The sequence below is a fragment of the Photinus pyralis genome, unplaced genomic scaffold (genome assembly GCF_008802855.1).
Source record: "Photinus pyralis isolate 1611_PpyrPB1 unplaced genomic scaffold, Ppyr1.3 Ppyr1.4_LG9, whole genome shotgun sequence".
Taxonomy (NCBI): Eukaryota; Metazoa; Arthropoda; class Insecta; order Coleoptera; family Lampyridae; genus Photinus; species Photinus pyralis.
In genome coordinates this window covers 23148383-23220471 of record NW_022170878.1, presented here as the reverse complement: position 1 = coordinate 23220471, position 72089 = coordinate 23148383, and the positions used below count along the sequence as shown (strand labels likewise).

Here is a 72089-nt window from a genome sequence, read left to right as displayed (position 1 = left end):
ACCTCATAACTCAAAACCTACCACGAGTTGGAACGGCCACCCAATTTTTTTTTGAAGTCGTAATGGTCATCTTCAAGAAAAAAAAAGGGTAATGCTCTATACACCACAGGGTCTCCTGGTCAGCTCTTACTCTGACAAAACCCCAGAGAGAGAGAGAGCAGTCGGCAGCGGGATTCGAACCCACAACCTCCCGAATAGCAGTCGACAACGCAACCACTGCGCCATCTGCTTCGGCAGACCTGCACAGCCTTTTATACGCCTCCAGGGGCGCGTTCAAAAACTACGCCGGGCGATAACCAAGACGTCCATGACCGTTCCGAAACAGCAATCGATAATATGTGATACCGTTCAAAAAGTAGGAGTGTTTATCGTCAGATTTCCAACTTTTTACCCGAGTAAAAATTGAAACCAATTTTAACCCGCATGCGTACTGCGGTTTTTCTCATTATGGCTAATATATCGATATAAGGTGGCTTGGCGCGCATTTATTCGTCTTCATCAGAATCTGATGATTGATGGTCAAACAGTTCTTGAATTATAAAATTCATAATTATGAAAAATTTCAGATTGAGGTTAAATAAAATTAGGTTATGTTTTAGGGAGGGAAATTCCCAGTAGGAATTGTTTATGAATCGTTCAGAAACATCAAACGCCAGACGTGGTACCAACCGGTTAAAGTTCGTCCCATAGGATGCAGTTCCTGAACGTACCCCAGAGCAAGAGGCTCCTTATGCTGGTATGCGCAGACCGCTCGAAGAGCCGCTATGGAGTCCGAGACGATCGCGATCGACTCCTGGCCGTTTCTTTTGTTCCTCCGTCACTTTCGTGCTGCCTCTACTCTCTCCAGTTCAGGCATGTGCTTGCTTGGTCGAGCAGCTTTTTTAGTACACTTTGACATAGCCTCAAGACCTTCCGGTTCTTGTCTTGGCGGTTGGACGGTAAGATACCCTTTTGCGAAGGCTGATTTCTCCACCTCGACAGAGGTTGTCGTGCATCTTTTGTGTGCTGACGAATCCGTGCCTTTGTGTTCTTCGTTATCGGCCGGCGAAGCCGAGTTTTTAGCTGCTACTGCTTGTTTTTTGAGAGGCGAGTGTTGTTCTTGTTTCTGCCATTTTAACTTGACTGCCGTGTCTGTAGTAAAGGTTTGTACGGAATCGATGCTAAACGTAGTTTAAGGGGTGCGAGAAGCCCTCCTCGGTTCAGCAACCGAAGAGGGTGTCCTAGTTCCCTTATTAACCTAGCGTGAGGATAAAAAAATTCTGCATCGGCCGAGAATCGACCCGGACCGCCCATTTTCTAAAATTCTATTGACATTTGGTATCGTTGTTGACCATAAGAGTCTGTACGGTAAATAGTCCAGTATGCGGAGCAGTCAGAAGGGCCGATTCCCGCAAAAGGTGGTGTAAACGATGTTATCATTTTAAATGGTCCATTTGGGTCCAAATAACATGTATTTGAAGAGTGCACACAAATTTTTTCCCAGCACAACTTTTGGCAGCCGAAAAACCCTCAAAATGTTCAGACTTTTTTCAGTTTTTCGCTTAAAACTCGAAAACACTTCTTTATTAAATTAAAGAAACCAAATTTTGCGTCGATAAAAAAACGCCCATTTTTTCCAACTTTTCTAAAAAAACGAGATAACCTTTTTTTAATGAGTTGTTGATCCTAAAGAACGATAAAATCCACTACCCCCCTTCCCCTCCCTAAAGATTGTAGAACATCAATCAGAGAGTTCGAAAAGTACCAACAATTTAAAATGGGACCAATTTTTGAAATTCGTTGGAAAAAATGGGCATTTTTGATCGCTAGTCAAAATTTTTCTATTGGACCGATTTTGTTTGTTTAAAATCTTTTACACCACCTTTTGCAGGTCAAAATTATCTGCATACTGGACTAAAGGTCAAAGTGAGGCGGCTGATCGGTGATGATGAACAAACTTCCGTTAGACATGAATTATATACTACCTGAAATTCCACTCTAAAAAGTTGTACCTATAACCCATATCAAAATGACAACAAGGCAAACAAATAATAATTACAAAATCAGGGTAGAATACGACTTTTCGTTTCACAACAGGAGGAGGTGATGATCTTTTTTAAAAAATTGAATAAGTCAAAAATGACAAGAGCGCAAAATTTGTATCCTACGGCATAAATTCTTATCAAATGCTACCCAATTTGCACAGAATTGAGGTGGTCGTGAATTATCGATTTTACAACATATGTTGACCCATTATGAAAAGCAATTTAAATTAATGTTGTTGTTAATTAAAACTGGACTATTTAGACCTGTAAAATTCATTTAACAATCGTCAAATAATCATGCAAAGATTAGGTAAAAAAAATGCCCAAATTTGTATCGAGCTTGCCTAAAACTCTAAGGACTGCAGCCAGGGATAGTGCTGTGAACTACAGATCTAATGGTAAGATCACAGAAAACTATAATAAAGTTATTAAAGATATTAACAGGCCAGTCACGTTTTATTCTTATTTAAATTAGTACAAGATAACTTAACAGAGCAGTACTAAAAGTGACGCAAAACAAAATTGAAGAAAACCCCAATATTAACACATGCGGTCACGCTAGTTAAATTTAATTTCATGTGAAAGCCAATTTGTATATTTAAATCCTTTGTTGAAAGACTGACATTTTAATTGGGTATACATTTTTCAAGGTTTGAAGATTACTAGTAAGATGACCTACGATACCATCAAAGTGACCAGATCATGTGCTAAAATGCAAATTAATTCGTAATTGCTGCATTGGACACTGCGAAGATTAACCATGCGATTTGAAAACTTTTTTTTGGTCATCTTCCGGCAAATTTAAATAATTTTGGGCGGACGTAATTAATCTAATGAATTGAGGCGCGAGAAGGTGCGGTTCGTCCATTTAGGTAAAACGGAATGAAGCGTTCTAAAATTTAAATGGAAGCAAAAACAGACCCGTGAGTTCACCTACCTTCATCTTCCAAGAAGAAAAACAAGAGGAATCAAGAATTTAACAGGGTCGTCTTTATAGTTCTAGAAAATCTGTCGATGGGGAATACCTATTAAGATGACCATAAAATTGGATCCTTGGTGTCAATTTCACCTACGACAAATGAAGAATAGCTTCCGGTTTCTTTACGCCCATGGGAAAGTAAATAAAGAATATACAAATACGTTTTGTGACATTGAGGCGAAATTATGGAAATAAATCCATTTATAAGTAAATTATTGAAATCAAGTTTAAACTCTGACCCATAATAGAAAGTGGCCCACCTACTTGTCTCCTACGTCTTCATCTAACTTTCAACCAAGCTCGCCGATGTCTTATTGGCAAATCCTTTTCGGTTCAGATTTAAAAAGCAAGCGTCTAATTACAAACTGTTATAAAGTACAGTTATTCGACCACCCTCGAATTACGATTAAAAATGGTGTAAATATGAAACGGGTATTTAAATGTCCGATTCAAACGGGCCTCGACGTTTTTATGCGCTCAAATGATATGCGGACAATTAATGAAAGGCCTTCGGTAACATATAAACGAATTCACCTGCCTTAAAATGTCTCAGGTGATCACTGAAAAAAACCGTGCAGAAAGTAGTCATGGCCATTTTTGGCGTTGAACGTAGCACGTTTGGTTGCGATTTATATGCCTCTGGGTGCTAAATAATACATATTAGTATAAATAAATATATACACACTGAATTATGAGTTACTCCTAAGAAACCACCCTTACAATGGAACCCGTTTTCTACGTTTACTTTCTCAAGTCATAATTTAGTACGTCATTTTGTTGCAGTTGGAAAACCATACTAAGAATTAAGAGGTTCGTGAAGTTTGTACTCGCACTGTTTTTTGATATATACAAGGTGTCCCGACAAAAATTTGCAGAACTACAACAAAGAATTATCTCCAAGTGCCGGAGGATAACTCCTGAGGTCTTGGGGAATGTAATTTCTGGGTTTGGTTGGTATAGAAATTTGTGGAGGTCACTTCGAGCAATGCATTCGTTAATGGTTAATCGATAGTTTCAAATTTCTTGAAAGTTTTCAAACGCTTCCGAAAGTTCCCGAATCTTCTCGACTGTTCTAGAAAAAACACGTCCTATTTTCGCTTTCGATTGTTATCGCCGATGACGAATCCTTTATGGCGATTGGCGCCTCGATGTGTATCAGGAATATTCGGTACTCATAGCGGGGCTACAAGACCCATATTGTAAAATTGAATCTCTCAAGGTTTTCAAGTTACCTGCAAAGTCCTTTTAATTTAAGCTTGTATATTCCCAACACATTCTCTTAGTTTCCTTTCAAGTTCATTTCAAGTTCTTTTCCTTTAAGTTCTCTCTTCTATTTCTTTAAATTTATTGTTTCTCTAATGTTCATTTGCAGTTAGATTTAAAATTTCATTAAGTTGTTCTAAAACTTTTTTCTACGGAAATTACAGTACTTGATTATCTGTGCACAAAAAAATCCCCTAAAATCTTTCTACATTCATAAACGTTTAAAAAATCAATAGTTTTTCTTTAAATGATAACACAATACATGCAGGACCTTCAACGTTTTGCAAGCGTTAATTGTCAATGGGCTCCAAAATGGCGGATAAGCTTTCAGGCTGAGTTTACATAGGAGTTAGCTGTGGTATATATAGTAGCTATAACTGAAATAGTTCCGTCATCACCCATGGCACTGTGACTTTCCCGGAACCTATTTCCGAGCTTTGAAATAACTATTGATTTTGTTTCACGTTTCACGCAACAAATTGTGTAGGATTAGGAAAAGTGAGCCTTAAAAAGTTATAAAGTAATCAGAAACGATTTACAAAATTTCTCCGTTAACAGTCCTTTTTGCAAAAAAAATATTTACCCCGGAGAAATTAGTTTTTAGTTTCGCGAAAATTCGCCCACAAGTATCAAAGTTGGCTATACGCTCGCACAATCCATGCTTTTTTATAGTAGCACCTTCTGTTAAAATTTCAGAAAAATTCGATAACACAAAAATTTGACTTTGAATTTCAAAAAAGTGATCCGCAAGTAAGAAAATTACATCTTCGCATAAGCAATTCATTTTTTAACAAGTGTGTTCATTTTCCATTTATAAAAACACGTTTAAAGTTTCGGAATTTTTTGACACGTTATTTCAACTTGACTTTGTAGGAGTCGAAACTTCGGAAGAATTGGTTTACAGATAAAAAATGTAGATTGGCGCATCCCTGTTTTACTGCATTTTTGCAAAAAAAAATACGCTATCATATTCGTTATGGTTGGCTGGCTGGCTCGCTGTCTGACTGACTGGCTGTCCGGCTGAGATATTAATCATTACAATAGCTAGAGACTTCATATTTTTACTAAAATCTTTCTCCTATAGTGTAGGTGTGCAGGCTCTAGTCCATTTTTTATATACCTTTTAAGTTGTAACGGCTTAGTAACATTCAAGGATGGCATAAAATAAGATTGAACCTCTACGGCTCTGGCAAAATATTTTAATATGACAATTAATTTTTATTTGGCCCATGGCTAGCTCGGTAATAAAAAAAATGTTATACCGCTTACCTTGCAGGTTTGATTGAACTGTAATAAATACGCATATTGATTTTGATTTAACATTAATAAAAACTAAGGCGATCAAGTTTCTTTCCAAGGTCCAAAATTCATTTTTAGCACGTAATAAATTACTGGTACATTTTCCTGTTCAAAATATACGCGTTTAGATTCGATTCTTATCAATAAATACTGTTTCATACAAATAATTTTCGCAGGTCGATTCCTTTAGGAATATGAAAATTACATATGCAAATTCCTAAAAATGACCGACTCACGATGAATCAGTTTATTTAATCCGTTTTTTTATTTGAAAAGCGGTTTCCGACACGAAAATGTTCCTTCGCGTATATTTTACCACTCGTAAATACACAGCCTTGTCTCGTAATTGACTGTAATTCATCTATTCGCACGCATAGAATCGCAGATAACCCGCAATTTTCTCACAAATCCGAATTTGCTTAAATTCTTTGCTTAAACGTTTTTCCACGACGTACTCGAAATTTAGGAGCTTTCGTTACTTAATCTGTTTTTGCCCGCTAATCATTTACTACTATTCGGACAGATTTCACTCACTAATTGCACGTGTTCCGGTTGCCGAATTTCAACCGCAGCTCTTTGCACATATTCGCAACCCAGCTAAAAATGTCGACCGCGAATTTTTTGCACAGCTCGCTCTTGAAGTTAAACGAAAACCGTTAATTTTTACTTCAAACAAACCAAGAATTGGCGTACCCAAGCGGGCCTTTTTTCTGAACGCAACTATCTCGACTGGTGTACACTAACAATTAATAGGAAACCCGCATTTCGACTTTTTCACCCGGCTCAAATGGAATGAAAGCAACTTTTAGCTCCGAGGCGATCGTGGCAACCGCGCTCCCTTTCTCTGATACGTTTCAGGGTATCGCTTGTTATCGCCACACTTACTTTAGTTCATGTTTACTATGAAGCGGTACATGTAGAAATTTAACAAAATGCATATTCAAACTGTTGAAATGGCGAATCGACCACTGTTACCAAAGCTCCTTCTTTTTTCTAAGTTTGAAAAAATCCGTCCACAAATAGATAATATTTGAGTCTGTGTATTCGCAATCTATTTTTAACATCTGCACATAATTAGCAATGGTCAAAGTAACGACCAAGATTACCAACAGCGCTCATTTTCTTTCTAAATTGAATCAGTTTGTCTTTGTTTATATTAAGATTTTACGTCTCTCTGTAGCAAAATTAATTATAGCTAAAACTGAGCAACCTTCATGTTTGAGTTTTGGTTAATCAAAAAACAAAGTTTACGAGTGCAATAAACAGTAGGATAGGAGTGCAAAATAGAACCTTTTTAGTAGGTGGTCTGTAGCAATTAAGATAAAGATTTGATAGTGACAAAGCCGTAGAGATAGACGGACGGACAGACAATAGCGCATTTTTTATTTTCGTGGAAATGCGTTAAAAATAATGTTACTGATTTATGGGCATAGACAAAAGTTTGAGAGTTGGAAACCTAGAAAATGTAACGCAGTATACTGGGTGTAGTATAAGAGACCTCTTGAATCAGAATTATTTTACCATAAAAGATACAGAAAAATAGTATTAATCAGCAGTGGGGTAACAAACTTACGTTTTTTTTAATGGAATCCATGCCCTATTTTATTGTAGGTTTAGAAAGTAGTCTGAAAAGTACTTATTTTTTTATGTAACATATTATATTATACCCGTAATTTTAACTATTTCGCTGTTATACCTTTCTTTCTCAAAATTTTACCATACTAAGACCTCTTTTACTTTCATCACACAATTTTTGTGCGTTGTTTATCGAAAGACTAATTATAGCTGTGGATAGTCACCGATACAAACAAAAAATTTTCTTTGTATTTTCGACCAGCTTTTTGAAAGAAAAGAACTAATACAAAAATTACTGTTCCCTTTTGAAGTAGGAAGGTAAGGATATTTTATATTATATTGCACAGAAAACCGCAAAACTTGGACCATTTAACCTAATCCCTATCTTCGGTAGCGCCGATGCAATAGAATGTTATAACCGATTACATTATTTCTTGACCAGTTTTGATGGGAAACTGGCCAAGATGCGGGAAGTAATAACCTAGGAAATACATTCACTCGAAAGCGAAACTATTCCAAAATGCTCCCCATATTAGTCACCAGGCAATCAAAATGTCTCGAAGTCTAGTTCGAAATAAATTGAAAATGTGATTATTAATATCTGAACTTCAATCTGGAATCCCTTACACTGTTTACCAATTTTATTGAAGAAACACTCGCTATTCTTGGTAAACAAAATGGGTAGTTGATATTACATCCTCGGCAATGATTTGGGCCAGCTATTTACCGTTGCTATTACGAACATAGTTTATTTTATAAAGTATGTGTTAACCAGAAATATGGATGTGTATAATCGTTCATTTATGTATAATCAAACATGCATTCTTGCCTAATGAAACCATAAAATCAATTTTGAACAAGCGTTAATTTAATCAGCTACACATAAACTAGAAATTAGTTCAACGCCAAGAGCTCTTCGGATTAACTGTCCCAAAAGTTTTTTCCCATACAAAAAACTAAATTAGGTATCTGAAGATTGTTTGCATAATGATGGCGATTTTGGGCCAGTTTTAACGCTGACATCGCCCGTGGTGTCAACTGTCAAGTGTGTTCTTCGATGTCGAAAGATAAACACGTCTAGCTAGGTCAGGTAGGCAAATTTTTTAATTAGCTTACAACGTTTTTCGCTTTAGATGTGTACAAGTTTCGTAGATCACAAGCGATAAATCAAAACGTTTTCACAAGCTACAAATGAGTCACTATTACGTAAATTGGACGTGTCGATATACTTTGGTATGGAAGTTTAGTATGATTTATATTCAATTTTTTGTTCCCTTCTTCTTCTCAATCACCTTGCTTTTAATTGTATGTTATCATGGTTGTTAATTAATCTTGTTTAGTATGATTAATTTTGCAAATTTGCTTTGTTAAAATAGCAAGTCACCGTGAGGCAATTGTGTTGGGTACAGTAGCCCCAGAAGTTGATCTAATGTGCTGCCATCACGGGTACTCGGGCCGGTTTTTTCCTTTTAAGATTCTCACGAAATTTTTTTTTCCTACTCTAACTTTTTAATGTTCCACAAAGCTTCTGCATGACCGTGTATCTTTGTTTTAGAATATCCGAATGTAGGTATTCACTGTCAAATGAATAGATAAACTTCAAGTTCGTAGGGTATGTTTTAGGAGTTAAAGTAAATTTGGTGTTACGTAACACCAATTGTAAAAGTATACAGGTTTCTTAAATTGTTGTTGGAAAAGTAACTTGTATATTTCAATAACCAACAAAACTATAGTGGCATGGTTTCCTAGAGGAGTTCTAAAACCATTTTTATTTATTGGGAGACCTGTACCTCGCTCATTATTGACGTGTGAATAATTTCAAATCCTTGAATAATTTACGTACCGTCCGCATAAGCAATTTCGCGAATCTCCAAAAGCAGTTTAAAAGACAACCTCCCCGATAAACTAGTTTATTATTCTTCTTCGCAGAATCAACACGAATTTTCTTTAAACTGATTTAGCTTCGATTTGTAGCCCGACGTTTTTTAGACCACCTTTACGCTCGAGTTGCTGTCTTCTTGCTTTTTTCCTTAACCAAACGCCGCGCCGGCAGAAAATACGAAACGGAACCAACGAAACTCATTGGTTCCCACCTAAACTAGAAACCCCCTTTTGCCTAAACCAGCCAATCAAAATCTACCATCCCTACATGGAAACTTTATCGGCCAGGAAAACCAAAACGGAACGTACGCAGTGGGACGAATCGCGCAGTGATTCGATATCAAAGCCCCCTTGGCGGTCCCCATTACCGAATAAACATTACGTATCTCACACGTTTTGATCTATACTTCATTCATTATAAGAAGGTAGTAGATGGCGCTATGTTTAAAGATAAACACACACACGAAAAATATAAAACGGCATCCGCCAAATTATTGTAAAGAAGAAATATCCAGTACTGCGAACAGAAATAAATCTTTGACATTAACAGCTAATGACACTTCGGCAGTTTAGTTGGCAACATAAACTACCAGCTTACACAATTTGTCACTCGTTTTACAGTATAGTTTTGAACTTGCCCGTTCTCCAATGTCATTTTGTTCATTGGACCCCCGTTACCCGTTACCGAAAAAAAAAGAATTTTGACAAACAAAATGAAGGTTATTTTTTTCAGCAATTTTGTGTTGAGTCTAAGTACTATATTCTGTGCTCTTCTTGTCTTCGTCATTTTTAAGCCAATTTAGTTGGCGGCGTAGTCGAACTGCAGGAGAAACATGTTTAACCCTTTTAATCCTACTTATCATTGCACTTCAAAAATAAAAATACTGACCACCTTTTTCCAAGTTTAAAATATGAGATAGTCAAACAGACAGAATTTCAAAAACCGCTTAGCCGGCCAGGGGGGGTTTCTCGAATTAATTCGATTTTTTGTTATAATCTATAATTGTGTGATTTCTAAACTGACTGATGGTGTTTGTTTTAATATAAACTAATTCGTTTGTTGTACCTCAAAAACAATAACAAACAAAGTTGTAGGCCATAAAAACAGTCTGAGCATCGCAGTGATTGTAAATGGTACTATATTAAATTGGACAAGTAAGCTCCCTTACCGTCGGACACCAGGCTCAGGTCTATAGGGCCTACTGAGAAAAGGCCCTGATTTTACCAAAAAGATAATATTATTAACCAATAAATTTGATTAACATGACGTCCAGACACATTAACGCAAAGGCTCAATGTCCGCGAATAAAGTTTCATATATTTTCGCCAAGATATGTTAAAATCACTATACAAGGGGCACATTTAAAACGAGCTACCTCTAATAACTAGACAATGAAATGATATGGTGATATAGTCATGAGGTTTTTACTCAAATATCCCCATCGAGAGGGACATTGTCGACGGTAACTCTAATTTATTTCCCTCTCCTCATTTCATCTCCTCCACATCTATCTTTGGTCCCTTGTTGACAAATCGCATAAAAGCTCTTAATAACCCCTGACCCCTAATAAAATGACATTCGGGTTTACCTTTTTAAAGATATATGTGCAAAACTGTAATTACCTTAATTCACATTACAGTTGACATGGCGCCTAAGAAAATACTTTTACATTTCAAAAAGTTTTTTTAAAAATGGCGAAGATGTTTTGGTGAAATTTTGATATGTTTAGTCTCCTTGTTTGAGCTAGGTGGCTATTTCGACCACCATTTTTTGGACATGTCAAAATTTCATCAAATGTCGACGGTCATCATTTTAAGCAACCTTTAAAGAATAACCCTTTGCCGTCGGTATGTATAGTGTATAGAGGGTGTAGCACCTAAGACCCTTCCTTTAACATAAAAGATACCGAAAAAGTCTTAGAGCAAAATTGTACATATTTCTAAAATATTTTTGATCACAAAGAGCGTGCTGTATTCCAGTGGCGTATCAAACTTTCGTTTTTTTAACATCCCATATTTACTGATTTGGAACGTACTTGAAAAATACTTATTTTTTAGGTAACATGCTACACCCCTAATTATAACGATTTCGCTGTTATAACCTTTTTTCGTCCAAATTGGACAGTTTTTCGAAATTTTTTTGAAAGAAACTAAATCGCGCAGGCGGATAATTTTTGAATTCAGACACAGGTTAAAACCTCTTCACATAATTTTTTTAGGTACTTTATAAAAAAAATTAAATTTTTGATTGACCTTCGCCAAATGTCATATTTTCAAAAATTTCAAATGACACCCCTAAACAAATTATACCTCTGGGTAGCCAAAATTACAAATTTTCCACCGATATAAAGAAAACCACTCATTCCATAAGAAAATTTGAGAGAAAAATCAAGTCGGAACGCCAATTTGTAAAAAAACAACCTTATTTCCCGAATCCAAGTGTGCCATGATGAAACAAAAGAGGATAAATTCTCAAAATTAATAGTAAAGTGTCGGCAGTGTATGATTATTTTGTAATCAATATATCTTTATCTTAGGAGCTAATTTTTTTGCTATTTGGTTCGTTAAGGAAGGCATTTTTTCTGTGTCCCTTACAAAGATAGTTATAACAATACATCTATTTTTTCGCTTTTCATAATTTTGATTATCCAAAACTTAAGCGTGAAACTTGCTCTACTTTAGCAATAATTTTGGATCAAAGAAACCCAAAATTTGAACGAGGAAACTGTTAAATGCATCGATAAAGAAAAATAAAATTGACAGTGGGAAACTACGCTTAACCCTTTGGGTTATTGTGTTTTCGAAAAAAAAATAGATTGCGCGTGCGCAGACTTATGTTTCTTCTTTTTTCTCAAAATTTAAGAGAAAGTGCTTCCTACAGAAATAAATCAAATTTACATAGACTGCGCATACGCATCCACCGACTAACATTGTTTATTTGTGACCCAATCACGTGTCAAAACATGGAAATGCACATGCGCAGCCATAAGCCTATTGGTAAACCACTTTTTTTTTAAATTTCAAACGAAGGTACTCCATATAAAGTCAAAATTTTAACGGAAGAAATAAATTGATCATACATATCCAAAAATTTATTCCGCATGCACTAAATCAATTATGCGGTGATTTGTGTTTCTTGTAAGTAAGCCCCTCATACTCTGTCCAGTTTCATTAAGAATTTTCGTATGAGTTTGTAGTTCGAAAAAAGTTTTAAAAAAATATTCTAAACCTACAATAACCTAACGTCAAAAGCTGCTTGGTGTTGCATTCCAGCGATGTGGGTACGGTCGGCGTAGTGTCCCTAGTCGACGATGTCGGCCATCAAAAAATTGTGTCGGCGTTGTGGGCATTCGGCGAAGTGTCACGGCCCCAACTGAAAGCCCATTGATAATGTATAAATTAATTTTATAAGTTGGAGGGGAGAGGAGGTCAGAAATGGTCTATCCTGAGCTCTAGCATGAGTTCTTGTCTCGATCGTGGAAATGTGTACCATGAAGCAAGTTGTAAAATATAAAAGAAGAATAGAAAATAATCCGTAAAGGTGTTTGACACACTCCCCTGTACCACGAATCTCTCCGACAGTGGACCATGTATTCGTGAATTTCTTTTCGAAAAATTGTAAATTTTATGGGACCTACTAATTTAGGAAATTCCACTGCAAGTCCTCATCGCTGCAAAGGAAAAAACTTTAATTAAGATCATCAAAGTGCAATAACATAAGTTTTTGAAGAGAGCACACCCAAGCGTGAAATGGTATTAGAATTTTTTAGGACATTTTATTATATCATAATGACTTAATGAGCAAAAAGCCACCATAAATCCTTATTTTTTATAGTCATCATCTCGTTAATCGGAACATATTACGCTTACATCCAATTTTATCCTAAAATTTATTACTGGAACGTGCAACCATGTAACTGGTTAGTAATTGATCTTCCTTCTCAAGCTCTGTTTATTTACTAATTTATGTCTTTAGTTTATTCGCTTTATCGTACCTAATTATACGATTAATCACAGGCGCAGAGGGAAATATCTGTTGGAGATTATTACACCTTCGGGATTATGCACGTTTTCTTGAAATTTTATTGGTATTACCATTGCCGATACCATTTTAATACGAGTACTATTTTGCAGCAACTGTTAACTCTCACTTTAGGTGATCAGTGCGTCAAAAAACTGCAATACTAATCGACCTTAAATTACCCACTGCAGGTGCCGAAGGTTACGAAGAAAAAGTGACCATCACAATAAGTATCGGTTAGGTAATGTATGTCTAAAAACTGTGCCTTTTTAAAAACCAAGCAATTATTCATTTTAATTACCATTTAGGCGACCTTTATATGCAAATGGCCATTACTTTGTAATACAAAAATATGCCTTAAAGAAATTGTGTTGTGCTAGAAGATGTACAAAGCAGATTAGGATAAAGGAAGAAATAATTTGCGAATAAATAGAAGTGGATAGGAATCGGTTATTCAACTATAATGTACTATAGCGTAAAGGCACTATTTTATTAGAAATCGATAACCGTTTTATGACACGTCTTGATTGTGCCGTTAATATTATTATAGCTTTTTACTTTCAGTACCATCAAAACGTATGGTCTATTTAAAAGTAGTCAAGCTAGAATTGCATTTTTTTTATTAATTTTAAAATCATAATTCAGGTTTACCAATTCCAACGGCCCTGCCGGTGCCTCCATGAGTTGTAATTGACCGTTGGCGAGATGGAATGGAAACATAACCTAACAGGAAATCCTTATGCGTCTATTTTACAGACGAAGGGAATTAGAAAAGTACTTATTATATATTAAGAACTGAAGAATTTCTGAAAATCAGATTTGCAGGATATTTGGGTCCAAAGAATACGGGAACAAAAATCTCTCAATGGTCTCCCAGAAATTATATTTAACGTATCAAAAGAATTTTAATCAACCCCTTCTTCCGAAGTAGGTACCCCAGAAGATTTCGTATCTTTGTTATCTTCTATCATCTTTTCCTATCTCGATGCTCCGCTGCTAAGGCTTGGCAAACTTCGCTTTTCCTCGTTGCTCTAATAGCCGGCCTCCTGGCCTTCACACATTCGCGGCTAACGGCTCGCTAGTCAACTTCTCCTATCGCCAGTAAAAACTCACTTACCTGGCTAATAATGTAAAATACTATTACTAAATAAATCAATTTTTTAAACCATCAGCTATGACACACGTCTTTTTCTTGCGAGCGAACAAACTCGTGTTCTCTTTCCGCGCATCATTTACTCCAGTCGAACGACATATTTTATCTCACATTCCATGATAAAAATAACTGTGATAAATTAACACATTAGTTAATTAATTAATTGTTTATATACACAAACAAATTAAGAGTAAAAAAAAGTAATTACTTTGAATTGACAAAACTTAGCCCGTTTCACGTTGTTAATAGTCATATCCTCCACTCAGAAAAGAATAATACTTTCTTAGGTATACTTTACGCTTCAAATGCGTTCAGTCAGGCCACTGATACTTCTTAAGTGTCACATTTATATTTACATTCGATGTTGAGTAGACCGACCCATAAAATGTCAGTCTAACTATATGACTGCGCTTTTTGTCTGTTTTTCTAGTGCTTTTTGGCATTAAACAATCAAAAGAAAACGTCAGGATCAAATTGCTCGATCGACACGACTCATGACTCACCTGGGTTTGTCCCCAATTCCAAACACTTCGAACCGCTGTTCCCTCTTACCTTACATTTATCAGATAAATTAAACGGAAACACATAAAACCTACCCTTATTACTGATAGGCGAATTCTCTGCTTTGCCTGCATAGCCAGTTCTTCCAAACGTGTCTTAACGTTTTCTTCATCCATTGCAACCTTTCATAATTGTTAATCAAACTATAGCTGTAATATGCATAATATCAATCACTTAGTAATGTCCTGTCACTGGCACTAAATGCTACACAGAAGCAAGATATAAATTTTAATTAAAATTCAGGGCAGTTTTTAATGTTACTTTCTCCCCATTTACTTATTAACTTTTTTGTTTCACAGATAATAGCTGCTTCAATGCCAAATCCTAATGCATTACTTTGTAGAACCTACTATTATAGGTGGATACCTTCATCAAATTACAATACTTACCTTCCAAAAAATGACGTAAAATATGCAATATGATTAAGTACCTTTATAATGCAAAACGATAAATTGCAGAAACAATGCAATGTGATTTAATAGATGAACTCATATTTATTGAAACATCCCAATTGATTTTTGAGTATACATAGAATGATTCATTCACTCCAGACCTAGCAATTATTTGCAGATCACTTTCAAATTATAAAACGAGTTTTTATTAGACACAATTAATAACATTGACCTAAGAAATATTCGTGTATCTACCATTTTCACAATGGATATGACAATTTAGTTTCAGGGATTATAAATACATAATTAATATCTTACAAAGGATCATAAGGTTTAAATGCTCACTCATGCACGAAAATGAAACTAATATTAATTTTGCAAGTCACACAATCTAGGCAGAAACCGGAAAGTTGCTTTTCAAACTCAACTTACATATCATTATTCAATGCCATTACAAATTACTCAATAATCGTTCGAGATCAATTTGGGGGTTTTGTCTCGCGTCGAGATGATACAATATGGAAATTGGCACGGGCGGCATTATGAAATTGTAGTAAGTAATATGGGGGTATTGTTAATCTTAACGCCTATATCCTATTGTTATAGGTAACAGAAAAATTAATATAAACTGATTGTATTATAGAAAGTTGTCGTGTCGTATATAGGTTACAACTCTGTTAAGGATTGTCGTAACGAACAATCGTGCTTACTTACATACATTCAACCTCTTTTTTTTGTTATTGTATGAATTACTATAATTTCTCTATTGATTTACTTCCTTGACATTCTAATTTCCACTTCTGTTTCAGACAAATGTCAATACCAAGCGTTGATAAAGGATTTTAATAAAGGAACATAACGTGCGAGTATGGAAGTTGTGGCAGCAACCCCAAACGGTACCGGGGTACCGCCCTTTCACAATCATGACGTGCACGAATGGTCAAGGATTGATAGTCTCACCGGAGTTCTTGAAAGAGCACGACTCGAGACTGACCATTGGACTGCAAGAACAAGTCATTCCTCGCATAATTACGGAAAGGTTTGTAATGCTTACTTTATTACTATATGTGCTCCGTATCGTGACTGATCTTATTTTTTCAAATACACTTTAAACAAAATGAAACCACCCACATTGTTACCTGCTTCAGATTTGACACAATTATGGGAAGCAAAAAAAAATTCCTCCTCTAAATTCCACCTACATTTTTACCTGTGAAGGGATCTCTACTAATAAATGATTCTCAGGGCTAAGACACCATAGATAAATAGAAGAAACGACTGACACATATATCCCTTTATTTACACGCTACTAATTTAGCAACATACGTAGCAAGAAAAGCTTCTGATTACAAAGTTTACCATTCAGGAACGATCAAAGCTCATACTTACGGTTCATCGCTAATCAGTCTTCACTCTTCCTTACGCAGGCCAGTACTTCTAAGTTTACCTCCATGAAACTCATTACTAGAGTAATCCTATAACACAAAAAGAATTACAAAAGAACGAAAATAAATTGAAAATCTACACCTGATACCGGGGTTATGCTTTAACGAGACCTTGCTTGTTAAAGTGGATGAAAAAAGTTAAATTTTAAATGTAAGATTGTTGAAAATGTGCACCTACTATATGTAATTCTCTCTTCTTCTTCTTGGAGTCTACAGTCTTAAGATTGGTTAGACGCAGTCCTCCGCCCTTTCTCTGTACGGTTTTCCACATTTCCCTATCACCCTGTACTAGCTCTAACACTGCTTCGCCATGTAGCTAATCCTTCTATAGCACCACATTTCGAATGCTTCTATCCTACTTTTGTCTTCCCTGTCTATCATCCAGGTTTAACAGCCGTATAGACTATAGAGGCACACTCCATATGTACGTTTTTAGCAGCCTTTTCCTAGTTCTTAGTAGATCCCGGTTTTGCTCAAATGGTTTTTTAGCCTGCGCTATCGTAGATTTTATAACTTCCTTACTACGATATCTTGTGTAATCTTACTACCTAAATAACAAAATACCTTTGCATGTCTTTCCCTATTCGGATCCTGTTTCCTATCGTATCTTTTCGCGCATTTCAGCACTGTTGTGTTTCCTTGTTGATTTTCATACTGTAGTCTCTAGAATCTGGATAGTACGAGTATTATAGTTTATGGATCCCTCTCCCTTTCCGCTAGAATTACAATGGCATCCGCGTAATTGGTGAAACCCAAAATATAACCTCTCAAACTCGGAGAAACCCGTCCAAACTAATTCGGGGATGCACAAAACTAATTCAGTCGGGAGAATAATTATAATTCGAAATTGCAATTAGAACCTCATAGATACCATCCCTTCAGTCTGTTTACTGCTTTACTGCCGAACTAAAGCGTGCTTGTAATGACATTTAAAATTTAAGTATGCCAGCGAATTTCAAACAATTAATGCAGTGACTGCGAACCAAGAATAATTAATATGTACTTACGAAAATAAGGTCTTACGCGGTTTCCGTTTCATTTACAACTGTGCATATTTTGTGGCATTGTAATAAACATTTCATATAAATTGAAATAGGCTTTCCTATATTCTTTATATTCCTATTTTCTTTATTTAAAGAAATGGAAATTTTTATCCTGGCTAGCTTTTAATGACTATTCAATTCATCTAACATTTGTCACATTTCGACCAGTGAAATGTCGAGATTTCAAATTATTGAGCCAATGGGAACGAATTATAGTGATAATTTCACGTGTGGTATTTCAGCGACAATTCAACTCATGTATAAAAAATCGCATAAGCCGCAGTGAAATTGTCACTTTGACAGCGGCAAAAGTTACCTGCAACTTTTCCAGCGACAAATGCACTAGTGGTTTTTTCACTTATTCATTTTCGAACCAATTATCGCATTATCCTTTCCCATATGACTAGTTTGACGTCTGTCAGTAATTGATTAGTTATGCGAATTTCTTGTTCGTTAAATTGTCCTGCCGAATTACACTCGAGGTTTGTATTTAAACCGAGTAAATTTGTGTTGTTGCAATTCAAATCTGTTGCCTTTTAGCAATTGAACTCGAAAAACTGTCAACCTAAAAATGCTCCACCTGCGGTGTCGCATTTTTATTAGTTGACAGTTTTTCTCGTCTAATTGCTAGGCAACAGATTTTCATTACCTAAACAACCCAAATTTACTCGGTAAAATACAAACCTCTTGTGCAATTATAAGTGACAATTTCACGTGTGGTATTTCAGCGACAATTCAACTCATGTATAAAAAATCGCATAAGCCGCAGTGAAATTGTCACTTTGACAGCGGCAAAAGTTACCTGCAACTTTTCCAGCGACAAATGCACTAGTGGTTTTTTCATTTATTCATTTTCGAACCAATTATCGCATTATCCTTTCCCATATGACTAGTTTGACGTCTGTCAGTAATTGATTAGTTATGTGAATTTCTTGTTCGTTAAATTGTCCTGCCGAATTACACTCGAAGTTTGTATTTAAACCGAGTAAATTTGTGTTGTTGCAATTCAAATCTGTTGCCTTTTAGCAATTGAACTCGAAAAACTGTCAACCTAAAAATGCTCCACCTGCGGTGTCGCATTTTTTTTAGTTGACAGTTTTTCTCGTCTAATTGCTAGGCAACAGATTTTCATTACCTAAACAACCCAAATTTACTCGGTAAAATACAACCCTCTTGTGCAATTATAAGTGATAATTTCACGTGTGGTATTTCAGCGACAATTCAATGCGATTATTCAATGACATTTGTCAAACTTCCACCAGTGAAATGTCGCGATATTTTGTCGTATTAACCGGAACATTCTTCTTAGTTTGTTAATCAATTTCGACAACCGACATCACCACATCTTTTAATTGAATCACTCATAACGAATTAGCTTGGAGCACAAAAGTTCGAATAGAATCAATAGCAAAATGAAAAGCAACTTCCATAATTTATTTTGACGTTTATTGTTGTCATGGAAATATATTCGCGTGGGTAATTATGCTTAATTTTTCTTTTGATTCGAATAGTCCTCCGAATACCATTCGTAGTCGAAGTATTTGTAGATTATTTTTGAGCTGCTGCTCCACTCATGCTAGTTACGCTTTTTATTACCACTCGCGCAAGCGCTCGTGGTATTAATCAGCGTAACTAGCATTCGTGACAGCACCTCAAAAATATTCGACAATACTTCGACTACTTATGGTATTATATATGAAAATCGCACGACACTCTCCAACAACCAATCAAAAACTTTATTCGAGCATTATTACCATGGCAACGGAAAGATTTTCGCGGAAATTTTTTCTAGCTGCTAAACCTACCTAAAATTAATAAGTGGAAATTTTTTGACGTTTAGGGATTAAATGTCAAGATACGTTTTGTGAAACGAAACGAATCAGTATTAACCGGTAGGAGTATTTTCGTCCCATGTCTCATCATTCTGGATAATTCTTCTTTAATAAGAGCTGTTGAACTCATTTTTCTTTTAGCAGGATCGGCTTGTAACTTCCGGTGGCATGCGTCTCGCGCGAAACTAGCTCCACTGGACTCCAAATCAGTAAAGGGGTCAAATTTGATGTTGAAGTCTTTGTAATACTTTTCTTGCAATTGTTTAGCTGATGAATTCCACACAACTTTCACCACGCCTTCCTTATAAGATTCACCATTCTTCTTGCTCATGTTGAAGTCCCAATCTTTCAATATTTCACCCAATTCCTCCTTCTCCTTCTCATCCAGCTTGTACTTTTCTTCGCAAAAGCTCGAAAACTAGCTCCATACCGAGCATTTATTCCGCTTCGTATTGGCCGGAGTGGTATGGTCTATTGCTTCGTCTATCTTTTGAAAAGATTCAGTACCAAAACGTGACATCTCTGAATTTTTCTGATTTAACTACTTTGTTTATACACAGGTTTCCATGGATTTTGTCCAACATCAACTTGATAATTTAAAACACAAAATAAAATTTGAATCAATATAGAGTTTTGTTGTGGTGTCGTTGCGATTTTCTTACCGAATCTACACTCGTGCATTGATTCTGCACTCAAAAACATTTCCGGAAAGAATCAATGCACTTGTGAGATTACTAGTGAAAAGATGTAGAACTTCTTCTTTTTCCTGAAAAATGTTCTTCAAATTTTTATAGTTAATTGAAAAGTTTGCCAAATTGCCGTAACGTTTTGAAAACATTCATTAAAAAACAATTACGATGCTCTCTCTCTCTCTCCCCAAATCACATTTCCTTTTTACAAATTTAATTATACTGCGAAAGAAAACTTGAACAAACTATTTGGAATGAAATATTCTTAGTTTACAACAAAATACAGAATGATAATCATTCTTAGGAACAATTTATTTTATACATAAACAATCTGATCACATGGATTTGGATAATTTTTTCTATTGAGCATCGACTACTTCATTTCCAAATGACAAATCTATCCTTCATTACAATTATCCAAATTTCATGCGTTCAAAATAGTAAAAACATGCAATAAAATTAAGTTTCCTCAATTTTTCTCGGACCTTGACGTTAATGTTACAATCATCGGGCTGGAAACATCCTCTTACATTGACAATAGGATGAAAAAGACGCAACTGCCATCAAATACTGTTTTTCTTTTACTTCATCACCAGGAATGTTGACATCAAAATGATATTCATCGTACAATGATTTTAGCGGTTTATTTCACAAGCAAATCAAAATTTATTTGATAGTATAGCGTCATATTAACTTCCTTTTTATAATTGTTGTTTTACTTTACAAAAAAAGGGTTAATTGGTCAAATTGGTCTATTAAAAGAAAACACTTTCTTCAAACTGAACGAGAAGTTCAAACGCTCTTGTTTATCTAATGCTCGGTAATTTAATATGAAAATATTGTCTGTCACTACAACAGGTGCACAATTATTACGACTTCTTGTTAAGAAAAAAACGTCCTTGAGCTATAGGCACATAAAGGTTCTTTTCGAATTAAATCGATTTCCCCGTTTCCCCTTCGTTCAAGAAGAGATGGTCTCGGATTATTTATTATTACATGACTTTCCTATTATTTTATTTTTGCCTTGATTTTTGAGTGGGGTGGGTTTCAGCCTAGGTTGCTCTACCAATCCAACCCACTATACATTTATAAATATCCATGCTTTTTTATAGGGTACCTCCGTAACTGTCGTGTGCTCCTTATAAGTCAAACTTAAATGGTAAAATCAAATTTTGATAACATTCACGAAATATTCAAGAGATACGAGGGAAAATCAAAAAATTGTCAATATCAGAATCATCCCATATTCGCTTAGTTAAAAGAGATACAGAAAAATGTTCATTACAAAGTTTCTATGTAATGATTGTTGAATAGTCTGCCGTTTTCAAAAGTATACGTGATCGGACATTTATTTTAAATAGAACACCGTGTATATTTTAATAAAGATAGCATATTAAATTCTCTTTTCAAAATTAAAACACTAAAAAATTCAAAAAATTCACCATTGATTAAAAAAGATTCGAAAAAGATTTTTTTTAATTGTATAATATTTTTTTAATTTTTGAATACATTCCGAGGCCAGCCGTTTTACTCTGAATAAATTAATTTGTTGGGAAATCCTTCCGGCACCTTAGGTTCTATTACTGGAATTATATTAGTATACAGAGTCGCTATTAAAGATGGAACGAAAGCTGTCACGCTTAAACCGTTTGATATTTAGATATAAAAATTAGCACGCCTCAATTTGAATATTTTGAGGTTACATTTGTTTGATACGTGGTTTTTGAGTTCGAGCGCCATCTTAAAATTTTTTTATTGCAAAATGAGTCGTGTGATACGTCATTAGAAAGCTTATTTCTTTTTATTTCTCGTTATCTTAAACATGTATGGTGGGGAAAGAACTAATTTCAAATAGAAGCGTGCTTATTTTCATGTCTACAGTGTGTATCTTTTCGAGCGGTGAAACTCATCACTATGTGATTCCGCAAAATAGTAAAAAAGTCTAATAAAAATTTTCCCCTAGCTAGATGACTCCTTCGGAAAGTATAAGCCATCTTAGTTCATATAACATACACGAAAACGTAAAAATTAAGTATATCGGAGTTTGAGGAGATGTATTTGCATTCGTTTCCTAATGGTTCCACTTATGAATACACAAGATTATTAATCTTCAGGTTGCACTTGAGTTTTGCACGTAAAAAGTTTATCTAGAATGTCTTGATCTTGCAATTTACATCAGTCACTAACTGTCATGTTGCCAGATTTAAAGATCTAAAGGGTTAATATCCACCTGAAGGAGTCATCTAGAGGAAACTTTTTATTAGACTTTTTACTCAGAAAATAATGCGGAACCGCGTAGTGAAGAGTTTTACCGCTCGAAAAGATACATACTGTATATCTCAGGTGGTTTGAGCTTTGGTTTCCCTGTATATTAGTATATTGTAAACTTTTAAAAAGTTGTAATGCCGTAAACACTATATGGCCTACCAGGACCAAAGTTGTAAAGCTGTAAACAGGATCTTTGTTGGCTAGATTTTGTTATATCGTAATTATTATCTAGCCATTTGTCGTTTACGAAGGAGATTACCAGGGGTGAGGAAATTGTAAGATTCTAGTTGAAGTTCGTGTGCTGTAAAGGTTCGAATGTAAACCGTAAACACAACTTTTGCGGTTGTGTATGATAAACGTCACCAGATAACCGCAAACATAAACGTAACTCAATGTAGCAAAGTTCAGAGCTATCAGGCATTTTTACGTTACGATTGCAATTCTGAGTTTACGTTCGATGCAAATAGTAGTTGATTCCTGAGAGCGAAAGAATTACAGTTAGATTCTATTAATAGAAACCAAGGGTATTATTATATGCTGCAACGTTTGGCCGTTTTCCCAATGAATTAACCAACTAATACGCTAAAAATGTGTGCTACAGAGTAGAAATATAACCAGCAATTTCCCATTGGTCATTTTCCAAGGGAATATTTCGTGTTGGATATAATAATAATAATAATAATTTATTGTCCAAACAGACTATCTAGTCTAAATACAGGACAAACTTAAATATTGTTCAATAAAAGCCGCACAGAAATATAGAAAAATTAACAAAAATGTAACAAAAATAATAATGATAGATTTATAACTAAAGCGAAAGAAAATTATTAACAGAGTTATAGAATAAACAAAGTCATAAATCAAAATACAATATTGGTAAATACGAGAAATTGTATTAGTGCAATGGCAAAAGCAAAAAAAAAGACAAAAATTATTGGATCATACTTATAAGGAATTTTAAATTAGTGTTAAATATATCAACAGTATCACATACCGAGTAATAATTATGACACAATCGATAAATTGGGGAATTTTGTAAGAGATTTGTTCTGCAATAGGGTAATTTAAAAGTTAGGAAATGTCTGGAGGAAGAACGAGGCACAGAGAAATTTAAATAATTGTGTAATGTGACACAATCAATTTCATTCCATAATAATTTGTACAAGAACGACACACTTATTCTTTTACGTCTGCTACTTAAGGGTAAAAGATTGAATCTTTCTAGCAGTAGATTTTGTGGGTAACCTCTTGTAGGGTAGTATCCATCACAACGAAATGCTACATATTTTAAAAGACGACGTTGTATACGTTCTAGGCATTTTTCGTGTTTTTTAAATGCTGGATTCCATACTAGTACACCATATTCAAGCTTGCTTCGTACAAATGTGGAAAAAAGTAGTATAATAGTTGACAAATTTGCAAAATCTGAACCAATGCGTATAATAAAACCTAAGGTTTTAAAAGATTGCCTAACAATTGTATCAATGTGTAAGCTAAATGTTAGCATGTTATCGAACAGAACCCCTATATCCTTTGTTTGAGTGTCTCTTTTTAAGGGTGTATCTTGAATTTGATAATTGTATCGGATTAATTGACGCTTGCGTGAAAAAGTTACCACCTTGCATTTATCAATGTTCAGGTACAACCTGTTTGCGTTACACCAATTATAAACACTTTCTAAATCGCTTTGAAGGCTCTCGCAATCCTTGTGGCTTGTGACCCTAGTGAAAATTTTTAAGTCATCCGTAAACAATAATCTCTGAGATGAAATTACGGAGGGTAAATCGTTAATGAATATTAAAAAGAGAAAGGGACCAAGAGTTGACCCTTGCGGCACTCCAGATGTAGGAATAAATGATTGTGAGTCATGCCCGTTATAGGAAACAAATTGACGTCGGTTAGTTAGATATGACTTCACTAAATTAACAATAGGGCAACTGAAACCATATTCGACAAGCTTGTTTAAAATAATGTTATGATCAATTTTATCGAAGGCTTTGCTGAAATCTGTGTAAATAACATCAACTTGCTGTCTATTATCTAGTGCTTCAGAACAATATTGCACAAAGCAAGTCAAATTTGTAACAGTTGATCTATTGGGAACGAAACCATGCTGGTAACTAGACAACTGCGTGTTAAATTGTTGATAAAGTTTTTTGTATAGTACTGTTTCAAAAACTTTGGAAAAGTTGCATAAAATAGATATGGGGCGATAATTTTCAACTTTAGATGCCAAACCTGTTTTTAATATCGGGCACACCTTAGCAACTTTCCAAACAGCTGGAAAAGTCCATTGTTTTAAAGATAAGTTAAATAAAATTGTTAAAGGATATGTTAGAATACAAGAGCAATCTTTAATTAAAAAGGCACGTATTTGATCAGTTCCGGCGGTCGGTTTGTTTTTTAAGCTTTTTATGGCTTCAATGACTTCATGCTCAGAAACAGAATTAATATGAATATAAGGGCTGTTGATGTAAACATTATTAATTTTGGCACAGGGGCCTCCTTTTTCATATACACTTGCAAAATATGAACCGAAAATATCAACAATATTTTGAGGAGTATTATAAATTTGAGATTTACACTCAACCTCACTTGGAATACGTGTTACTCCTTTTTTGCTACGTACATAGGACCAAAACTTGTTCGGATTTGTCGTAAGCACCTGTTCAGTTCGATCAGTAAAATTTTTATACAAGATACGTGTTTCTTTTTAGCGCATTTTTGAAAAAAATACGCTATTATATTCGTCATTGCTGGCAGGCCGGCTGTCCGCGTTAGATCTCCACAACTACATAGCTAGAGACTTCAAATTTTCACTAAAAGCTTTCTGCTATATAGTGTAGATGTGCAGGCACTAACTATTTTGAGTTAGATTACTTGTGAGATCGATAATTGAAGAAAATAATTTCGATATGGGTTTCGGAGGTGCTATAATTTTACCGTTAGATAGCGTTACCAGTATAAAAACTTATTATTTACTTTGTGATTTGTTTTACACAATGAAGACGTACGGTCAATTGAAATTAAATAATATTAATTATTTAACGCAGCCAAAATTACTCGTGAGATCGATAATTTTAAACTTCGCTAATAAAATACTGACCTGCATTACAAAAAATGCGCTTTAATCATGCATATGCTGATTTACAACTTGTTTTAATTAACTTACTTTCTGAAGAAAGTTGCGGGAGATAAACAACAATTATAAAAGGAAGTACGTCTAACATTATTATTAATGAGGACAGTACGAGTGCGATTCTTAATAAACATACGGCATAAGGGTTCAATTCCTGCCGATTTTTTAGGGTTTTTTTTTATTAAAAAGTTGCAGTTGGTTTTTCTCGATAATTGGTCATAGTGAGTAAAGCAACCTAGGACAGATTGCCTTCTATTTTCGCAAACTGTGTCAGTCAATTTTCTCTAGGCGTCAGATCCATGGGCGCCGCTACTAAAGGGCAAGGGGGGCCCGGGCCCCTCCCTGGGATTTGAGAAATCACTTAATCCCTTTTAGAAAATGTTGAAAGCTCACAATAAAACCAGAACACAGCCACATTTTTCTGTCCCATCGCTGTTCGGTGACAAAGCAAAAGTAGGTAAACCTTTTATAACCTTATTGAGTTACCTCAATGTCCATAAAGTTGCTATATTGTATAGACTATAGAGATTAAATTAACCGAAGACCGCAAGGTGGCGTTTTGTTTTGGAAAAACATCAATGACAATATTGTCATGTCACTTACATATTTCGGTTCGGCGGTTTTTAGCGCATTTTTCAAAAGGAAAACGAACGCTATTGTCCGCACTTTGTCCGTCTTTACCATTACTAGTCCTCCACTTTAAGCTTTTTCGTTGTGGTTTCTTTCTTATACAGTGTAGCACAGCCTCGAGGCCAGAACGACAAAAGACTTTTGGATTAGTCACTTCCTTCCCGACCCCGAGCTACGAGTATTATTACTGATTCTGTGCGGGGAAAATGCGCTTTCGTTGGTCGCGAGTGACCACTTTTTTAACTTGTTATGGAATAGATGCACATAAAGTGATGAATATACGAAGAATCGCATACGATTCAGTAGGGGAATTTTGTTACTCAGCTCGTATTGGGAAACCAGACTTTTCATCCGGCTCATATTCAATAGCACTGATTCTTGAACTCGTAGAAATCGATTGGCGAACATTTGACATCGCTGTGGTCTTTTCGTTCTCGAGTTAGACGAGGAACAGGCGCACAGGCGGACAAAACCATCACGTAAGAGGAATTTTTATTCTTCCGATTACATTGTTTTACCCTACTCTACATTCAACATTGTAATCAATAACATTATGGTTGGTAATTTGTTATAGTTTTGAGTAGAAAAATTATGCAGACACAGTTTAATGTTACAATTTGCCCTCGAATTTGCCTTACGCACTGTAATTTTTATCACCTGCACGTTAGTAAGAGAGGTATTGCATTGGGGTAAAAAATGACCCCCCCCCTACTTTTTTTCGGAAATACACATTTTGAAACGCCAGGATTCCGAATCCAACAACATTTTGATGATGTCTGTCTGTCTGTAGTGTACTGTTCTGTTATTGTAACCAAATTTGGTACACATATTCTTAGATATAAAAGGAAGAGCTGAAAAGCTTTCGGGGAGAATAGCGCATGCGCAAGTGTGTTAAACTTCATATCTGGTACACGTCATTAACGGCTGAACCGATTGAAACCAAATTTGGTACACATATTTTTGAACCTAAAAGAAGGTACAACGCGCATGCGCCGGTGTGCGAGTGGTCTCTGTGCTAACCACAGCAAATTTTATAATATAGTGCTATTAATTTCATTTTTTTTTCCAGTAAACTACTGTAACTTGTTACTTTTGTTCTTGTTTTCTTTTGTGTCTTATGTACCTATTACACTATTACACCAAGTGGTTTTTATTGGATATATGATTTAGCTGCGTATCCTATTGAGTGACTAATTTAAAAATAGTTAGGTAACATTTTCTATTCCAAAAATGTAAGGGCCCCTCCCTAGCGCATTTTCTTCCGGCGCCCCTGGAGATCCACGCCTTTCCCTATTGGGGAGGTTGTTTCTCACCGTTTATCTAATTAGATGAGTGGAAGCTGGCGCGCTAGAACTCATGGACGATATTAAATCTTATCAAAGAGCTCTATTTATAGTTGGTTCCTGATAAGATTGCTCGCTCGACTATAAACGCATTCGATAATGAATTCGACCTAGACCGCGTATATAAATGTAGAAGGTCGCGACTATTGAAATGACAGTCACCTTTCACTGTGCAGTTTAGAACTACCGATGGCTTTTAATGCAAACGGTAAGGTTTTCCTAACGAATTGCGAGAGTGAAATTGTTTTGTAGAGCATCAACATTTGCGTTACAACCCCCTGCGCGACGAGTGGGTGCTTGTATCACCTCACCGCATGTTGCGACCTTGGAGCGGTCAAATCGAAACGGCTCCCTCGGAGAAAACCCCACAGTTCGACCCCACTAACCCCCTCTGTCCTGGCGTTACGCGAGCCTCGGGGAAGGTGACGCCCCATTACGAGTCCACCTACGTGTTCGAAAACGACTTCCCCGCGCTTCTCGATGAAGGGCCCGAGCCTCCTCCGCCCGAAGATTTCTTTTTCCAAGCGGCGCCCGCCAAGGGCACTTGCCGAGTGATTTGCTTCCATCCCAGATCGGATGTCTACCTGGCCACGATGAGCGTGGGCCAAGTCCAGGCGGTCATCGAGGAGTGGGTACGGCAGACCTTGGAGCTGGGGCAGAAGTACCGCTGGGTTCAAATCTTCGAGAACCGTGGCGCAATGATGGGGTGCTCCAATCCGCACCCTCACTGTCAAATTTGGTCATCCACCTTTCTTCCCAACGAGCCCAAATTGAAAGACAGAACGCAACGCGAGTACTTCGAAACGCGCAAGTCTCCAATGCTCGTTGATTATGCCAGAAGCGAGATGCGCAGCGGGGAGCGTGTTGTGTATCAAAACGAGGAGTGGTTGGTGGTCGTGCCATACTGGGCTGTTTGGCCTTTTGAAACCCTTCTGCTACCAAAACGGCATATAAGGCGTCTGACTGACTGCGATGAAACGCAAAAGGAGCAGTTGGCCATCACTCTTCAAGCTCTCGTCGCGAAGTACGACAACCTGTTCAGGTGCAGCTTCCCGTACTCAATGGGCTGGCACGGCGCGCCCACGGGTTCCGACCTCACCACCGACCAATCTCACTGGACCTTTCACGGCGCTTACTACCCTCCTTTACTGCGCTCTGCAACCGTAAAAAAGTTCATGGTGGGCTACGAAATGTTCGCCCAAAGCCAGCGCGATCTCACCGCCGAAAAAGCGGCGGGTATACTGCGCGACCTACCCGAAAAGCACTACTCACTGTAGCTTATCCTTCCACAAAATAAACGTTGAGAGCACACTTTGATTTTGTTTCAATTCAGTTTGCAGAAGCACGTGAAGAGCGCGTCCGACGTGGAATACCCCGCGTACGGCGTAACAGGACCAAATAAGGACATATCACCCTCAGGGGACAGGAGGCTGGCTCAATCCGCGCAAATGTACCATTATCAGCACCAGAAGCAGCAGATTATCGCGATGGAGAGGTGAGTTGCGGTACTACTTAACCGATACCACAATACTGTCGTTCTTCTTGCAGAGCCGCAGCGAGCGAGAGGCATGGATCGGTGTCGGAAGCTGATAGCGATGAGGAAAACGAAGAGGGGGATTACACAGTTTACGAGTGTCCAGGATTAGCTCCGGTAGGTCATGCATTTTTTTTTCTTACGTGGCGCAGTAGAGCACATGCTTAACTACGACATTGAGGGTTCCTGGTTCGAATTCGGGTTTGGGAATGAATTTTTTTAAGTGATCGAATCCACGTCCACTTAAAAATAGATAAAAAGGCATAAATCCTTTCCTCCAATTCTGGAGGGTCTCATCAAGCATTGGCATCAAATTTTAATATATTCTAAAAGTCGATCATTTTTAACATTCTAAGATTTAAAGATTATAAACATCCAGAGCCCAAGACCATAAAAATGCAAATGTCTCTAAAACCATACGGGTCTAATAGAATTGCATATACCAACATAAAATCACCAAAGTAGATGCTTTACAATATTCCAGATATTTCAGATACCTATTTTGGAGTTAACGGGAGATCCCCAATATTCCGACACCGTATAACCATCTAAGATATCATTCAATTACCAGGAATCTGATACTCCAAGATTTTAAGAGCTTGAGCCTAAAATAATTTCCTAAGATGCGTATTCCTAAACTCCCAGATTTCTAGATTCCAAGATTTAAAAAAAATTCCATTTTTTTACGAGTAAAAAGAATAAAAAAAGATACTCAAAAATTTAGGTTTCAAGCTTTCACGATTGGGAATGGTGCCACCATTTCAATTGTGCAATGTTTGAAATTCTGAGATAATCCCAAGATTCTAATATTCCAATATTCGCATATTTTCATATTCTCATTATTCCATATACCAATATTCCCATATATTCCTATATTTCCATATTCCCATATTCCCATATATTCTTATATTACCATATTCCCATAATCCCATATTCACATACTCTCACATTCCCATGATCGCATATTTCTATATTCCCACATCCCCAAATTTCTATATTCCCAAACACACATGCTTTAATGCTTCCAAGCTCCCCAAGTCAAATATTTCATTATTCACTTGTTCTCATAAATCTACTTTTATACACTCCAATAATTCGGTACCTCAAACCTCAAAATTCCAGCTTTCCGGCCCGTGCGGCCGCAGTTTAGTTGAAGCTGGACGGCGGCACTAAGGGTCCCTGGTTCGAATCCGGGTTCGGGCATAGATATTATTAAATATACAGGGTGACAATTTGAAAACTTACCACCCCTCATATCTTAGTAAATAAACGAGATATTTAAAAAAATCAAAATCCGTTTCGGTAATTCGGAGGGGGAATCACAATGACATAGTTGGCGACGCACCCCCTCCAACCCCCTGCGCCCCAGCCACCCCAACTTTTAAATCTTAAATAGTGACCCCCCATGTGTGATACGTCGTTGGAAAGCTCTGAAAAAATGCTTTCCAACCATACCAAATAGCATTACATTTAGGTTAGTAATTATCGTGCAAATCAAAAAATAAGCATGGAAAATCGTATTTAACTTCAACTTCCAAAGCCGACTTGACAGCAACTCATTTTTGATCGCCAGTTATAATCTATTCTCAAACTCTTCTCGAACCTTTTCAAATGTTGGTTTCGATATTCTTGAATTATCCTCTGTCTTAGTTCGTCTATGTTCGCCGGTTGCGTTTTAAATACGACAGATTTCAAATGTATCATATTAGTTTATTTTTTGATTTGCACGATAATTACTAACCTAAATGTAATGCTATTTGGTATGGTTGGAAAGCATTTTTTCAGAGCTTTCCAACGACGTATCACACATGGGGGGTCACTATTTAAGATTTAAAAGTTGGGGTGGCTGGGGCGCAGGGGGTTGGAGGGGGTGCGTCGCCAACTATGTCATTGTGATTCCCCCTCCAAATTACCGAAACGGATTTTGATTTTTTTAAATATCTCGTTTATTTACTAAGATATGGGGGGTGGTAAGTTTTCAAATTGTCACCCTGTATAGTGAGTTGGGTTGGTAGAGCAGCCTTGGCTGAAACTCCGCCCACTCAAAAATAAAGGCAAAATAAAGAAATAAATAAATAATAAAAAGAATTTAAGATACAAAAAAATATAGGTTTCAATCTTTGAAGGTTCCAAGATAACAAAAATGCCACAACTTTGTAACATTTCAGATAATCAGTGTTTGACGCTCCGGGATAATGATTAGATCACGATAAAAATCTCACTGCCCCTAATATTCCAACACCATATTCCCATATTTTAGTATTTCCAACACCTTATTCCCATATCTCAATGGCCCGTATGAATAAAAGTAAGCAAATGCTTATACTTGCAAAATTCAAAGTAAATACTCGTAAGTGCTCCTTCATACTGGGCGACTTAGCAGCGCTTCTAAGCAGAAGGATAGGACGCAGTGCAGCGCTGCTAAACCATGCTAAACAGACCAGTATGAAGGGGCAGTTACGAGTATTTACTTTGAATTTTGCAAGTATAAGCATTTGCTTACTTTTATTCATACGGGCCAATATTGCCATATTTCGATATTCCCATATTTTCATATTGCCATATTGTCATATTTCCATATTTTCATATTCCCATATTTCCATTTTCTCATATTCTTATATTCTCATATTCTCATATTCTCATATTCTCATATTCTCATATTCTCATATTCTCATATTCGCATATTCTCATATTCTCATATTCTCATATTCTCACATTATGTACCATATTACAATGCTCCCATACTCTATTACACCCATATTCCCATATTTCTATATTCCCATATTATATAATCCAAAATTTCCTAATTCCCATATTCACCAACACCCGTACCTATTCTCACACTCCCACACTCTCGTGCTCCCATGCTTCCTGACTCCAATATTACTAGTACTTTTTACTTTTTCGCATCCAAGTTTCTCTTTGAAAATACATTTTATTAAGATGACAGGAGTTCAAGGTAGTATGTTATCCTGATACTTCTTTGTGAGAAGTTTCGTACTAGGATCATACAAAAGTAAGGAAGGGAAAATATATTAGCATGCACTACTTAACAGTTTATGTTCTCCTGATACGGACAAACTGTCGAGCAAGGATTGAGGAAGATCCAGGAAGTGCAGAATCGCAAACAAAAGGAAAGAGGTATACAGTTTATTACCTCCCACTGCACTGTTTCTCTGATTTGTAAGGATCGCAGGATCGCAAAGATATACAGAGTTTATTGAATACCACTTTTTTACGTTCTTCGTATACCAATTATTTTAAAATACACTGTATTAAGTTAACAGGAATGCAAGGAGGTGTAATGTTGTTAGAAAATACTTCCTGAGATAACATGTTATCCTGATACAAAGTCTTCTTTTAAAAAATACCGTATCACGGCCATGCAAAGCAAAAGACCCACTAACTACTCGACCTTGTATTAGATTTCGGTTCAACGCCAGCGTGTGGAAACGGATCCTATCGATTAGGATCGATCAGGAAATTGAAACCGCGTTTATTTCGATTAGGCCAACGAATGAACTTAATTCAACTGTTTCCGTTTCGTTAGCTATAAAGAAATTTAATAAGTAGTCCTTGCTAAAATAAAGAAAACAATTATGGGCGATATGATTATATAATTCCTGATTAAGGATTATCAGTTGTCATTCAGGCGTGTGCGGTTTCTGGGCCATCAAATATCGCTTATAGCTACTTTAGATTGCTTCTTTGTCAATGCTTCAAAAAATCAGCACATGCCATTTTAACTTCAGAATCATTACTAAAGCCCTTATGGTTTATACTCAGTATTGTTTTGGAACTCTGCCTCCGATTTATCTCCTCTCAGATTCCACTCATAATCCCAGTACATAAACTTACCTTGGTTCCTCTAAGTGTGCAAATGTGTGTCTTTAAGACTGTGGGGTTTGATAATTCCGTTGGCTCCAATTATGGTTTCCAACGTGTGGCTTGGCTACACTTATGACGCGTTTCTCTTCGACGCAATTTCTACATCGATGCAACTTCCTACAATGCGGCTTGTCTTCTACAATGCCGTGCCTTTTACTCCTACATACTCTTGAACTAATGAGCTTTTAATTGGAAGTAAATTTATGAAAATTTAGTGCTACACTTTATATCTAAGGTTTAAATTGCTTTAAAAGGATTTTGTCACGTGTGTTCACGAACTCAGTAAATTTTGAGTTTTATGTTAGTTTGGGCAAGCCGAGTGGTAAATTGCAAAACAAATAAAGCCGTACATTTCTAATCACTATAAATAAAGACATACAAGTACAGTAACGGAGAGAGAAAACGGGACTACGTTTCATCCGTCGCAAGACGCTTCCAGTATAATGTACATATACTTAATTGTACTAAATTCAAGAAACAGGAATAAACAAAAATGGGATAGAGATGGGTACGAATGCAACAAAGAGAGAGAATTGTATTAACGGAAAAGAAGGGAGATATGACACACATGATGATACACATACATGGGAGAAAAAGGGAGGCCGGTAATTGGTCACATACTAGTGAACCAAAGAAATACTGGAAGAAATGAAATAATTTAGGGATAGAATCACCAGCCGATTTAAATCAGTCGAAAATAGAAGATAAAAAGATCAAGAAATGTAAAGGTACAAACACGAAGATAGATACAGATATGGACAACAGACAGGAGAAACAAAAATATGTAGAAATAGAAGAGAGCGCAGAGACGGAGTTGAAAAATACGAAGGAGAGTATTAAAAAGGCAATAACATGAGAACAAGTAGATGAAAAGGTAGAGAAAGATAAAATGGTGGGACAGAGTGTAACAGAAGAAGAAAAAGAGAGAAAGAGAGGGAGAGGACTGGAAACTGCACTTTAGTAAGGTAGAACAAGGAATGCAGGAGAAAGAGGGTGTGATAGAGGAAAATGGTAGAGAGGAAGGGAGCGAGTTATCAAGAGAAGAGATTGAGAGATTAAAAGTATAGTGGGGATGGGCGAATACGTAGTAATTTCAAAAACACGACCAAGGAGCTTTATGAAGAGGCTTGAAGTAGGATTCTCAAGTGTTTTAAATGGAGATAGAATAAGGATAAGGCATTACCAAAGTGGAGGAATCGAGTGGGAGGAAGGAATATAATAAGGTCCCTGGTGACACAGAAATAATGGCAACTTAGGTGGAGGACATGACGGAAATGATGGGAGTTAAATGTCGAAAAATCGAAGATGATGAGATTTGAGGAGAGCGGAGGAATAAAAAGGGAGGTAGAATGGAAGTGGAGAGAGGAGAGAGTAGAGGCAATAAGACGACTTAAATGTTTAGGGTACCAGATGCAACGAAGTAAAGGGGCAAACACAGGTATAAAGAACAGTGGTGTTGGGAATAGGAGTGAAGAAATTCAAAATCGAATTCAGAATAAGAAATCGCCTTCTTGATGCGATTGTGAGACGGGTGTCTATTGAACCCAGATGTAGGCGATGGAAGGAATGGGGTGAAATTGAACGGAAAACACCAAACTTCATATTGGAGGAGGAAATAAAAATGGAGAAGGGTCATCGGGTTTGACGACGATGGCTAAAGAAGACTGTAAAACTTGAATCGAACCAGTTCAGTTGGAAATAATCTCTCTTCCCCAAATGCCTACATTTATTACCAAATAATCCCAACCCCACAAGAACAAAGAAAAACTATTGTGGAAGAAACGGATACGGATGGACAGAGGTTGAAAGGAGGAGATAAATAGGGGAAGGGATGATAGAAGTATTTATAAAAAGAAACCAACATATACAAGTGCAGTAAAAGAGAGTGGAAATCGAGAATTAACGAGGAAACAGAAGAAATATCAGGGGGGGGGGGAAGAAAAAGTAGATTGTAAATTTACTGTTAATAAAACAAAACAAAACTTATCTTTGAAATTAGAATTTAAAATTTAATGCGTCGGAATGAATAAAATTAGTTTAAAATTGTTGTTAATTGTAAATCAGCACGCGGTTTATCGGTAAGCGGAAATTCGAAGCGAAAGGAAAGCGTTTAACTTAGACGATAAGAGGTAGTCACTTCTGTCGGACCTCACCAAGTGCCACGTTGTAATTTTTTAACTTTTCTCAAATGCTTTCCAAGTTTTATCCCAAACACCAGTTCTAGTTTAGTACCAAAAAAGTTTTTGGGCTATAGTTGTTTGATCCACCATTTTCTCTACAGTTTTTTTTAATATAAGGCCCAAAGGCCTAATTTTTTGGCGTATTCGCAAACGAAAAAAGACCGTTTGTGTTGAAGTGCATTTCATTTTTGTACTGTTACAATTTATTTACAAACGATGACTTTTCTGTGGTCGCCCGTGGAATACTAACAACTGAATTGCTCTTTCCTTAACCCAGACACGTAATCGTGCCATCGATTTCTGAATAAAACGCCAATTTAATTAAGATAAACTGTTTTAATGCATAATTTCAGTGACATCAATTATAAAATCACCTTGGGCTGGAAAGTTAGTCCTTGTGGCCGGAGTAAAAGTGATGTACCGTGTGCAAATTCGGTGCGTGATCATCTAAACATTCCAGCACGAGCACCGCCGTATCCCCACCGGTAATGCCCTTCACATTCATGCATTTGTTTATTATTTTAATCGCCACTCGCGGATTGTACGAGCGGCCGATGACCGATCTCACCATCTCCCAGTTGATCTCGCCGTTCTCGTCTTGATAGCCGTACCTCTTCCAGCAGCAGCTCAAGAACTCCTTGTACTTCGAGTTGTCGCCGAAAACCGCGTGCTCGCGCTTGGCTTCTCGCACGAGGTGCTCGGAGACGCCCGTTTCGTGGACGCAGGCACGCTCGTCCTCGTCAAGCTCATGGACTGCCTGAAATGTTAACGATCAAGATAAATTATTAATTTGCTACATGACGTAAACGTTATGTAAAGAAATGGCTGGTCCTACCCCTAATATGGCGAAACATTTTCTGTTACAGAAACGTTTAACGCATTTATTTTCCATAAACCCTTCCCAAAAGGTGCAGGTTGTATGTGGATTGGATTTGGGAAGAATTGGAAAGATAAACGAAATTTAGATCTGATCAATTGGACATGGTCATTCAAAATGAGTAACACTTATTTGATACATGCAAGGGGGGCCTTTGGGCCGAAGGGGATTTATAAATAACGATTTGTTTTCCTAAAATTTGTTATTCCTATACCAAGTGTATCTTTACGTGTTTCCTATGTTTGTCACTCAGATTCTCCCTTGTTCGTACCAGATTTACGCTATTTATAAAAACCTTTTTACATTAATTGACAACTATATAATATTTTCTGCATTTCTTCTTTTTTTCCCCCCCCCTTCTACCAGTATTTCTCTCCTGCTTTCCCTTGTTCTTTTTACTTAGTATTCCCATATCAGATGACTAATATCTCTCTTTCTCTCCACGTAGTCTGCATTTTCAGTATTTTTCTCCTTTCCACTTCACCTTTCCTCTCTCGCGATTATTTTATTGTTTTTTCTGATATTTCAGCACTCCTTCCGTTATTATCTCCTGTTTTCTTGTGAAGTTTCTTATTCTGACCTTGTTTTTGAATATCCTCTCACCTATTTCCCACACCTGTCTCATCACCACTACTCCTTTTTTCTTAAGTTTGTTACTTGCTCGTTTACCCCATTATTTCGATGTATCTGATATCCTCTTGCTTCCTCTACTCTCCCTCCACTCTCCCTTTTCTTCCTGGCCCTTCCCAAAACTCGTCATCTTTGATTTAGTTCTACTCCTTTTCTCTACCAGTACCTCTCCAATGTTCTCCCATAATGTCTTTCATCTGTTTTTCCTCTATTGCCATTATTACTGTATCATCATAGTATGCCAGAGGGAGCATATCTTCCTTCCATGTTATAATATTTTAAGTGCTCATTTCTGTCTCATTCCTTTTATTGCGCAGAACACTTTAGGCTTCGTAAATCATTATCACATTCCCGTTCTTTTTTTCCAATTTTTTCTCTGTAAGTGTGTAGTCGATGTACAATCGTTCCTCACCCGTTCCTAAGTTCCATTTGTGTTTCTGTCGTAAGGAACGGAAAGGGAAAGTGATATTTAAGATTCTGTTTCTCTTTTGCTGTATCTATATGCATCAGGGAGGTATTCCATACACCCCAGACCCCTTGAAAGCTGAAAAATCGTCTTTTCCCGAAACTTTCCGTGTAAATGAACACTAAAACTAACACGAACGCCTTTGGAAAGGAACGTAGCAACGGAGGGTGTCAGGGGTGTGGAATACCCCGCAGTGTATGACGATACTAAGACAGTCGTAGGGAAAGGGTTGTTAAAGATTTTATTTCCCTTTTGATATAACCTAGGGAGAAACAACTTTCAATTTTTGGTGTACACCCCTTTGAATATTAATTTGAATTTACGTGAATTAATGTGAATTAATTTAAATTAACGTGAATTATTGTGAATTAATTTGAATTAACGTGAATTAATTGGAATGAACGCGAATTCATTTTGAATTAACGTGAATTCATTTGAATTAACATGAAATAATTTGAATTAATTTGAATTAACATGAATTATTGTGAATTAATTTGAATTAACGTGAATTAATTGGAATGAACGCGAATTCATTTGGAATTAACGTGAATTCATTTGAACTAACGTGAATTAATTTGAATTAACGTGAATTAATTGAAATGAACGCGAATTAATTTGACTTTGAATTTTTGGTGTACACCAAAAATGGTACTTGTTTCCCCCTAGGATATAACTATGTACACCTGGGGCACGCCAGACCCCCTGGTAAGTTGACACAGTCGTCATTTTCCAAAAATTTCCGTGTAAACTAACACTAAAACTAATACGTGTGGGAAGGAAGCATTGGGGTATGGAGTAGTAGTGTACGACGATCCTAAGACAGTTGTAGGGTGAGGGATACTTAAGATTCTATTTCTCTTTCGCTATAACTATATATAACTGGGGCGTATTCCATACCATGATTTGTTCCGCAACGATATAATACACAGAAGAAGGACTAAATTAACCAAGTTTTGGTTATGCGATTTTGGATCATTTAAAGAGTTCTCCAAAATTTCTATTGCAGGGTGGAGTACTGCCAAATGAAAATAAAAAAGGAAATTTCAACAGTTTTTTTAATTGTTTATTATACAGTCAGGACTCACTTTAATGGTGTCAAGGTTCTCTTAATGTAGTAATGTGCAGGAGTGTAACAGGGGCGAACCTGAACCAGTTCAATTTCGCTCACCACCTGGTGGTGAGTTTGGAAAGTAGGCCAAGGTGAGTAACGTGACACAAGGTTATTAAAGGTCATTTTTGTAATGTCACATTTTTGTTTTTTTTTTTGTAGTGAAATATTTCATTCAAGGTTTAACAACCTTAATTTTTTGTAGCATCTATTTCCCTTATCACACTTTTTAATGGTGTCATGCTTTAATTTAAAGGACATTGATCTCATTTTTGCGATGTGAAATTCCATTTTCAAGGTCATCATAGGCCAATGACCCCATTTGTTGATGTGTCAAAATGGAATATGACATCGCAAAAAATGAGACCATTGAACTTGGATAGCCTTGAAACTAGAACATGACACAAAAAGGTGTTGTTGGCCTGTGATGACCTCGAAAAATAAATATGACATCTCAAAGATGAAGGTCATTGAACTATGATAACCTTAAAAATGAAACACCACAAAAATCGAGTCGTTGGTCCATGCTGACGCAATAAATGAAATACAACGCCACAAAAACGTGGTAATTCACCTCTAATAATCTTGAAAACAAAATGATGGAACCTTGACCTCGGATGACTTCAAAATGGAATATATTACACTGCAAAATAGTGGAGGTCACTGAACTTTGCCATTGACTTTGAAAATGAAGCAAAAATATTTGATGATCTTGAGAATAAAATATGACATTATAAACCTTGACCTTTAATGACCTTGCAAGTAAACTGTGTCGCTGTAAAAAATGAGGTTTTGACCTTTGCTAACCTTGAAAGTGTAGTATGACAACAATAAATTAGGATCATTGACCTCCGACGACCTTCAAAGCAAATGCCCTTGAGCGTAATCTTTTTCGAAGGTAACCGTCACGTGGCACACGACTGTCACCTTTAACTGGTCCAGGTTCGCCTACTATGTTCAAAGGGTAAGGCTTTATTTCTTCATTGATTAATATTTATCCGGCCTTAACGGAAATCGCCCATGAGTCCCCATCAAGCTATCCGCAAACCCGGATTTCTTTCTCAAGATTAAACACTTTACTTCCCCTAATGAGAAAATGTCAAATTCGAATATGAACTTCACCGAACATTTTTCACACCCTTGGCATGACGAATTTTAGCGCGACCACCGAAATTGATATCTTGTGCTCTTTTACGAAAATAAACTATTTTTTGATAAGTGCTTCCGTAACTGAAAACTGAATTTGTGGTTTGGAGTAGATAAGGTCAATTGAGGGACCCATTTTAGCTCTAGTGACATCACATCACCAGACGAATCAACTGGATTACATCCGTAATCCATTATGAAAACAATACTCCACAGAAATTAAAAGACGCAGAATGGATTGTTCAATTCCACCAAATGCATACAGATTTATTCTTGAAATTCCACTAGCCACGTAATTTATTGGAAAATTTGCACTTTAAATATCGACACCCTGTAGATTTATAACCTGTTCTAACTCCTTAATCTAAAAAAAAAATTTACTTCATGAACGCAAATTTAGAGCTAACGCTGCAGTGGTTTCTAAAATACCCTATTAAATATAGCATCTTAACTCTCTAAGCGCTCCTTGCAACCGTGCTACATTCCTTCCCAAAAACGCGTGAGCCTACACGGTAATTTTTGGCAAAAAACGAGTCAAATTCCTTCCCAAAAACGTTTAGAAACGTTCGTTTATATGGCAATTTTTGGAAAAAGTCGAGTCAGTTTATCGGGGGGTTTGGGGGATAAGGTATAATAGTTATAGAAAAACAGAAATAGAATTTAAATATCTCTTTCTACGACTGTCTTAGGATCCTTGTACACTGCGGATACAAAATAACTTCTTATCAATGAAACACAGCCGTCTTTACTTGCTGATTCGGTTACCCCGGCGATCTAAACCCAGCTATGGGCATTGGGCAATCCCTGCTTTGGTCGTCCCGGCCATTTGAACTTTGCTGTAAGGGGAGATGGAAAACATTTAAGACGCGGTGAACATATGAAGTAAATCTGTGTTTATTATATTGAAACAATTGACTGGAATTAAGTTCTCCTATTTGTTACTATATATAGTGTGAGATTTTTCTAGATTCTAGATATAATACAATTTGAATAGTATCAAATTCAATTGCAAAGGACCCATTTTTAAATAATTGCATTTTATTTTTATATATAATCTGGTAAAATGCAATTTTTTTTAAATGCACCGATAGCAATTGCGCAAACAAGGCGGCTTATTTGAGCTTCCTTGTATATTTCAACCATAACGTCTACTTGCGGTACCTAATTTGACAACCGCTTCTAAAGTAAATCATTGTTTATGTCAAAAAAAAAAGAAAAATGGGGTTGGACAAACGTCGTTAGGAAAGTGTGCATTGCAGGGATAATCGATGCCGGGAAAGTAATAGTCGCCGGGCTAGGTCGTAGCCGGGTATAAATCGCCGGGATGGCCGATGCCGGGATAGTAATGGTCGCCTGGATGGTATGCACTGAATTAAGATACCCACTTTAGCTTTAGTCACAGCGGCATCTCTTTTCCAGGCATGCGAAACTCATTATGAAAACAATGCTCTATAGATATTAAAAGACGCATAAATTAAAAAATTAATTTTTTGTGCAATTGGACGCGAAACAACAACTTCGCGTTCGCCATGGCGGCCGCGAAATTCATTTTCGCGGCCGCTGTCATAGTGACGGCCGTTAAAGTAAAACAATGTCACATATATTTTGACAATCAGCATGTAGGTAATTACAAATCTTTTGGATAAATGTTAATATTAATCGTACAGTTCGTATTGTTACTTATACTTACTCCTGAAAGAAAGTCTAAAGTGTTAGAAGCGTTATACTTTGAAACTGTAACATTTTGATTTTCATTAGAACTCAAACTGACAGGTACACTTTTTTATACACTCGTTTATATTAAGCATGCACTTTAGCATCGAATACACACTCCATAAGCTTGAACTTTTTAAGGTCTTCGATTTTTCCATAAGGTAAGCTAATAGTACATTTTCAGACAAGGTTCCGGATATCGAAGAATCACTTTCGGAGGCACACATTTTGACTTTTCTTTCACGAAAAATTATTCATTGTTTATCTCATTTCCATGGTAAAATGAAAACTGGCCGTCTTTCTATTTGCGACGAAAATTATTATTTTTGAAATCTCATTTTTATTTATTGACGATTCTACACAATTGCACAAAAAATGTTGTGTATACCACGGCCGCGTCATTCTTTAACGTCCTCAAAGTTGCCTTGCCTCGGCCGCAAGCGGCCTCGGCGCCAATCTTCTTTTCGGTACGTTAAAGAATGACTTCGCGGCCTAAGTATACAAATAACTATTTTTCAAGCCGTTATGGCCCTTTAAAACTTTTGACACCTTCATAAACAGCAGAGACCCCCCCGTTGCCACGTTCCTTCACAAAAACTGGGGAATATTCCATACCCCAGATATATCTTACGATCGTCGTATTCTGGGGGTACGTTTCCGGTGCTACTTTCCTTTCCATTGGACGTGTTAGTTTTAGTGTGTGTCAAAATTAGTTTCTGTGACTACAGCGCCACCTGATACTACGACAAACCCACTCGTTGGTATTTCCGCGTAACACAAATGTAATGGTCAAATATAGACCATAACATCTATCAATTAGCGAAAAGCAGAAGTCTCTAGGTGCCCAGGGGCCGAGATCTAGATGGAACACACAGACGGACGGACAGACGGCGGAAACTCGAGCACATAAGCGTTACCTCAACTTCGTTGTGTTACGCTAAAAAGCTCTAAGAACATGTCATTCAGAAAAAATAACCCAAAATGAGCGCATAGATAATGAAGAAAGACATACTCAATCCAAAGTACGGTGACATTTCAGTCCAATTTGAAATGGCGGATAACTCCATGACCGTGTTCGTATTAGGGCACAAAATAACACAAATACTAAGCCCCATTTGAATAGCACAAAATTTTTAAGATTTCGCAGAAATTGGAACAGTGTGCCTAAAATTATTATGCGATATATACCAACATCTTAATTTAATAATCAAAATCAAAGTATCTAATTAATCAGTTCTATGTTTGACATGCACTGGTTTTTGATTTGCCAAAAGCTCTTACCACGATCGATAGCCAGCACAACGCAATTAGCACAGCTGTTTTCCACATTTTCTCGGTCATAACTGATGATATCAACCATTTTAATTAGCGCTAATTGTCGCAAATTGATCGCGCAATTTTTGTTTGTTTTTCAGACCGGCGAGATGGAGGTGAAAAATCCATTGTTCCAAGACGATCCGACGCCCGCACAGACGCCGAAGCTTGCAGACGACAAGAAGTAACACCTCTACCCCTTATTGACCATTCTTTTAGTTTATCAAGAGCGTATATATTACCTGTTATATGCAAAATATGGATCTATTTTTTGTTAAAATTAATGTAATATTTATTGAAAGTATAGTTTATGAACATCAAAAGGTGTTAGGTAGTGGTAAGCGTCATATCTTTTTTACGAGACGAAAAAAGTGAGGGGTCGGTAATTTATGGTGAAGAAATTGCATACGTTAGAAATTAATCAGGATAATAAAATTAGAAATGAGCTTGAATTATATCAATTACTTGCGTGGGTAAAAGTGGTCGGGCATGCTTTCACTTTTGGCCGAGGAAGTGCACGCAAGGAAGTGATGAAAGTGATCTAGAATTTTCGAACCTGTTTGTACTAATAATCATAATACTAGAAACGCGCCCATTTAACGATTTTGTAAGTCTAGGTATATTTGCAGGAATAACAATAACAATTTGCTCACAGAGCCACAGCACACATTCATACAGTTGTTAAAAATCAGTCAAGTAACAACATTAAATATAAATTAACGGTACCACTGGGGCGTTAAGCCGCTCCTGGAAACTTCCAATTGTTCACGGCACTTTTTTGTACGTCACTCACGTCTTTGGTAATTCTCTTAGAAGCGCTTTGTTTGTCTTTCCGATCCCAACCGTGGTGGTGGTCGACATGGTGGTGCTCATCGTGGTGATGATCGTCGTGGTGGTCGGGAGTCGGGAACCACTCCTGGATAATGACCGGTTTCCAAATCACCTTCCACGCGGGTACCCAAATCTCCTTCCAGTCCGGCACCCAAATCTGCTTCCAGGCCTCCTTCCACTCCAACTTCTTATCGGGTACCCAAATCTGCTTCTTCTCCGTCCGCCAAATTTGTTTCCAGGCCGGCTTCCACTCTAGCTTCTTGTCCGAGACCCAAATCTGTTTCTTTTCGGTCCTCCAGACCTGCTTCCACGCCTCTTTCCACGCGAGTTTTTTATCCTCGATCCAAACTTGCTTCTTGGCCGACCGCCAGATCTGCTTCCACGACTCTTTCCACTCTAACTTCTTGTCGTGCACCCAAATCTCCTTCTTGGCAGTCTTCCAGTACTTATTCCAGACGGGTTTCCAGATCAGCTTCTTCTTCCAAATGTCGTGTGCTGTGTACTCGTTTCCGTGGTGGTCCTTTCCGAGGTAGTGCTCGCCGTGCACACCTTCTTTCACCCAAACCGGCACGAAGGATTTCTTCCACGCCGGAATCTGGATCTCTTTCCACGCGGGAACTTCGATTTCTTTCCAGACGGGTATCCAGATTTTTTTCCAAGCGGGTACCTCTATATCTTTCCACGCGGGCACCTTGACCGGCACCCAAATCGGTTTCCATATCTTCTTCCAGTCCGGCACCTGAAACTCTTTCCACGCCGGCACCTGGATTTCCTTCCAAACGGGCTTCCACACTTGTTTCCAATCGGGAACTTGGTACTCTTTCCAAGCTGGAACACTGATTGGTACCCATATCGGCTTGTGGTATTTCTTCCACGAAGGTTTCCAAATTTTCTTCTTCGCCGGCTTCCAGATCTTCTTCCAACCCTTTTTCCACTGGACCTTCTTCTTCCAGTAGCCCGGATCGTGGTGGTGATCGTCGTGGTGGTGATCATCGTGGTGGTGAACATCATGGTGGTGATCATCGTGCTGGTGGTCATCGTGGTGGTGATCGTCATGGTGGTGCTCCTCTTCGCCAGTGTTATAGGCGCCGAGCCCTAATCCGCCATCATCGCCACCGCCTCCGCTGCTAAATCCGCCACCGCTCGATCCGTAATTGGGCGAATAATCGTAACCGACTCTCCTTGCAATTCTAGAGTAAATGTAATTAGACAGCAAAAGGCGATTTGTGTTATCTTACGGTTTGGCAACCTTCCCCTGCGACTCGATAGCCTTCCCAGCTACGAAGACAATTATTCCCAGTACGATCTGAAATAAACAAAAGTGTATTTAAACCCTTTTCTCGATGTAATTATAAGATAAATATGCACTGTACGTTAGCGATGTGTGTGAAATTTCTACTAATAGAAAACGCACCAAATCCCTACTTATTTTCGTATTCCATAACTGCAAAATGTAGGTAATTACTATGTGATATGTTTAATTGTTAGTTAATGTAATTTTAGTTATACTGTAAGATGACACTAATAAATAAATGAAAACTGTGAGGCTTTGCACTATCACCGACACAAGAGATTAAACCACTAACCACTAGGTGCTTGTAGACCCACATAGTTGAGGGACTTCTTCGTCAAGGGAAAAACTTCACTTATGATCGCAAAAGTATGTGTCGAAGAAATTATATAGGATTAGTATCGGGCGGCGTTGGGGGAGCGAAATGAAAGGTGGGGCCCTCTTACTTTCCCCAAGCCACCCTCACGGTCGCGAAGGTCAAGGGACAAGGCCGTGGAGAAATTTTCGTTTTGTTTTCGATAGGAAAACTTATGATTTATTAGCGTACTTGCCCTAGTAATTGACAAATTGGTTCGCATGTAGGCATAGTGCGTATGTTAATTTTTGAAGAAAGTTGTTTTCTCTCGTGTTTTAGCTGAAGTCGTTTTCGGTAGGATCGGCGTGTAAGCGTTTTGCATAATTTATATTAATTGTGTTAATGATAGGTTGAATTTGTAGTGCGCAATTAAACTCGCGCGATATTTGCCAGTGAAATTTTGAGGTAGTCGTACGTTAACGCGTATTTTAGACGAGTTATGCAGGAGGTCACTAGCCTATGAGTGAATGTGATGCACCTATGGGTAGAGTTTCATCAAATGAGCACTAGCTCCGAGAAATTGCCAGAAAGGATTGAAAGAGAGACGCTGTCTTTAAAGATGGCCAGGTTTTCTAAAAGACCGATCAAGGGGTTCGTCGAGGGAAGGCATACTCATTTTCGAATGTGCGCTGTTGGTGTCAAATTGACAATGATTGATAAATTGACTTTGGGACCAATTTCCGACAAGTGGTACCTACCTTCTGCGACATTCGCTCCTCGATGACTGGAGATGTTAAACTCCGAGATCTAACCTTTCCTCAGGGTTCAAGAGTAAAGTTTAAAATTCTACCACGAACCTAGAATCTCAACCTCTGTACCCCAAACCTTAAAATTCAAACCCGAAACTTCAGGCATGAAGTTTTAAACAAACCTTGAACTTTAAGGACTATTTACTCGCATTTCGCGCTGGTTTTAAACTAACCCAATTCTGATTAATCGGGAAATTCTGAACTTGAACTCAAAATATTCAAGAGTGCTGAGTTATGGAATTTTCTTCTGACGACCCTTATCTTTTATCCAGAATTTCAATGATAGTGATCATTATGTGACTGTGGTAGGCAAGTCAAAGTGATGGCTTCCAGTTCACTACACCTTAAATCCGAAACCGTTGAGGAATCACTAGCATTTCTGACTGATTTTGTTTCCTTTAATAAAGTGCAATTACAAATGGCAAAAAATTAAACTACGGTACGGGACTCAAGAATGTATTAAATTACTTACGGCAAGAATCAAAAATGGCAAAAGATAATAGATTTGGAGGTAAGTATGGAGTAACATTAGTACTCAAGATAACAGACTGAAATTTATTTATTTTTTTAGACAATCGATCGCTTAAATTTAAAAAAAAACAAAAACAAAATAAATTTCAGCGTGTTATCACAGATTTAAATGTACTTTTAAATCTGTAGTGTTATCTTGAGTAGGTACTAATGTTACTCCATACTTACCTCTAACACCACATGTTCAATATGGAACAATTCATACACTTTATAATAGACTTACTTACGGCAAGTACAAAATGGCACAAGATGCCCACAAAATCCAGTGTTTACCGTATAAAGAAATCCGAATTTTAGAAAATTTCCAGCTGCTCGCTGTATTCAGTACTAAATCGGTGCAAATTAATTCGGTTTTTAAATTAATTACTCGGCCTAAATTTATCGAAAAATTTAGGATGGACATCAGACTTCCACTCTTTTAAGCGCGCTCATTTTGATATAACTCTTGGCGCCGTCTGCCGGTTTTTCTACAACTTATTAAAACCGTCATTCATTAACTATGCTTACCCAATTAAGCGTTTTCAAACTTCCACACTCGTTAATTCAATTAACACCTAGACTGATTGTAATTTTCCGGCGCAACAACTGTTGTCGTTATCGACAACCTGGCATGTCTGTAAAACTGATAACGTCTAAACAACTCGAAACTCGTTTGTGCCCTGGTTTTCGTCTATTATGGGAATCTAAAGTACTTCATAATTAATAAACCGCGCTGGAATATCAAAATCAGAGCTGAGTACTGCTCGCGAGGGTTTCGCTCGAAAAAGCGTTCCAAGCGAAAAAAGCGCTTACGTGCGCATCGCTCGCGAGCACTTTTCGGACCGGCCGCTTGGTGCTCGATACTCGAACGTTTACTTAAAGTGCCCGGCGCTCGAGCGCTTTTTTCTGTCCGCGAGCGGTTTTTCCGCTCATGAGCTTTTTTTCGGCTTGCAAGCTCTTTTTTTACTGGCGAGCTCTTGTTCCGCGGAAAAAAACCGTACGGGAGCGGGAAAAACCGTTTAATCTTTCAGCACTTGAAGGTCCATGTTTTCTCCTATTTCTCCCTTTGTTTCGACCTCTTCCCGTTTGTATCCGTTTTTTTTAAATATTTTGTTGTCCCCACCTACTTCCCTTTATGTTCATCCTTTTACCCTTTCTCTCCTTTCCTCGAATTTATCTCCCTGCGTTCGGACTCCCAGTACCCACTGTTAATCTTCTAGTTCATCCGATTCCTTCATTCCCACATCTCCGTTCCATTCACCAATTATTCGAAACTCATTTTTGAATTTATTTCCTCTCATTCTTCACATCTGCCTAATCGCAAATTTTCCTCTTTTCCGGTATTCCCTTACATGTACGTTTGCCCAATCATTTAGTTGCCTCTGGTATCCAGTTTCCACTTCGTTTCCATCTCCATTTTCTCTCCTGCCTCCTTTGCGAAATCTCATCATCATCGATTTTTCTACATTTACTTTGATTCGTTTTCTTTCCCTGTGCCTCTCCAATCTTGTCATAAACTGTTTTTCCCTTTTTCTGCCATTATTACTGTTTCATCAGCGTATTCCAGGGACTATCTTCTTTCTTCATATATCTTATGTAAAGGTTAGCGAATTTATTGTGCAAAACCCTTCAGACCCCTTCCCTTCTAGCCTTACCCTACTTATTGTTCCTCCATATAACTCCTCGACTGTCCCTTTCAAATTATCTATTTTCCTATCTTCAGTCATTTTCATATATTTTCTCTTTCTAAACAGTCAACCGCTGCCTTTAAATCCATGAAAAATACACTTCCGACCTTTTTTCCAATTCGTTTTCAACTATTTTGTGTGTAAATAATCATCAAAGACACAAAGTTAGTTCGTCTTATTTGAGTTTGTGTTTCCGTTTTTACTTTTAGAAGTGTTGGTAGGTGCATAATTTAATCGGTTTCGTAAATTATTCGATTTAGATATGGTGTTAGAAGTAAGGTTACACATGGTCGTTTGCGATAAGTAGTTAGTAGTTTTATTATCACACGAAAATTTAATTAACGCACGTGTTCTGGTGCTGATAAGGATATGCGGCGTTAAGTGCGCCGGAGGATCACAAATCTTTACGACCAGATTGATTGGAGTATTTAATAACTGTCAGTAAAGTCTTTAATTCATTTATCTGTCGAACGCTTGCGTGCGTGGTATGTGTAAAAACAAGCTCAGAATGCTTTTCTTTATTCCAGCATTGTTGTTTTAATTTTTTCGCGAAATAAAATGTTTGTCAATCAATTAATTGTTTATTCGAATCCATTGGGCAACCCAGTGAGAGTTTTCATGTCAAGTTTTTCTCCAAATTTGTGTTGATCGAGGTCACCTAGTCTCTCAAATTGAAAAATGTTAAGCCAATATTGGGATTTTCCATTTCAGCAGATACCGGAAGTGTACGAGGAGAGATTATAACATTTGTGATAATCCACCCTTATGGTTAGGCAACGCACCTTTACATCTCAAACAAAAATATGATATGCTCTGTATATAACCAATCGACCGTTCTGCGCAGATGTCTAAGACTAGGGGATTTTCATAACGAAGCTAGGAAAACAAAAGAGCGTGGCAGAATGAAGAAGATGGCGACGGGGTCGATGGAGGCCATCACGCTTTCCTACGTTTCTCTTCTTGATTATTTAGTTCATTGTGTTGTGTTGAAGGTGTATTTACTGGTAGCAACCATTTTTCAGTGTCTTCAGTATCCTCTCTTCTATCTTTGTCCATCACTTTCACCTGCTTTCCTTGGAGGACTCTAATAAAGTGCTCGATACAGTCCTTTATTTGTATCCCTCTTCCACTTTTTATGTTTTCCCTTTTCCTCTGTATATTATATTTCAAAAATGTAGTTGTAATGCCTGACCCCTGATAATATGCCTCCTATTAACCCCCTTCGAAAATTGTTTCATCCATATGGATTTACTCGTTAACCCATTCTTGATTTTCTCCCAGTTCTTTTCTTTTATCCTTGATTCCACCATCCCCACCACATTATATCCTCTTAGAAACTCCCAGAATTGTCAGTTTCTGTCTGCTTTGGTACTACAACCTACAGTGACTCTATAGAGACAGTGTGGGTACTGTTGACAAGTTTTTTAGGGAACCAATGTGCTTGTTTACATAAATCAAGATTACTGAAACAATGTATTTATTTCACTCGGTACACAGATGAGTGAAGGTTATCCTTTATTATGTGGGAGCTTAGACCATTGAATTTATAGTTATAAATTCAATGCTAATATAATATAACACAAAGCGCTATAATTAAGGTAACGTAATCCTTTTGATTTGTATTTAAAATAACTATCTGTTCTCTTTAAGAAGTTACATTAAGTTTTACTGAACGTAATTAAAGGAATTTTTTTAAGAATCGATTTTTGTAACATGGAACATATGGAATCTACAGATTTTGATGAATCTATAGAATGTACAGGATCTACAGATTCCACAAAATCTACAGAATCTTTAAGTTTTATGCTTTGATGTTGGAATTACCGAGTAACTATTTATTTAAACTTTACAATAAATCACATCCAAATTTCAATTCAAATATCCTTGTTCGAGAACGAGCATGCGGTGCATAATGAATTAGAATATAGAACATAATTACATAACACAACAACAAAGTATTGAACAGAATAAAAGAAAGTAATTTCTTTTCGTTCTTCCTCATGGATGTTATTCCTCTATTTGATCGAAAGTTTTCCTAATTATTTGGTTGGTTTCCTCTTATATCACTCACTGCAAAAAGATATCGCGTCGAAGTCCAACTCGCTAATTAAAAGAAAAGTGCTAAATACAAATTTTATATTTACATTTTTTGAGCATTAATTATTACGCCTGCTTTTCTTACACAAATTGCTAATTATGAGAGCTTGCAAGTGGTTTTTAACGCTTAGTTTTGTGGTGACTGGCAAATTTTTAACAATTAAATTAATTATTCTTCGTGCACCGGAAAGTGCAGTGATGAAACGTTTGTTTACAAACAATAGTTCAGTGGCATTGTTTTGTTCGGTCATTTCCGACTTAAGGCCAAATCTGTCGCAATTAAGATGTGAATTTGAACTAGGAAGTTCAATCCCTTTTTTGTAGCATTTGCGCCGGAGTGACTGAGCATCGGCCGTAAACAATATTCCTTTGTGACCAACATTGAACACAATACCGAGCAATTTGTCCTCGACCGACAGCAGTTACATTTGCATATTTCCACAACTAAACACTTAATTACTTGCCGATGGAAAATATTCGTTCGGCTAGACCTTGACCGGATAAGTCTCATTTGCTTCTAATTATATTCACACTTTTTTATTTGTAAGATTTTCGATGAAAACCCGAAGAGAACTTTCGCTCTGGTAACCTCGGCGCGAAATTCTTTACGGTAACAGAACGTGGTTCCCTTTGGGGTAGCCTGGGACGGAATGCCTCCAAAAACGTCCCAGACTAACCCCTTCCCATTTTTTTTCAATAATTAACGAACTTTTATATCACGTCTAATAATTAAGCCAACCATTTTTTTTAAGTCAATCAGGATCGATGTACTCGCAGAGTAAGAAAAACTAGGCCATCCTTCAGAAACCCACACACGGGAATTCTGATGAATTGTATTCTTGTAATGCGAAACGGTGATCCCAGAACTGCGTAATTTGTGGAACAAAACCCGACTGAGGTAATTACCTTCTATATCTCCCACTCACTGAGACCTAAAACTTCCCAAAGCTATTTATTAAGGGTACAACGTGCTATAGAAACTAACTTACGCCATACCATTTATTGCAAAATTCCATCCTCTTATATTTTCAAACCCTGTAAAATTTGTATGATCTGTAATGCATTTGGAAATACGTAATACGCTTCAAGGAGCCTTACTACCCCATAAAATCTAGCCCTGAATCTAGCCCTTTACATTTTTTTATGTTAAACCTTTAAGAGCTTTTGTGAGTTGGTATTGTTAAAAGATAGGTTCAATAACAACTATTAAGGGCCTATATTTAAAAGACATCTATTAACTTTTGATTAAGAGTACATCAGAGGTTTCCAAAGGCTTTCAAGGATCTTTTAGTAATCAGACATTTAATTCTTAAGAGCGTTTAAGAATCTTAGCCCTTAGGAGTGTACAAAAGCCAAAATTGGAAGAGCTTTGAGGATTCATCAGGGGGTTTCATGCAGTCCACAGTTTCAAGGTACAGTTTCAGCGATCAGCTTCAATAATCGATTTCAGTGTACAGTTCTAGTATTAAATTTTAGTGATAGACTTTAGTGTACAGTATGGGCGTACAATTTCAGTGTTAAGTTTCAGTGATCAGCCCCAGTGTACTGGCTCAGTGAACAGTTTCAGTGTATAGTTTTACTGTAAGTGTACAGTATCGTTGATCAGCTTCAGTTTAAAATTTCAGTGATCGGCTTCAGTTTGTATAGTTTCAGTGTTCCATTTCAGGGTACAGTTGCAGTGTTGAGTTACAGTAAGCAGTCTAAGTGTTGATCAGTTTCGTTGGAAAGCTGTTGTCCACAGCTTCAACGCACAGTTGCAGTTCAGCTTCAGTGTACTGTATCAGTGTGCCGCTTCAATGTAAAGTTTCATTCAATGGGCTTCAGTAAGCAGCATGCGTGATCGTTTCGGTATACAGCTTCAGAGTTCAGTTTCAGCATCAATGTACAGTTTCAGTGTATAGCGTCGGCGTACAGTTTCAGTGTACAGTTTCAGTGTGCAGTTTCAGTGTACAGTTTCAGTGTACAGTTTCAGTGTACAGTTTCAGTGTACAGTTTCAGTGTACAGTTTCAGTGTACAGTTTCAGTGTACAGTTTCAGTGTACAGTTTCAGTGTACAGTTTCAGTGTTTCAGTGTACAGTTTCAGTGTACAGTTTCAGTGTACAGTTTCAGTGTACAGTTTCAGTGTACAGTTTCAGTGTACAGTTTCAGTGTACAGTTTCAGTGTACAGTTTCAGTGTTCACAGTTTCAGTGTACAGTTTCAGTGTACAGTTTCAGTGTACAGTTTCAGTGTACAGTTTCAGTGTACAGTTTCAGTGTACAGTTTCAGTGTACAGTTTCAGTGTACAGTTTCAGTGTACAGTTTCAGTGTACAGTTTCAGTGTACAGTTTCAGTGTACAGTTTCAGTGTTCAGTTTCAGTGTACAGTTTCAGTGTACAGTTTCAGTGTACAGTTTCAGTGTACAGTTTCAGTGTACAGTTTCAGTGTACAGTTTCAGTGTACAGTTTCAGTGTACAGTTTCAGTGTACAGGTTCAGTGTACAGGTTCAGTGTACAGTTTCAGTGTACAGGTTCAGTGCACGGTTTCAGTTTACGGTTTCAGTGTACGGTTTCAGTGTACGGTTTCAGTGTACGGTTTCAGTGTACGGTTTCAGTGTACGGTTTCAGTGTACGGTTTCAGTGTACGGTTTCAGTGTACGGTTTCAGTGTACGGTTTCAGTGTACGGTTTCAGTGTACAGTTTCAGTGTACAGTTTCAGTGTACAGTTTCAGTGTACAGTTTCAGTGTACAGTTTCAGTGTACAGTGTACAGTTCCAGTGATCAGCTTCAGTTTAAGGTTTCAGAGATCTGCTTTAATTTACAGATTCAACGTTCCGTCCGAACTACTTGTAGGGGAATGGTTAGAGTCCTGGATTTTTTTGCAGTAGGTAGCCTATACCTAGAAGGTGTACCAGACGGCCATCAAATTTCGCTGTCTAAAAGGGGGCCCCCACGAATTATTTCCTGAGATGCTGTTTTTGAAAGTAAAACGTGCATAACTTTTACATACGACAACCAATTGGTCTGAGATTTTGCATACGCATGCCTTTAGTGGTGCTAAGTTAAACTTCAGGAAATGTGGAGGGGGGGGGGGATAAACATATGTTCTACCCTTCATGGTATTCTAATGAAAGGTCTCATCGAAATAAATTGCTTTGTACAAACTATAACTTTCCCGTGCGACTTTTTTTCGAGATCAGTGAGCGAAGGGGCCTGTGGGGGGTAAACATAATGTTCTACCCTTCATGGTACTCTAATGGAAGGTCTCGACGTAAGGAATTAATTTCTACCAACCATAATATATCCCTCCTCCTCGATCTCTTATCGTGATCGGTTATATTCCCTTATACCTTAAGAACGGATTGTCGGAAGAGGGCGATTGAGACGTCTGCAAGAAGTATATCCATTGGTGATGTCAAAACAAACGCTATTTTGGTAAAGAAAAAATGCGTTTTATCTGTACAAGGGTTGTGCACAATTTATACTTGCTTTTATTTTGTATGAACATCCTGCAGGTAATTTTTTCATGAGGTTCGGTGATTATTTTAAGTTAAGGTGAACTTTGTATAAAAGCTTTTTCGTATACTGTGATCCATGTAATAGAAAACTTGCGAGGGAAATGTAAATTGGATCTATTTTATTATTGGTTTCTCGTCAATGTATTCAAAATTTTACGGTAATTTTGCATTTCCAGAGAAAAGGAGAAATCTTCATTAGACCCATCATCATAAAATTTATGTTAAGCGATAGCCATAGACCATTTAATTATTTCCCTAAAATGATTCTAATTACAAAGAAAGAATGACCAACCCTTTAATTGTCACTGTTCGCAGAACAACTACCCCACCACAAAAAAAAAACTAAAACGCAGTTTTCAACGGGAAAATTGATGGCAGTGGTTTTCTGGGTTTTGTGGGGGGATTTTGTTGCTTGCGTACACAATTTTTTTAATGATATGCGGTTTTGTCTTTGTCCTTTTCTTGTTCGTGAATGAAAATTTGATTGCAAATAACCGGTCAATGCATCGACCATCGATGGAAAACTCTCATGATCCATATACGGTTGGGAAAGTGGGCGATACAAAAGGCACGCCTTTCTTCCGACGGAAATAAGATGGTATCTGATAACACTTCCTTCCTAAGTTTCTTGTAAACGATTTGAACAATTTAGTATAACAACGTTATGAAAGTAGGTATAGAAAAGTTACGGGCAGACAGTGGGAAATTTACAATTTTAGAAAAGCAGACGTGTGTTACACCGGCATCGACCATTAACTCTAATTAAAGTAAACCAACAGTGGTTATTAATTGTGCATGATCGCCTATGTGCGAATTGTTTATTTTTTTCATCAATTAGCGGAATAATGAAAGCCGCGGTAACGGCGAAAGCGACAAAGAGTTCGTTTTTCGAAAACCCGCAATAATGAGGAAGTAGCCGGTTTGGGTCAAATTTGAGTGCTAATTACGGAGATATGCACTTTCCCTTCTGGCGGGTCTCGTTACGCAATGTTGTCGTTTTGGTGAACAAGTTCACGAAATCGCCGAAGCGAATCAATGTCAAGAGCAGAATTGTTGCCGGATGTACGCGGGTACTTTTTTCAGCATTTATAGTAGGGTGCTGGTTACCCCGACGCCGTAAAAGACGCAAGACGCTTCCGCTCTCTAAATTGTTTCAACTTTCGATTGCGTTATAGGTGAAAGTTCTTTATTTTCCTTTTGGGAAATATGTCCAACTTGATGGCAAAATGTTTCTATATTGAGACGGTGATCTGCACTGGGTGACTCATCCATGTAGTAACTTTTTCCACTTTGGGTATGCGTGAGTTGCTACAGGTAATACCCACTTTCACCGAACTTGTGTAACGTAATCTGATTACTAAAACAATTGTTATTAGGTACCTACCTCACGTGCTTTTCGTTTCACTTATGTCACTCGCCGACGCGACGTGTCAATAAATTATTGTCGGTGATGTCGTTTTATGAGATGTTGGGTTTATATATGTTGTTAAATTTCTGCAGATACTGTTTTGCCGTCTCCACTCTTCTCTATAGGTAATATCGTCTATCTTCACTCGTCTTTTCTTCAATTGTTTTCTTTTTCAAAAATTTTACACGTTTCACATCCGTCCAGCATAAGTATATACTGCATACAAAGCACTTCGCTATTCATGTCTAACTTTTTGAACAGTAGTATTCCACCTTTCCGTACACAGACTCCTTTGTCCATTCCAATGCGCGTCTTAATTTTGTTCCAGTTTCTCCAATCATCTGTTACAGTGGTTCCTGTTCACCACACTTTCTTGTTTCTTGCTTTATAACCAAAGGTCTTCAGAAAATATTCGGGCTACTCTCCCGATTCATTAACCTTAGTATCTCTACTGGAATTCCATCTATCCGCGTGACTTTACCTGATCTCATATCTTTCATTGTCCTACCCACTTCGGCTAGCACAGGGGCTAGCATATAATGCTGTCTCCTGTTATTGTCAGGAGAGACTGATTTTTCTCTTTCCAGTTCCAGGTACATTGGTTTTCACGTATTTTACAGAGATCTACCATATACTCTTTCCATTTCACTCTCTTCTTTCAGTACTTTTCCATTCCGGTCTTCCATCTCATTGCTATATGCTATATACAACAAGCTCTTGATGCTCCATCCCAGGGAACCTGTTTAAGCCTGTTCTAAATAATATCGTGCCTTTCGTCTTCCTATCCCTTCATGCTTTTCTATTTCATTACATTGATTTTCTTACTAGTTTCATCAATTTCTTTTCCCAACTCCGTATTTAACTTCCGATATTGTCTTCTTCTTCTTTCGGTATTGATGTTATTGTACTTTCTTCTCTCTTCCATTTTTGCTACCATTTCTTGATTGATCTAAGACTTATTGACCTTATATACCACTTTCTCTTTGAAAGCTTTCATTATTCCCGCCTGGATTTTGCCCCACTTGCACTCTAGATCGTCCTCAACTTGTGGGGACCTTAGATTCATTATTTATTTATCTATCAATTTGTCCATTTTACCCTTTTTAAGTCAAACTCTGATGTGTGCCATAAGTAGAACATAGACACTATGAAAATCAGAACCTGTAGTCCAGTCAAATTAGACAAAATAAGGGCCAAACCCGGAAATTTGAAAAAACAAGCTGAAAATTGGCATACATGTTCAGGATAGTGCCAGGACCAATTTCCGAAAAGTCCCAAAAGATCCCGGTTGGGGAACGGATGTCATCTTGAAAAAACTACTCGATTTCTCGAGTTTTGAGCAAAACTAATGAACCAATGGTCTGATTCTCATTGCTAAGGTGTCAAAATGTTTGTTTTAAAGTGTATTTGGAGTAAAAACATAATTCGGCACATAAAGAAGCCCTTGGAAATTCGAACTTTTTTATGAAAATCACCCCCAACCTGCATTTTTCACGTTTTCGGCATTTGTTGTTTTGTTTGCGTAATCCTAGGATTGGTTGGACGAAATCCTCCACCTTTTCCTATCCTGCTAATCTTTTCAGTTCTACATAACTACCCTTGCCTACGTCCCTAACTATTTGGTCTATGTGTTTAAGTATCTGTGGTCCTTGCTTGTCCTCTCTGGTCTGGTCTTGCCCTCTGTCCTACCTTCTATAGCTAGTAGTACTATTCCTCCGTGTCTTAGCACGTTCGCTATCATTGTATCTCGTCTTCTCTGTACGGTTTTCAACATTTCCCTATTTCCTGTACTAGCTCTAAGACTGCTTCGTTTGTTACCCTATCCATCCAGCTAATCCTCATCCTATCCTACTTTTGCCTACCTTGTCGTCCAGGTTTCGCACCTGTATGACCTACACTCCATTTGTACGTTTTTAGCAATCTTTTCCTAATTCCTATATTTATCTCGGATCTTAGCAGGTCCCACTTTTATTCCAATGCTTTTTTAGCCTGCGCTATCCTGGATTTTATATCTTCCTTGCAACGATTATCTTGTGTAACATTACTACCTAAATAGCAAAAGGAACGGTTATCTTAGAAAGTGTTCATTTATGTAATACGGAAACTGGTTTCCTCATCGGCAGCTAAAAGGGCGATAGACCTTCTGTTTCCAATTCCTAAAAGAAATAAATAAATCTGGAAGCTACGGTTGCTTAGTAACGCATGTGCGAATAGTTGAAAGGATTTCCGCGCTTATTTACATTAATTGTAAAATGCATTTAAATATTTTTTACGTGCAACTTAACCTGACTGCAAATAATAATGAAAAATATAATGAATAAAATAGTGTTCACTTAGTTAGTACTCTCAATCTTGTTCTGAACTCTGAAGATAGAGAACGTCAAGAAGAACGATTAGAAACATCAATACTAATTATTCCAAGCTTTATTTAACAACAACAGTCGGAAAAGAGAGAAACCCATGATGGGGGTGGTTTTTTTTAAAAAGGTCACATTTGCAAGGGCATCGTATTATACGAAATAATTATTTCACTCAAAACAAACATCAAAACAACCATTTTGACACCTTGACGACGAAATTTGGACCATCCGTTCATTTGTTATGCTCAAAAATCGGAAAATCAAATTTAGGGGTAGTTTTTTCAAGATGGCGTCCGTTCCCCAATCGGGATCTTTTGGGACTTTTCAGGATTTAGTTCTAGCACCATCCTCACCAAGTATGCCAATTTTCAGCTTGTTTTTTCAAATTTCTGGGTCAATGTCTACTTTTACTGGACTACTGGTACCCCGTTTCTGTATTTTTTTACAGGTGTAACATTTCATCTGAAAGATGGCAGAGGACGGAGCATGTATACTTGGTGGTCTGCTCGGCCTATCTCACGTACCACTCGGTGCTCCACCAACCAAGAAGCCGGCCAAGTTGATATGGTGTAATGTCAAAATAGGGGGCTCCCTCTTGTGGTTGGCTGTGACTAGGTTCAAAATTTAGTTTTGTGCATGCGCAGTGCCAACTTTTTTTATTTATAGAAGTATTTAAACGAAATTTCATACATAGGCACATGGAATAAAGGGAAATCAAACGCCAGTTTCAAAATTTGGTTTTCTGTTGCCGCTTGCCTTATTTCAGGAGCAGCGATAACATTTTTCTCTCTTTTATCATTCTCTGTGTCCATTTTTGAAAAACAGGAGTTCGCCTTACGATCAGAGCTGAGTAGTGCTTTGAAAATAAGTGCTTGCTAAAGGACTTCAATTACTTTTAGTGCTTAGAACTCTGTGCTTCAATTACTTTCGTAATTCAGGAAAAAGTGCTTCAATTACCAAGTACTTTTTAAAAGTGCTTGGAGCTTCAAGCCCTATTGAACTGATTGAAGCACTTTCATACAATTTCGAGCACTTCTAAAGAGCTTCAAGCACTTATCAAGGGCTTCGAGCACCTATAAAGAGCTTCAAGCACTTATAAAGAGCTTCAAACACTTATAAAGAGCTTCAAGCATTTTCAAAGAGCTTAAAGCACTTTCAAAAAACTTCAAGCACTTTTTAAGGGCTTCAAGCACTTTCATAACGAAGCTCTTATCGTGAATTAGGTGACGAATTTAGAAAACCCTTAGTCTTACTCATTCCTTCACTCCTACTCTGACGTTACCTACGTGTTCTGTGCTTCATTAGTGATTAGTCTGCAGTCTGCACATCTCACTGTTGACTTCTTGTTTTTCGTATTGTGTGGTTTCCTGTGAAAGGGGTCGTACGATTTCGCGAACAAAAAAAGGAAGAGGTAATAGTTCTGCCATTTATTAACGCTGCCCTATCATATTTAGGGCATACCGGCATACGTTAAGTTTTGTTATAGTTATTACGATAGGTATAATCAGATAATTTACTGCCGCGTATATAATACATAAAATACATTACCTGAACGGCAAAAAAAGTACCTAATCAATTACCATGCACTTGCCACTAAATTAAACATTTTTATAAAAGGCCAGAAAATAACATCAAACCGCCAAAATAGTAAATACCAAGAATAGTAGAAGTTTAAATTTTGGTTTGCAAGTTATTTTTTTAATTTAGTCTTAACCCTTATATCTGTATTACTTTGATTATAAGGAATTGTTATCTTTTATTGTCCTTTTATATTTGTAATTAAGAATTATTACCTACATACTAAAAGTTTACAAATTTTATCTGTGCATTTCTTCACGTAACACTAATTTCGGCTCCGTTAACTTAGCACCACCATTTCAAATTTTTTACTAAAGACAGATTGCCCTAGAATCTCTATGGCTAGCGCCAGCTAGCGCCACTTTGAGTTCAGCTAGCGCCATTATAGATTTTGCAAAAAAAGCCCTTGACTTTCGGGGGGTGCTATGTTAACGCTAGCACCACCATCGCGTCCGATCACTTCCAAAAGCAAGCGCTGTGTTCGTCAGACCTAGCGCCAGCTAGCGCCACAAATTTTAGAGCTAGCGCCACCCCCCAATAGTGCAGGGGGCAATTTTTCCTAGCACCACCATTTTGTTTTTTCGGGTAAAATTTTGACGTTTTGTGTTTTGCTGACCTAGCGCCAGCTAGCGCCACAAATTTTAGAGCTGTCATCACCCTCCAATAGTGTGGGGGGAGGGGGCACCACCATTTTGTCTTTTCGGGTAAAAATTTGATGTTTTCTGTTCTGTAGACCTAGCGCTCAAGTTAACCTAGCGCAATTATAAATTTTGCAAAAAGCCTTTAACTTTTGGGGGTGGTTTATTAGCCTCTTAACAACACCATTGTGTTCGATGACTACCAAAAGCAAGCGCTGCGCTGTGTTCTTTAAACGTAGCGCAGAGCTGACGCCCAATCCCCAACATTGTGGGGGTCTTTTTTTTATAATACCATCGGTTTGTTTTTTCGTGTACAATTTTGCTATTTTGTGTTTTGCTGACATCTCCCAGATAGAGTCAAAATCTTAAGAGTAGGCGCCACACCCAAGTAGTCTGGGACAGTTTTTCCTCACTTTATGACTTGGCACCACTGAAATATTTTGGATTAATTTTCTAGTAAAACGAGTGGTGTGGTAGCTGAATCTGCGGCAAGTATTAAAATAAGGAAATACAGTTCAATTATTATAGAACAGAACCATATTTTTATACCTTTCGCAGTAGAGACATTGGGACCTTGGTGTAGAGAAGCTCGAAAATTTTGTGGAATAGGTACCTGGGAAAACGCATTACCAATATTACTGAGGAACCCCGAGCTACCACTTACTTATGACAAATTAAGTATTGCCATACAACGTGCAGGTAACGCGGCCAGTCAGTGTAATGGGGACCACGATTCCCATGGAAGAAAATGATTATCATTTATTAACGAGCTCCTAGCGAGTTTATAATTTTGCGGTGTCTGTCCGTCCGTTAGCACGATATCTCGATAACGATACGAATACGATAAAATTTTGTAGGTGGATTCTTTACGAGATTCTTTATCAAATTTGTAGATTACGATAAAATTTTGTAAGTGGATTCTTTACGAGATTCTTTATCAAATTTGTAGATCGGAGTTGGTGAACTGGCAATGTAACCCAAAAAATAAGGAAGGCCCTTTTGGCATCTCCGTGAGTTACGAACCGAATTGCATGAAATTCAATATGCGTATAGCTTTAGCCATATAAAACGCAATTCCAAAAATTGAGCCTAATCGATCAACATTCACAATGCTCTTTTCGCATTTCGACCATTTATAAACCGAATTGCAAACTTTTTTATTTTTTATTTATGAAGGATTTAAATGAAATTTGATACATAACCACTTGGAATAAAAGCAAATATAACGCTAGTTTCAAAATTTGATTTTGCGCATGCGCAGTGCAGTTCTTATTTATGGAGGGATTTTAATGAAATTTGAAACATAACCACTTGGAATAAAAGTAAATGTTGGAAAATTAGTAGTTGTGATAAGTTTTTCTTAAATATTTAAAAAACTATACTATTTAGCGCGAAATAAAATAAATAATCTACAGTAAATTGCGAACAAAAATGGCCTCATATATAATCTTGCTAAATTGAACCATTCCAGAGTTACGGAAGGTGTAACAGTAGAAATTTTTCATCTTTTTTTTTAGATTCTTTTGGAAAAAATATGAGATTATCACTAAGGAAACTATTTTTTTTGTTAAAACCGGTTAAAACAAATTGCGCTTTAGTGACCGGTGGTATGTTACTGATAAGTCCTTTGAAGGAACGATAACCTTACCACCTTCTCAAGGGGGGCCATTTTTTCAAGAGACTTCCACTATGAGGGACAGTAATTCCTGGGGAGTTGCAGGATGTGTTGTTATTGCTCTCAGGTGTTCGACAATCTTGCATTCCCACTTCATCGGGTTCTTCTTCTCATGCAGCCACTGCTGCACCTGATGGTAAGTTCTAAATGAATGTTCTACCTGGTAGCTGCTGAAGTGGGGAAAAGCGCAGCCAACTTGAACAGTGAATGTATAGGATGCTTTGAAATAGCTTGCAAGTAACACTGGTAACGAATACAAGCCAGATCTTCAGTGTTCTTTACTTCAAACATGATTTCATTTTTCCAGAAAATCGAAAAAATACGAAAATGTCTACTTTTACACCCTCCGTAACTCTGGAATCGTTGACTTGAGCAAGATTATACACAAGACCATTTTTATTCACAATTTAATGTAGATTATTTTGGGTATGGTACTTTTCTCGCCAAACCCCATAGTTTTCTAAATATTTAAGAAAAACTACTAATTTACCAACTGGTGTAACTTTTTACCAAACAATATGTGGACTGTATAGAACAACTTGCAGTTAATGGGAAACTTTTACTTTTGATGTTTAGGTTAAGCCCTTTTGTCGACTAATTGCACCGTACTATATTATGAATTTTTAATTTTAAAATTTCCATAATAGGTACTATTTCTTGTGAAATTTTTCTGTTTTGTGCTCTACTCACTAAACAATTCTTTTTTGTAAGTCACAGTATTAATTTCACTACCACAGCATTGCGAGCTAAATCGTTTAGAACACAGCGCAGTACAAAATTTGAAAATTTCAACGAACGCACCTACTCATAACCTATATAAAGTCGTTAAATCAATCAGCATGTTTGTTTATTCTGCTAAAAAACAAAGAAGCAGTTTTTATATACTTATGTGTAATTTCCGTAGCTAACTAATTTTTATGGTGCAAATAAGGCATATGTATTTTATATGATTAATACACTCAATTAATATACGACCAATCAGCTAGGTGATTGTTTTAAATTCTAACCAATCAGATGATTTTTTATCTGATTAAATGCTAGGTAGCTTTTTACAGCGATAAAAATGCGTGTAGGAATACGTAAAATATGTAGTGGTTGTAAAATTTACTGTCTTTTATTAATCTCCCTAAAATACACTCGACCTTGGTCAGGATAATTTTATTTTTAATTCACTCAAATTTTGTTGCCTCCTGGAAAAAACTCTCGATCAAAAGCATAATATTAATAAAATCGCTCCAGCTAAAACTGTCGCGATTTTATCACACTTTTGGTTTCGAGTTTTTTCCGTTGCAACAAAACTTTCGTGTAAAAATAAAATTATGCGATTAAAAATCAAGCTCTTGTGTATTTACTCTCGATAAATTATATACCTATGTACGTCACGTCGACTACTATCTAAAGGTGTTTTTTTAACAATACAGATTTACCAACATTCACACAATTGACGCGCCTGTAAACCCTTGATGTGACAAATAATTTACAACTTTTGTGCATTCATAAACGATTTAAGTAAGTTTGTACCTGCATACCTCACCGTCAGTTTACTTCGAAATGAAGGGTTTCAATCTTGCTACTTTATATACAAATTTTAGTATTTTTATTGGAACTTTTTACTTTAAACAGAACGATCAATCCAAAAAGTAAAGGATTTCAAATTGAAATAATTTGATTATTATTTCCGACCCTAAGAGGGACAGATTTGCACATTCGGGTTTAAAAAAGGTAAAGAGTTGGACCATCCCAGATGCGGTGTCTGTCCGTTAGCACAATAGTTCGATAACGAATGGACCGATTACGATGAAATGTTGTAGTTGGATTCTTTATCAAATTTGTAGATCGAATTTCGTGAATTGGTAATGTATCCCAAAAAATAAGTAAGGCCCTTTTGACATCTGCGTGAGTTTTGAACCGAATTGCATAAAATTCAATATTCGTATAGCTTAAGCTATATAACACGCAATTCCAAAAATTGAGCCTAATCTATCAACATTCACAGTGCCTAACTTGGTGTTAGTTTTGTTTTTATTTAAAGTGTATATGTATGACATTTCATTTAATTGCTTCCATAACTAAGAAAATTGGCACCACACATCATGCACAAAACCAAATTTTGAAACTGGCGTTAAATTTGCTTTTATTCCAAGTGGTTATGTATCAAATTTCTTTTAAATGCGTCCATAAATAAGAAAATTTTCAATCTGGTTTGTAAATGGTCGAGATGCGAAAAGAGCACTGTGAATGTTGATCGATTAGGCTCTACTTTTGGAATTGCGTTTTATATGGCTAAAGCTATACACATATTGAATTTCATACAATTCGGTTCATAACTCACAGAGATGTCAAAAGTGCTTACTTTATTATTTGGTCTACATTGCCAATTCACGAACTCCGATCTACAAATTTGATAAAGAATCCATCTACAGAATTTCATCGTAAACGGTCAATTCGTTATCGTTATCAGGATATCGTGCTAACGGACAGACGGACAGACACCGCAAAATTATAAACGCGCTAGGTTAACTTGAGCGCTAGGTCTACAGAACAGAAAACATCAAATTTTTACCCGAAAAGACAAAATGGTGGTGCCCCCTCCCCCCACACTATTGGAGGGTGATGGCAGCTCTAAAATTTGTGGCGCTAGCTGGCGCTAGGTCAGCAGAACACAAAACGTCAAAATTTTACATGAAAAGACAAAATAGTGGTGCTAGGAAAAATTGCTCCCCTCACTATTGGGGGGTGGCGCTAGCTCTAAAATTTGTGGCGCTAGCTGGCGCTAGCTCTGACGAACACAGCGCTTGCTTTTGGAAATGATCGGACGCAATGGTGGTGCTAGCGTTAACATAGCACCCCCCGAAAATCAAGGGCTTTTCTGCAAAATCTATAAAGGCGCTAGCTGAACTCAAAGTGGCGCTAGCTGGCGCTAGCCATAGGGATTCTAGCGCAATCTGTCTTTAGTCAAAAATTTGAAATGGTGGTGCTAAGTTAACGGAGCCACTAATTTCAATTATTTCAGAAGATAGGTCTCGGTAGGTACGTACTTACAAGTAACAAGTGTCAAGGAATTTCCGAGCAACATTCTGGATTTTTTTCTTGTAGTACCTACTTTTATAGCACATGCAGTTATTACTTCTACATTAGTCATTACCCATGGGTACGGGGAGAGTACTGTACCGATAACAACATAACAACATTTTTTTTCTATTTCGGTGTTACAATGATGATTTTGTACAACTGTTTTCGGCCGAAAACAGTTGTACAAAGACAGTGATTATAGTCGTTTTTTTTTGGTAACTAACCTCTTAAGTTGGCAGTTACTAGTTAGTACAAGTAGGTACTTCGTTGGGTACTTCCATGTTTGAATTTCAAAATGTCAGTCTTACTACGCTGCCAACCTAAAACTTAACGGCATAAAAAGTGTTCCCAACATAAAACATGTTAGCTCTAACGTTCCCTATAGTTTCTGATAATGATTTTTTAAATTAAATTAAAGCACCGAAATAGAAAAAATAGTATGAAAAACGCGTGTTACAATGCTTTATTGTAATACTCCTATCTTGCGGACAATCGTGGCTACGCTTCGCGTCGCCACTCGTGCCACAAGATAGTCGTATTACAATAGGTCGCATTGTAACACTTGTCTTTCAATATACTATTTGTTTACCTAATCGTTTTAAACGAAAATTTGTACAAGCAAAACTTTAGCGATAAAACCACTAATTCCTCCAGTATAATTACGATGCGGAAGTACTGTTTCTAGCGTGTTTTTTAAAGTGTTTCCAGCAGACTAGAAACCAATTTTGAAAAATATTCAAGGGGCTATAACTTTTGAACTAGTAGCCCAATCCTGGAACTGTTTGAAATTATGGATTCTACAGGCCATATTCTATAAGAAAATTTTTTTTCCGGGTCGATCTGAGACAATTTTGTTTTCGGGGCTCAAAAAAAGGCAGTGTATAACCTTCCTTTTTTACCAAAAGTCGACAACACCATAATTTTTCGTCGGGAAAACACTTTTTCTTATTAATTTGGGTGCGTAGAATCCAAATCAATTCGTACTTTTTCGATCAGACGTCTCAATCAAAAGTTATAGACCAGAAACCATTTTCGAAAAAAAATTCAAAGGGCTGTAACAATCTGAGACAATTTTTTTTTCGGGGCTCAAAAAAAGACAGTCCTTCCTTTTTTACCAAAAATCGACTACACCAAAATTTCTCGGGAAAACACTTTTGCTTATTAATTTGGGTGCGTATAGAATCCAAATCAATTCGTACTTTTTCGATCAGACGTCTCAATCAAAAGTTATAGACTAGAAACCCTGGTTTCCAGTAATATGAAAGGTGCTTTATATTGTTTATATTTATATTAATTTATATTGTCTGTCGAGTCCGATCCTGGAAACCAGAGGAGGTCGTTATTGCGCAGAAGCAAGAATGAGTGACGTCGATATATTTTAAGCTTTGCATCACTTTGACTTTGACATGCATTTGTAGTAGTCGCAATTTATGTTCTTGTATATTTTCACGTTTGGTTTGCAATTAAACATTTTTACTACAGTCCACAATTTTATTATGAGAGCTACGTCGATTCATGGTCCAACGACCCGGATGTGATTGCAAGCCGACAATCGATAATATTGAAAGATGGAATAGCAACGATATAGGTCACGTTCGAAAAGCTTACCAACCACGTGCTAACAAGAGGAACAAGGTCAGTGTCCTTACCATTGTTTTATTTACGCACCTTATTTGTTATTCCATTTAAAACGCTTTATTTCTGTCGTATGAGTGTCGCTTATGGTATCATTATACATTATATTTAATCGTTCGTTGTCATTGTGCAAATCTCTTGGGAAATTGTGAATTTAGCGCGATTGCACAGTCAAGTATTGTTGGTGGGCATTAGGCATCATTCTGGCAATAATCGTACGTTCATTGAATTTGTATTTATACCAATATTGTATAACGCATTCGTATAATGGCCAGTTTAAAGGTATCGAAATTAAAACGCGATAGTGTAGTACGTAGGGTGAACGAATTTGCCGTTTGGCTTAACGATAATGAGAATGTTTCAGCCTTCGAAATCAAGTCCAGGTTAGATAAAATAGACCCTTTGTACGACGAATTTTATGAGGTTCATTTACACATCGAATCATTAGATAGAAACGATTATTCAGAATTAAAACGCGATTTTGAGACGAATTATTTCGCTGCCGTTGCTTCAGCCAGGGAACGCATGGCGGTTATCGCGTCTTCCGGTGACGCATCGGTGAGCAATGCTTCATCGACGGAAAATAAGACAAGTTTAGTCAAAGAAAACGTACGCCTTCCTGTAATTCAGTTGCCCACTTTCGATGGTAAATACGAGGATTGGTATCATTTCAAGGAAACCTTTGTTGCACTAATAGAATCAAATAGCGCCATTTCCCAGATACAAAAATATTATTACTTAAATACATGTTTAAAGGGGCCTGCAGCAGAGGTACTTAAATCTTTGGAAATTTCACAGCGAAATTATCCTATCGCGTGGAAGTTACTGGAAGAACGGTTTGAAAACGAAAAACTCGTTGTTAACCATCATGTTCAAGCGTTATTTGACATGCCCTCGCTAATAAAGGACAATTTTTCATCTTTGCGTAGGCTTATCGATGATTTCAATAAGCATATCGGTGCATTACAACAATTGAAACAACCCGTTAGTACTTGGGACACTATACTTATATACATGGTGGTCAATAAACTGGACACAAATTTGCGTAAGGCCTGGGAGGATTCCTTGGAATCAAATGACCTTCCAAAATTATCTGATTTAATGCAGTTTCTAGTTAACAAGTGTCGCGTATTAGAGACCATACAAGGGAGCAAAGGGGATAAATTTGCAGAGAAAACTGATAAGGGAGTTAGGAGTAAGGTTGTAATGAACGTTGCTTCCGACCGATCTGAAGCAAGAAATGATTGTCTAATATGCAATGACAGCCATTTCATTTATAAGTGTCCTGAGCTCGTGAAGTTGACAGTGGAAAATAGAATAAATAAGATTCGGGAATTGCGTTTATGTTTGAATTGTTTAAAGAGGGGTCATGCGGCAAGGTTTTGTAAGGCGTCTAGGTGCAGAATCTGCAAGCGTGCACATAATAGCGTGCTACATCTCCATCGTGCTAGTACAGAGACGGATGTCATTCAAGATTCCTCCACTGCTGGTAACGATATTGAAGAAAGGCTAAATGCGCATTGTAACACACGCAACGCCCACGTTTTCCTAACTACTGCTATAGTTAAGGTACGAAACTCTCAAGGAAAAAATATTCCACTAAGGGCTTTGCTTGATTCGGGGTCAGATAGTAACTTCATTGGTAAAGGTGTTTATCGAATGTTAGGATTAAAGCAACAAAGAACAAACGTGTCGGTGTCTGGAATAGGTCATGTGGTCAGTAATATTCACAACCAAGCCCAAGTAACGATTGGTTCTATGTACAATGACTTTAGTAGAACATTAAAATTTTTGATTATTAATGAAATTACAGCCACCATACCGTCGGTACGATTTGACAAAATTAATTTCCAAATTCCGGCCGATATTAACTTGGCAGATGTGGATTTTAATGTGCCGGGAAGGGTGGACATATTAATCGGAGCGGAAGTATTTTATGACATATTATTATCGCGTAAACTCGAGTTGGGGAAAAATAAACCTATCTTAAGAGAATCTCAATTGGGTTGGCTCGTTACGGGAAAAATTACGCACGAGGATTTCGTTCAAAAGCGTAATTGCAATACTTGTGTTCGAGACGTGAAGCTACTAGGTCAGTTGCAAAAATTCTGGGAGGTTGAGAATTTCGAAATACCTCGCGAATACGCAAGCGAGAACGAAGAGTGTGAAGTCAACTTTATTAACACTTCGAGTAGGGACGTCGACGGTAGGTTCATCGTGCAGCTCCCCCTTAAGGGGTGCGAGTTGGGAGAGAGTGGGGCAACAGCCTTAAAAAGATTCTTAAGCCTAGAAAGGCGATTGGCTAGAGATGTCGTGTTGAAAAACAATTATTCGGATTTTATGACGGAATATCACAATTTAGGCCATATGGAATTGGTCAAATCGATTGACCACCGAAGCGATATTGATGAAGGGGAATTAATTTATTACATTCCACACCACGCGATCGTGAAAGAAGGCAGTAGCACTACAAAATTGCGCGTAGTTTTTGATGCTAGTGCTCAAACGACAAACGGAAAATCATTAAATGACATATTGAGGGTGGGTCCGGTGATTCAAAATGATTTACTTTCAATAATGATGCGATTTAGGAAACACAACGTAGTGTTAGTAGGCGACATTGAGAAAATGTACCGTCAGGTATGGGTACAAAGGGATTTTCAAAACCTGCAAAGAATAATATGGCGAGACGAGGATAAATTAAATTTGTACAGACTCAAAACTGTCACTTATGGTACTGCGCCTGCCTCATTCTTGTCCACGAGATGTCTAAGACAGCTAGCGAATGAAAACAAAATTAAGTACGAGCACGCGTGTCGCGTAATTACCGATGATTTTTATATTGATGATCTGATTACTGGTGGACAGGACGTGGCGGAGGTTGTTGCCCTTAGACTACAAATAACGAGTATATTACGGCAGGGGGGGTTCAATTTAAGAAAATTTGGTTCCAATGAGATTTCGGTATTGGAATCGATACAGGGCGTAGGCGATAAGCACGTAATTAAGGATGATAAGGATACTAAAACTTTAGGGATTATTTGGGAGTCTAAAGCAGACATCATAAAATTTGAAATCGACAACGAGGAATTAGACACCTTAACCAAACGAAACATTTTGCGCGCGATATCCAAAATTTTTGACCCCCTAGGACTCGTGTCGCCTGTAGTAATATCTGCGAAAATTTTGATACAAGGTCTTTGGCCGTTACAGTTAGGTTGGGACGAGGAGATATCGGAGAACGTTGGTGAAATTTGGACGAAGTTCTGGGGTGAATTGCAAAAGGTAAGAGCGTTGAAAATACCTCGTCACGTTGTCTTAGAAAGATTTGATTATGTTGAGTTACATGGATTTTGTGACGCCTCTGAGAAGGCGTACGGTTGTGCGGTTTACGTCAGATCGGTGTACGGTAGTGAAGTCAGGGTTGCGTTATTATGTGCAAAATCCAGAGTCGCGCCAACTAAAAGAATCACGTTGCCGCGTTTGGAGCTTTGCGGAGCTGTGTTGTTGGTTCAATTGGTTGAGACCGTAAAAAAGAACATTAAGCTTGCATTCGCAAGAGAACATTATTGGACCGATTCGAACATAGTACTATGCTGGGTAAATAAGCCTGCGAATTCGTGGAAAACGTTTGTATCCAATCGCGTTGGGAAAATTCAGGAGCTTACTGAGGCCAGTCAATGGTCACATGTAAGCGGTATACTTAACCCCGCGGATTTGGTTACACGGGGTGTTTCTGTCGAGACTTTGCAGCAAAATCGTTGGTTTGAAGGCCCTGAGTTTTTGGAATCCATCGAAATAACGTACTCTTCTAAAGTAAAAAATGAAACTTCTGAAACATTGGAGATGCGATCGTCAAGCACAGTGTTCACCGCGGTTGTAAACATAAGCTATGAGTTATTCGAAAGATTTTCAACTCTCACTAAACTAATTCGTGTGCTAGCATGGTGTAGGCGGTTTTTCAAAAATTGTGCCAAGATTAAAACGAAAGGAGTATTAACCTGTAGAGAGTTGGCCGAGGCGGGGCTAGTAGTTGTAAAGGCAGTACAGGGAGAAGCCTTTCAGGCTGAATTAAAAAACATGAAAGTGGGTAATGCGAGTGCGGCAGGCAGATTGTTAAAATTAAACCCATTTCTAGATGACAATAATGTAATTCGTGTGGGGGGAAGGTTGAAGAATTCTCAATTGTCGTACAATAGCAAACATCCCATCGTACTACCAAAAAATCATAAATATGTCGAATTATTAATAAAGCAGGAGCATGCGAGACTCTTGCACGCGGGTGCTCAAGCAGTCCTGGCAACTATACGAACGCGGTACTGGATTCTAGGCGGTCGAGATGTTGTCAGAAGAGTATTGAGGAAGTGTATCATTTGTTTTCGTACTAAACCGTTAAATTATAGTCCTCTTATGGGAGATTTGCCAGCCATGAGGTCTAACGCCGTAAGGCCATTTTATACTTCCTCTGTTGATTACGGAGGCCCATTTCTAATTAATGATAGTAAATTACGGAATAGAAAATTCATAAAATGTTACTTATGTGTTTTCGTTTGCGGAGTCAGCAAGGCTGTACATCTAGAGCTTGCCACAGACCTGACTGCCTCCACTTTTTTGCTAGTATTGAAACGATTTATAGCCAGAAGGGGCATTCCCAAAGAATTGTACTCGGACAACGGAACAAATTTTGTCGGAGCTTATAATCAATTAAAGAATATAAGGCACGAGTTGGCTTTATTAACAAAAAATGAAGAATTGCAAAATTTTATCACAAAAAATAATATCGAATGGCACTTCATGCCTGCCAATTCGCCGCATATGGGTGGCTTGCATGAAGCAGCGGTAAAATCGGCAAAATGTCTCTTATACAAATTAATTAATAATGTTCATTTTACATATGAGGACTTTTATACACTCTTATGTCAGATAGAAGGCGTATTAAATTCTCGTCCTCTTACCACTATGAGTACCGATCCCAATGATTATTCCGTTTTGACCCCTGGCCATTTTTTAATTGGCGAGGCGCTGGTGACAATACCCGAAAAGGAGGTGACACAACGAGCATTCAATTCGTTGAAGAGTTATGAAAAGATCTGTCGCATCCGGCAACAATTTTGGGAGCGTTGGAATCTAGAATACCTCACTAGTCTGCAGGAAAGGTCGAAATGGCGTTCAAGCAAGGGGGTCCAACCCAAGGTCGGCGACCCAGTGTTGTTAATGGAGGAGCATCGCCCCCCACAAATGTGGACCCTAGGCAGAATCACACACCTACACCCTGGCTCAGATGGGATCGTGCGGGTGGTCAGCGTTAAAACACCGAATTCGGAAGTCACAAGAGCAGTTCGTAAGGTCTGTCCTCTGCCTCTAGATGTTGAACAGCCGTTCCAAGGGGGGGAGGATGTCGAGTCCGATCCTGGAAACCAGAGGAGGTCGTTATTGCGCAGAAGCAAGAATGAGTGACGTCGATATATTTTAAGTTTTGCATGACTTTGACATGCATTTTTGTAGTAGTCGCAATTTATGTTCTTGTATATTTTCACGTTTGGTTTGCAATTAAACATTTTACTACAGTCCACAATTTTATTATGAGAGCTATGTCGAAACATTGTCAATTACTATATGATTCAAGCACTTTTAATGGCTTCAAGCACTTTCCAAGGGCTTGGTGCTTTGTATTTTCAATTACTTTAGAAAGTGTTTGGTAATTCCAAGCTCCTTCATCACATAAAAGTGCTTAGGGCTTGCAAGCACTTTTATCAAAACAAAGTACTCGGTGCTTAGTGCTTCAAGCCCTTTTCAAGAGGGCTTTACCCAGCTCTGCTAACGATAAATGTCAGAATGACAAACGTCAAACTACCAACTTGACTTGGTCAACAAAATTCAAGCTGTGTTTAATGAAACTTCGGGCGTGTTATAATGGTCGAAAAGACCCGAACGGGCCACCAATCTGTATCTAATGAGTAGTCGTATTTAAAATGATGCTTCGCGCACTATATGTCAGTGCAAAATTAGACATTTTAGAGATGGGAGTAGAAAATAGTATATTAAGATACAAGTGCATAATCAAGTCTTTAAAGCACGCGCAACGAGTTTAATGGCACGACACGAAGCGGAGTGCCTTTAACGTTGCAAGTGCTTTAAAGCCCAATTATACACGTGTATATTATAGTATTTTTTATTATACCTGCAGTACAATTTAAAAATAGGAAATACAATGAAATCATATTGACGTTATACTCGAATACATGTCCAATTAAATGGGCTGGGTGTTCGTAATTTCACGATTGCCATGGAAATGTCACTTGACGTTTGCTTA

General features: G+C 37.4%; 4 protein-coding genes across 4 annotated transcripts; 2 read left to right on the top strand and 2 right to left on the bottom strand.

Annotated features, from left to right (window-relative positions):
- The first annotated feature begins 27597 nt into the window (after positions 1-27597).
- LOC116180389 (probable galactose-1-phosphate uridylyltransferase) lies at positions 27598-28851 on the top strand. The gene is made up of 2 exons (XM_031500356.1): positions 27598-27745; positions 27790-28851. Exons 1-2 carry the CDS (start codon positions 27727-27729, stop codon positions 28812-28814), a joined length of 1044 nt encoding a protein of 347 aa, XP_031356216.1. The 5' UTR covers positions 27598-27726; the 3' UTR covers positions 28815-28851.
- A 6604-nt stretch (positions 28852-35455) lies between these two features.
- Positions 35456-42430, bottom strand: LOC116180390. The gene is made up of 2 exons (XM_031500357.1): positions 42361-42430; positions 35456-35896 (listed from the first exon to the last, which is right to left on the bottom strand). The coding sequence occupies exons 1-2, from the start codon at positions 42418-42420 to the stop codon at positions 35528-35530; spliced, it is 429 nt and encodes a 142-aa protein (XP_031356217.1). The 5' UTR covers positions 42421-42430; the 3' UTR covers positions 35456-35527.
- Positions 42431-42733: 303 nt separating this feature from the next.
- Positions 42734-47856, bottom strand: LOC116180101. The gene is made up of 2 exons (XM_031499936.1): positions 47790-47856; positions 42734-44457 (listed from the first exon to the last, which is right to left on the bottom strand). Exons 1-2 carry the CDS (start codon positions 47854-47856, stop codon positions 43130-43132), a joined length of 1395 nt encoding a protein of 464 aa, XP_031355796.1. The 3' UTR covers positions 42734-43129.
- A 17597-nt stretch (positions 47857-65453) lies between these two features.
- LOC116180100 lies at positions 65454-71305 on the top strand. The gene is made up of 2 exons (XM_031499934.1): positions 65454-70210; positions 70241-71305. Exons 1-2 carry the CDS (start codon positions 66044-66046, stop codon positions 71231-71233), a joined length of 5160 nt encoding a protein of 1719 aa, XP_031355794.1. The 5' UTR covers positions 65454-66043; the 3' UTR covers positions 71234-71305.
- The last annotated feature ends 784 nt before the right edge of the window (positions 71306-72089 follow it).

Bases quoted from the DNA above. Each gene is read 5' to 3' on its own strand.
- LOC116180390 (XM_031500357.1), bottom strand. From the start codon at position 42,420: ATGACCGAGAAAATGTGGAAAACAGCTGTGCTAATTGCGTTGTGCTGG. The intron at 35,897-42,360 runs GTAAGAGCTTTT...TTAACATTTCAG, and splicing joins TGTGCTGGCTATCGATCGTG to GCAGTCCATGAGCTTGACGA.
- LOC116180101 (XM_031499936.1), bottom strand. From the start codon at position 47,856: ATGACTGAAGATAGGAAAATAGATAATTTGAAAGGGACAGTCGAGGAG. The intron at 44,458-47,789 runs GTAGGGTAAGGC...CCAAACCGTAAG, and splicing joins GTTATATGGAGGAACAATAA to ATAACACAAATCGCCTTTTG.
- LOC116180100 (XM_031499934.1), top strand. From the start codon at position 66,044: ATGGCCAGTTTAAAGGTATCGAAATTAAAACGCGATAGTGTAGTACGT. The intron at 70,211-70,240 runs TCTAACGCCGTA...TTTTATACTTCC, and splicing joins GAGATTTGCCAGCCATGAGG to TCTGTTGATTACGGAGGCCC.